The sequence below is a fragment of the Cynocephalus volans genome, chromosome 2 (genome assembly GCF_027409185.1).
Source record: "Cynocephalus volans isolate mCynVol1 chromosome 2, mCynVol1.pri, whole genome shotgun sequence".
Classification (NCBI taxonomy): domain Eukaryota; kingdom Metazoa; phylum Chordata; class Mammalia; order Dermoptera; family Cynocephalidae; genus Cynocephalus; species Cynocephalus volans.
In genome coordinates, this window is record NC_084461.1 from 19214221 (window position 1) to 19286309 (window position 72089).

A 72089-nucleotide genomic window follows, 5' to 3' on the forward strand; every position below is an offset into this window, starting at 1 on the left:
ACTTTTCAGGACACACACCCACACACACACACACACCCACACACACACACACACACACACACCTGTCTGTGTATTTTTTGTTCTTTTTTTTTTTTTCCCCTCCATGTATAGTCACACTAGTAAGTGGTCATAGGTTCTTTTCAAGAAGGCTTGAAGGGAAATCTACAATGTGTATTTGATGGCTGGTCTTTAGGGAATCCACCATCCCCAATCAATCAAGTCATTCCAGGTATATGTGAACTGGCCTTGTTTGAGAATGGGGTGAGAGGCCATGACTCCTCATTGTGGAAATTCAAGTTAGGTTTCTTGTCACAGACCTAAAGTGTGTCATTGCCTTTGTTGTAGAGATTCAGTAGAATTTTAGTAAGAACAGCATGATCAATTGGCTAAGAGCAAAGATTTCTGCAAATAAAAGAAGCATCCTGATGACTACTTTGTTCCTGCTGTTTGGTTTGTAAGTGCATCATCTCAGCTCTGGGAGTTAAGCTTTGCTACATAGCTTCTGTTATTCTGGAATCGGTCTGTCTCCACTGAAATCAGGAACGCCATATCAATGGTGTCATCTCCCCCAATCACATCTGAACTGCTGTGGAGACCACTACAAAATACTTCATATGGTACTTGAAATGTTCTGCTACCTTCACCCCTATTTATTTTTTTTTTAGTACCTTAGTGAATGAAGGATCCTCTGAATCCTCTAGGTGGGAGTGAAGGTGGAAGAGAGTAGGGGGTCAGTTTACACATAATAAATCTACTCCAATATTCCTATTGTACTTAACCTTTGCATTCTTTCCTCTGTTTTAATAAATAGGGTCTAACATTTCAACCTCCTTTAATGTAGGCCATTGTTAAATACAGTTTAGTCAACCAACTAAGTAAATTCTTAGTGTTATTTTTATGTATGCAGTCTGACCTGTTCATACAACCTTGGTAGGTGAACCCATATCAGTAATTCCAACCAACTCCAGTATTATATTTTATCATCATTTGTGTAATTCCCTTAGAATCTAGAACCTCACAGACTCTCAAGCTTTTTACTAATATTAATTATTAAAATATCACAATTTTTTAAAAGTATAAGCTACTTCCTTGTAGGTCAGATTTTGTGTGTATTCTAGAGCATGCTGAGCTCTGACTTTAATTATTAAGGTTAGAATACAGTAAGTGGGGAGGGTGAGTCTGGAGAAAAATGGGCAACCTTCACGGGGCAACTACCTTAGGTGATTTATTATTGGATCTTCAAGCAAAGAATGGCTAGTTTTCTCGGTCAGAGGAAGGAAGCTTTCTTCTGCTGACAAGAGAGGCTTAGAGAAACTCAGGGTTTCAAATTTCTTACTTAACCCAAACCCATTCAGATGGCCTTAGAAGTTTTCTAATTCTCTTGCAACGATTTCCTCTAACAATTTATATCCATGAGCTTATGTGTTTGGTTTTTTGCTTGTTTGTTTATCTGTAAGCTCTCAAGTGCAGTTAAAACGATTATTCCATCTTATAGTCTAGTAATCACCATTATGAACAAATTACCACTTGGTTACTGGAGCTCTGCCTTAGGAGGCCCTTCATCACAAATAAACATAGTTGGTTATTTGATTAGCTGGGAAAGGCATTTCATGCGAGAGATTACTAATACCCCATTTACCATTAGCAAATCATTCAGTACTGTGCTCAAGGCCAAGGACAGGCTCAAACCAGTTCCCTGGACCCAATATTGCTAACCCACTCCATTTCTAGTATCAGCTCTTCTGTTATCCACTTCGAGTATTAACTCTTCATTCAGTCAATATTGAGTCAGGAAGACAGGAAGCACAAGAGCCATTTTAAGAGTGAGCTTAATACATACGTTGGAGGACTGAAAAGACAAGAGAACAGAGAGGTAACAAAGATAGTAAGTTCTGGAAACAGCCACCACCCCCTAGGGCTGGGGGAACAAAGGAGACTTCCTTGGTACTTTTCCTGTGATTTTTCAGATTCAAATAAATGCTTTTTTGAAAAGTGACATAAATGAATCTTTAAGTTACACTCTGTGTCTTGAAGTACTTTTTCCACCTTCCTTTAACAATGACTTTGAAATACTTTGTTTTCTCAATGACAGCTGCTTATTGAGAATATGGGAACCTACAAGATGGAGGAGAGGGCCCCATGGATGGAGAAAAGAGCACGGCCCGCTGGCGCTGTGCCACTGAGGGGCACAGGGAAGCCAGTTCTGGGAGTAGCAAAAGAAGCAGGAGACAAGAAGCAAATGCTTTTTTGAATCACCAGCTGCTGCAATGGTGAAGAACATTGTGAGGTGATTCTCAAAAGAACAGAAGACAAAAGGGAAAAGAGAAGGTCCTTTTCCCTTTTCCTGACTTCCAACTCTATCTAGTACATTCTAGGCAGAAGTAACAGGAAACAAGCTGGAAAAGAAGAAATGTTCTTTCGAAAGCCTCAGCCCAGCATTCCAGAAGAGAGAATGGAAGGGCACATTTGAATGTAAAAAGGAAGAGTTTAATTACTGGCACAGTTTTCTTCCTTCTTTACTAGATGGAAAGCATCTAATCTGCTTTTTATTCTTCTTTGCAGCCACTCCAAAGGGTTAACAATAAAATGTCATAGTCATTACCTAATGTTTCATACTCAGCAAATGTTTCTTGAATGAATGAATGAAGGACAGTAAAAAGACATTTTAGATAGATGAGATTTGCAAGCACTGTGGATATAGAAGCATTTAATGTAAGTATCAAGTCCTGCTGCTGTTTTTATGTCTGTGATTATGTGAGGCACTCTTAAAAGATTTTCGCCTCTATAATCGAAGTGAACCCTTGGACCCCTCTTATGAGGTATATACAATTATGATTCTTACTATAAAGAGGAAGGAACTCAGGCTGACAGATGTTAATAAACTTTTCTAAGGTTCTAGCACGAGCAAGGCCATATAACAGTTAAAAAACAAGCTTCAGAGATAGAAGGATCTGAATTTGAAATTCAACTCTCTTTTCTCTTTTTCTCCCATCAAATGAATTTCAAAATTGGGCTTTAGAAATTTATTCAGGAAAATTTTTAGTGTTCCCAGTGATAATTTTACTGTGATGGGTCAAAGTGTTCTGCTGTCAGTAGATTTGAAGAAGTTTATTAAGAAGTATTCTTAGCAATAAATTGGATAGTTCTCTAGTTTCAGCCAAGAAGTTAAGATTATACTGACTTATGACAAAAATATTCCATAACTCTAGATGGTAGAAAAGATGCCCTGGTACCTCCACGAGCCAACAGCTAAACTTTATTGAAAAGAATATTAAAAGCACACATAAAGTATTAAATGAATGTCAGGAGTACACATAACATAATATAAGTCAATTAACTAGGGATAAATATGCCAACATACATAACCACATACGGATACAAGACTGTGACAAAGAGAGAAAAGACAATGGCATTTTAAATCCTTTTCCTATCTGTTCCTTTGCAGGACCTCTAAACATCTTAAGAGACTTGTGGTCTTATTTATGCATCCAACACATATTTTTCTGCGCATTGTTTTAAGAGACCATCCAAAATTTAATTAGTATGTTAGCAAACAAGTCCAATCCTTTGGTTCCAATATCATCATATATATATATATATATATTTTTTTTTTTTTGTCGTTTTTTCGTGACCGGCACTCAGCCAGTGAGTGCACTGGTCAGTCCTATATAGGATCCGAACCCGCGGCGGGAGCGTCGCCGCGCTCCCAGCGCAGCACTCTACCAAGTGCGCCACGGGCTCGGCCCAATATCATCATATTTTAAATTCACATAAATGCCCCAAAAGGAAGCATAAGCAAATCTCCATTCTGTACTCTCTGCCTTAAAGTGCTTTCTTTTACCAAGTACTTTAGATTTTGTTTCTGAGGGATATCTAATTCTATGCACTGTATAATGACCCCATATTCATCCATAGTACTTTCTATCTTTAAGGGACTTATACATTTAAATCTACCTACCATATTACAGCTGTGTGCTCTTCCCAATGAGTAGGTAAGAAAGCAGCTGCAGAGCAGTTAAGTGGCATGGCCACAAATTTTATGAATTTTATAAGTACCCACTTTTGTGTAAGTATTAGAAAACAAGACTAACGAGATTGCCCTGTATTTTAAATGCAAAAGGGACAAAAAGAGGAGCGTAAATCGGAAATATAAAAGCATTTTCAAAAGTCATTTATAAATCTTGTACTGATAATCAATGTTTTGATTTATTCTTCAAACAACAGACACTATTAACTAGCATAAGCATTGTGCTTTAACAAGTGATAACATAAATATAGAGAATTGGCTTTCCATTCGTGAATCATACATTCTGAATAGCAGGATATAACACAGACATAGTAAACGTTTAGTTAATAATTCAAGGCTTTAAGTTATTAACAGCAGAGGAATTCTCAAGAAGGAGATGTAGAAAGATTGGCAATATTTGAATTCATAGAGAAAGTAAGAAATACTAGCATGGGCAAAGGTTGAGAGTTGAGAGAAAGCACTTTGGAGAATAAGGGAGATACAGCTCAGCTTATGCCGGGAGTAATCAGAAATGCTGTCAGAAATTTTGGTTAAGGCCATGGTATGAAGAACCTCGGTCTGTTTTAGAATTTTAGATTTTCTCTTACAGGCAATATGAAGCCAGGTATTTCTAGCCACAACTAATAATAAGACTAGAAAGTGCAACATGGTAAATCAGATTAAAAGGAGGCTTGAGAATAAGAAATCAGATTGGAAGCTATTACAGTTGTGTTATGTTTTTGAAAGACAGCAAAGGTAGCTACTGACTTTTGTAGCTATTTATTCCCCTTGATTCAGTCATAGCTCTTTAAAACTAGAGAATTGGGACTGGTTAGTACAGTTGGTTACAGCACTGCCCTGTCACGACACCCGGGTCAAAGGTTCAGATCCCTGTGCCCACCAACCACAAAAAAAAAAAAAAAAAAAAAAAAAAAAAGAGAGAGAGAGAGAGAGAAAATTATCAATTTTATCTGATAATTGACAAGCGGGGGTTGGATTATGTGTTTGCTTTAATTTACACATTTATCTCACTAAAGCTCAAAATTAAGAATAGGAAATGTTTGTTACAAGTGACATATGACCTCCTCATCCCTCTGAGAAGAGAAAAAGAACAATTAGCCAAGGAAACATTGCTCATTGATTATGGACATGTTTTCTGAAGATCTATGATGTGTTTCATTTTTCTCAACATGATGAAAGTAGCTATTACCTTTCAAAAGTACATGTCAAACAAAAGACACACTACACATATTAAAAAGGCTAAAATTCAAAACACTGAAAACCCCAAATTCTAATAAGGATGTGGAACAAGAACAACTCTCGTTCATTGCTAGTGGGGATGCTAACAGGTACAACCACTTTGGAAGGCAGTTTGGCAGTTTCTTACAAAACAAAACATACTCTTATCATAAGATCCAGTGACCAAGCTCCTTGGTACTTACCCAAATGATTTGAAAACCTACATGTACAGAACAGCCTGCACATGAATATTTATAGCAGTCTTACTCACGATTGCTGAAACATGGAAGCAACCAAGATGTCATTCAATAGGTCAATGGATAAACAAACTGTGCTTCATACATACGACGGAATATCATTCAGCAATAAAAACAAGGAAGCTGACAAACCATAAAAAGACGTGGAGGAATTTAAAATGGATATTGCTAAAAGAAAAAAGCCTATTGGAAAAGTCTATATCCATATAATGCCAACTAGGTAACATTCTAGAAAAGGCAAAACTATGGAGACAGTTGTTGCCAGGGGCTCGGGACAGGGAGGGCCGAAGAGGTACAGCACAGGGGATTTCTAGGGCAGTGGAACTATTTGTGTGATACTATAATGGTGGATATATGTCATTATATGTTTGTCAAATCCCACAGAAAGTATAATACAAAGAGTGAACCCTCATTTAAACTATGTACTTTTATAACAATGTATAAATAATGGTTCATCAGTTGTACCAAATGTACTACACTAATGCAGATGTTAATCACATTGTGGTATGGGGGGCCGAGATGAGGAAACACAAGGGATTTTCAACGACTTCACAGAAAAATTCATATTATTTTTAATTATATTTTTCAACAAACTGTTTGAAGTACCCTTGTATATCGGAATTCTCTGTTCTTTCCTCTCTGTAAAACTGAAGAGATGAGGGAGTTCTGTTTCTTTCCTTTCTGTAACTTAAAATGGATCTATAAATAAAGTCTATTCGTTCAAAAAAGAAGTGTATGTCAGACATGTTTGATACCCACTTGCCATGCCTGCCCTGAAACACAGTTTCTTATTCTTTATGCTTCACTAGTGCATGAGAACAGATAACTCTCACCCGGGAGTGACATTAGTATATCTGGTAGAGGAGTAATAACACTGACTCTTATTTCCACCTGTACCTTATGCATTCTATATTTAATAGAATGTGTGTACTTGTTTAATTCATTATCTTCCATTAGTCTCAGGAACCCTGTATCAAAATCCTCTTATTGGCAATTTAGAAGGACTGGAGTTTGATAAACAACAGGGCTCGAAGATTAAGTTACATGATTCAAGACAGAGTTCTAACAGGAAACGATGTAACAGAAGAAGCACCATACGACCCATTCATCTAAAGTCATATCTAAGCAAATTGTGGCATAAGATAACTGGAGATAATGGCAGTGTCTGTGTGTGACTGTGTTAGAGGTGAGGAAGGAATTGAATATGGTGAGGATAATTTATTAAAATAACTGGAAGATACAAAACACCAACCATATCACGTAGTATTTACAGTGATTACATTTCCACTTTATTTCAACTCTATAAAAACTACAATACAAACACATTCTTAACCAACCATACACATACATAATTTCACAAAGACAAATAGGCTTAGGAGTGATTTTAGAGAGAATACTATCTAGTTCATTGGTAATAGCAACAACAAATCAAACAGATTTGTTCTTTCTAATTATGATCATCATCTATCTCAGTCCATGAGATTTTAAACAATATAAAAAAGCCCTCTTGTTTTTCATCAATTTCTGATATCAGCCTATAGTATTAAGAGTTACCCATGCCAGTTATTCATTTTCCTACTTTTCACTTCTCTCTAGAGCTTTCTCCCTATACCACGTGAGGTCTAGAAACATTATACTTCAGTGGTATCTCCACTTTTTTACCATTCAACAAAAAAACATGAATATATTAATTGCATTGTTATATTTAATCTCTTGATTTTGGGTAAAATTCTGCAATATAAAAAAAAAATCACATACAGTCACTTCATTTTCACTTGTCTGATTTTCCATTATAGCCCTTTTCCCCATCTTCAATTCTCTGCTACTGTAGCATCAAAGACAATCTCTTCTTGGAAGAAATTTAGGGTTCTTAAAATATTTTTCATGTTGTTTACATCAACTCTGTAGCATCACAATTTTCACTCAAGTCACATTACTCAATACTTCTCATTACCAAAATCTAATTTTGTGAGAAAGAACGTCTTGAGTGTGATCCAGGTAGAATTGGAATGATTTCCACAGAACTATGTATATTATGCTAGTTGCATCCAAAATTCACTCCTTTCAAGGTATGTACATTTTTCAACAAAAAATAAAACTCTGAGATCTTTACTTTCGAAACACCAGTAAAATTTTGCCATTTCTATCTTCCCACTTTATTTAAGCAATCACTCTTTTACTCAGATATGTCAAAGAGTCATTCAATAAATGATGGAAATTCCATGATTTTTTGCTCAGAATTCTTGCCCTTCTTTCACTGACCCCCTAAAACATCTCTCTCAGATTGTGTATGTCACATACTTTTCTTTCCATGGAACTGGCATCATTTGATGAAAAATCTAGGCCTGCTAAATAGGTTGCTTGTGCACGGACTCATTATTAAATGCTGCCTAATCCCCAATCAAGTCCTGCAGTGACAGAACATCTTTAGCTGCCATAGAGACTGGAGGAATGTGTTTGTACTTATTGAGAAAGTCTGTAGTGCCATTCAATATGTGTGGCTTTCAAAAGTGATTGAGGAAACACCCTTCTCCCATAATCAGCCTTCAAATGACCCTCTGTGTATGTTTACGACAACTTCATATACTGCGATAAAGAAAATACTTTTGAAATGTAAAAATGCATGGTAAAAATGGATAGTAAAACCATCCTATTATTTTCAGTTGTTCCATGCTTACTTCTATAGAAAACAGGTAATATTCTCTTTTAGTTAGTTGCCTGCTGTTCTCTTTCTCTGAAAGCACATTGCATGAAAGCCACAGAGGCCCTGACTCTCTGTGTTGTTCACAGATAATTGGAAAGGATATAAAGGAAGTTTCTTCCCTTTAGTTTTTCCTTATTTTTATATTTCTTACACTGTTATTTGCATAACATATAATCTTTAAATTTTCCTAAAACAGGTCATTTTTATATTTTAAGCCACTGTTATTTTTAAAGATGAATCATTTTACATACAAGAATATTTTAAAGAGGGTACATAGAAAGCAGAGGATAATAGTCACTCTCCTGTGAAAATAAAGATGTATTATTGATCTTAAATGTTCCTTTATGGGGGGAGTAGGAGGAAGGTACTTCCAGAAGTACTCATGTTTTAAAAACAGGGGATAGACTTCAAGAAGCGGTATAATCTCTTTCAGTGGTTTGCTGACTATAACATAGGAAGAAAGAGCCCCCTAATGGTTCAGATGTCTCTAAAAACTGAAAAGGTTGTACTTTCCCAATTCTTGTTGTTTCACGAGGGCTAAAATGAGTAATCAGCAAAGATATCTGATACTATGAAAGTGAAAGGGAAGTTGAATAAAAGATCAACTAGAGCTCTCTCAAAAATGCAAAGAATACTGAGAAACGCTGCGATGAATGAATGAAGCGAGCTGTCAGATTTCTGACTCAGACTGAAGCTTACATACCTGATTCCTAGGACTCCTGTCTTACTCAATCACGTTTGCTGAGGAATACTGATCTGGAATGCAGGTAACATGTTAATTGCATCGTTGGAAAGAGTGAAATGTTATTACAAAAAGAACTTTCTTTTTTTCCAATCATTGATAATTTCCTGCTAACAAGATGGGAAATCGAACCTCTTATAAGAGAAGTTACAGAATTTGTAAGAAAACAACAACAAAAAGAGAGAATAAAAGTAATATCGAGAGTAAGTTAAGAAGAATGCCTCAGTGCAAGGGGCATATAGTTTATAAAATTATTTTATAAGTCTTTTGAGAGAAGAATATGCCTATTCATAGAAAGAAATTAAGTGTGGATGTTTACATCTAGTCATGCTAAAATTTTAATAGACTCATAAAAAACAATGCAATTGAGAATTAGTTTTATTTACTGCATATAACTCAATATAGTCCATAAATGAATGCTTTAAGAAAACTGTGTTGCATGAAACAGGTTAGAAATTTAGATTGTTGGAACAATTACACAATTTTAAATAATTTTGTATATTAAATTTAAAAATGAATAGATAAATTACTTAAAACTAAGTTACATCCTTTAATAACTCAGATTATTCGTGTAAATAATAAAATGGTATGATTAAAAGAAACTTTGAATAAGTTGTACAAAAAGCATAATTTGCATAATATATGCAAGGAAGTAGTTAAGATTACAATAGATTTAAGAGAAATGTTGTGTGTGAATGTGATATAATATTGCTACTATATACATAAACGTATGGTCTACAGTTCCTCTCACTTTCTTCAGTTGATAGTTTGGCTTTTGCTTTTCAAACATAATTCTTAAAAGAAACGTGTATTTAAAAAAGTCGAAAACATCAGTAAATCTAACACATATCTCTATTCCTTTAAACAAACTGTACTTTCCAATGTTTATATTCACAATTTCATTATTTTCTTCTGATATGGTTACCATCAACAGAAATAGCTAGGTAGCTACAGTACTTACATTATTAGGAAGCATTTAAATATCATTTCACATTTAGAAGGCAAAATAGATGTCATGAAGAATTGTGTTTTTTAAATATGCATTTTATTTAAAATATAAACAAGGGTGAAGCAAACACACAAATACAGCCATTCAGAGTATGTAATATTCCTAAAAATTCAGATACGTAGGCTCCCAATAGAGTTGGCAATCATGTTTTTATTTGAACATAGAAGAACATATTATAAAAGTATTGCTGACTTGTCACAGATGGCAGTGTGCTCTTTGATTAGAGGAGTGACTCAGGGAACTTCACTCAAAAGGACAGAGACGCATTGGGGGTAAAATATCTCTTAATTGATCCAAAAGCAAATAAGTTGCCATCAAAAATGTCATAAAACATTTTAATTCCAGTACACACAAAATAAATCCATTTTGTCACAATATCCTCTCGTTGGCAGTTGATATTTGTGACCTATAAACCTAAGGTCGATCAAACACATCAGTACTGCATTGCCCCAGCCTATTATTCCTATTCCCTCTTTTTACTTTCCTCAGAAATGTATACTTTTTAAAGCCGTGTTGTCAGCAGAGAATTTAATATGCACAAAGTTCCTATGTATTCACAGACACTTTCCTTGTACATACCACCTCTGACACTTAAAACATTAATTGATGGGATTGCAGCTCAGCAATGAACTCTAGAAGAGCTAAACATCTCCAGAGTCATATTTCTTTGCCTTAGCTCAATACTTTCTTAAGAAATGCTAGCCATCAATAGCCATATTAACAAGGTAGTCTAATGTCACATCATTTAAGATGCATCATGTTCGTGTTGAAGAGTTAAAACTGCAATCGTTAAGACAGATTTAGAAAAAAGAACTAACAACTCACAACCACTGCAAAGCACATAGTAGCTTCTATATCTGCATGAAATATAACAGTTGACAGTTAACACAGCAATGGTTATTATTTCCCAAAGTTGTTCAACAGCTAAAAACAATATTTATGAACATATAGTAAGGTTGTCACCAAAAATGTTCTTTTTAGTATGGACTGGGATTATTTCTATTTTTTATATGGAATATCTTCTGCATAAACTTATAATGTAGTGATCTTGTTTAAAAAAAAAAAAAACAAAGAACAAAAAACACTTATATGTACCTGGAGCTTTTTAAAAAAGCAAATATATTCATGTAAATATGCATTCCCACATAGGTAAATCCACATACTTGTGCACAGAATTGACTTAAATGCATCACCGCAAACTCAGTTTTAAAAGCATGCAAAGCTATAGTATATTTTTTATTGTGAATGACAAAAAAGAAATCCAGAGTTAAAAATTTGATTTCCTTACCTGGAGCATGAAACTGTTCGTGTTCAATGCTGGAACAACGTGGGACTGGAAAGGGGACTGGATTTTTGTTTTCTTTGCAAAATCTGCTTTGATGATGCAGGAGTGAGATGAGCTATTCCAAGGTGAAGTCTGTTATTTCTTGCAGTGGCTCAGAACTGACATCCTCTTGTAAAAGAAAATGCACCTCAGTAAGTTGTGGACTGAGGGAGCTTCGAAGCAAGATTATCGGCACCAGCAGTCACATAGTGATGCCATTCAACGTGCACTGCCTTCCTCCCACCTTGCGTTCCTCTCTCTTTCTCTTTCTGTCTCCTTTTCACCCTGACGTTCGCTCAGCTCTGAGTCTCAGCTCCTGCTGCTGCTGTATAATCAATCTAGCCTGTCTGAAGCTAATAGTCCTCTATTTAACCAGCCAATCAATAGCAAGGATTCCACTGCTAGTCCCAAGAGTCTTTTCCAAGAGAGGTACAAACAATAAGAGTTTTGCCAGCAAGTATTTAGCCAAGCATTTTTCATTATTTTATCTCCCCTAGAGAGAGGGTTTGAGAAAGCAGAGGCTGAAAGCAAGCTTAGTGTTATTGCAAATTTTTTGCATTTAATAAACGTACCCCTTCTTATTCAGCTGATATTAACTTACAATTATACATCCTCACCTTTTATTCCTCATCATTTAAGAATTGCTGCAGAGTAGCAATGTGTGATAAAGTCTTTCTCATTCAAGCATGTAAGAAAAAAATCAGTAGCAAAATTGTATTCACTGTCACATGCTTTTGCTAGAAACAACAATGCCTCTGGTAACCTGTATGGCTAGGTTCAATTAAAGAACACCTCATTATGTTGACTGATGTTAGTTACTAATTTTATTCTAGAAAAACCATAATGAATGTTTTTGTTTCTCATAAAGAATGAGGGGTGATGTTTGTAGATATTTATAAACCAGGGTCTGAGTCAGATTTCAGTGTACAAAACATTTTTCAATTTTAAGCATAAATCCACAAAAGGATCCTTCTGAATGTATCAAATAGAGAGCATTTCACACTTGATTCATCCCTTCAAGGTTAAGAAGATTTTCTTCTTAAAGTGGCATGTTCATTGCTCAACTGCTGTGACTGACCGTAATAAAAAAATACAAAGCAAACTAATGAAGACCAGACTAGTTTTCCATTTCCCGCATGCTTCCGGGGGGAGGGGGGGGGGGGAAAGGAAAAAATAAAAGATCGGCAAGTTAGCCAAACCCTAGAAATACAGTTTTTCTCAATTTCAGGTTGCATGTTTTAATTTCAAACTGCTTGGTCAACCAACCTTTTAATTTCTTTTTCTTTGTATTAATGCATTACTGCAATCATTAAAGCAAATTGTATAAGAACGCTTAACTCCACCTCAATTCCCAGTAAGCATTAAATTCCAGGCAGTCGTCACTGTAGTTGCAACACTCAACATCATGTTGTACAAGTAAAAGTTTGTAAGATGCGCTAAAGCACACGGTAAATGAAGAATGGAAAGGTCGTTATGGTATGTATGATCACAGAGTTGCACTCAGTTAAAGCCCAAATTATAAAGTGTTGTAACACCTGTTAAAAGAACACTTCCTTGATTTAATTGACTCAGCTCAGCAAATATTGAGTGACTCTTTGTACCAAGGCTTGTACTCTCAGCCATAGAAAAGTAACTAAGTGAAGGAGAGAACAGGCTAATTTGGGTTCTTGATATTTTCAGTATAGAGTAGTATGGGTAGTCAATCATTCAGGTGCTTACAATCTGAAATCATTCAGGTGTTTACAAACTCTTTGTCTACCTGGATAGATAAGGAGTTTTCAAGTAAGCAAAGTGCAAGGGAGATAAATTACCTGCCTTCTTTAACAGTAGTTGAAAGAGCAACAAGTACTCAAAAGAAAGATCACGCCTCCTCTAGGACAACAGAAATACCCTGTAAAAAGCACAGCATCGCAATGATTCTTATCAGAGAGAATAAAAAAGATTTTGCAGGCAGAGGAAAAAGGCGATAGAGGGAAGAAGACAACAGAAGCACAACCACAAGTTCAGAGGAGGTGGGAGATGTGGGAGGGTGTGGAAGCAAAAACAAAGTGAGCTGGGTGGCTAGAACACACTGGGCCCAGAAAGGCATGACTGGAGAGATGGGAGAGGGTCATGGTGGGGAAAACTTTGAATGGCTGAGAGTAGTTGGTAAATTGGAAGCATTTTCAAGTGTTTTTGTGTTTGTTTGTTTATCCGTTTTTTTTTTTTTTTTTTGTAACAGAACAATGACAAAATTTAAACTGTGCTTTGGGGACATCAATAAAACAGAAGGGTATGACTGGTATTAGAATGGAAGCCCAGTGAGAGTCAACAATCACTATGGAGACCACTGCCAAGGGCTGTCTCAGGACTAACAAATGGTAGAACCAGTGTGCTGATGGTGGAAATGAGCAGAATAAAATTAATTGAAAAGCATTCTGAAACAAGATCTGTACATGACTTTACAACCTGCAAAGAAGTCTGGCTTAGCAAGACTTTAAATTTCTAATTTACATGAGTGACTGAAAAAAGAAAAGTGAATGGTGAAATGGTAAATGACGTGCTCACTTATACTGCATCTTTTCTTTTCTTTTCTTTTTTTTTTTCTTTTTTGGCATAAAATTCATCCCTCCCTAATTATATTTAATTTTTGCTGTTGTTATATGCATTTTCCTACTACAAGATAAGCTCCAGGTTTAAAAGAAAAATGATTTTGTCCAACACCTTTTCCCCAGTATTTTTTTATAATTGTGACTCACATATATTAGTTGTTCAACAAATATTTGTTTGATGAAAAACAATGAAATGGTTGTCATGTTTGGAGTAATTGAATAATCAGTGCATGACAGGTTCTGAACTTACAATTCTCCAAACATTATCTCATTGAACACTCAAAATTCTATGAAATTGACATCCAATTTTACATATAAAAAAAGTGGGCATAAAGGGGTTAATTACCTTGTTTATTTAGTGTCTGTTGAAGCCCAAAACCATACTCTTAATAATGTTGAGTTTTCAGGAACCAGCAAGTAATGTATCAGAAAATAACAATCTGGGTATTGATTTGTTGGTCATATAATTGGAAAAGTTAGAGAGATCAAAAATAAATTAAAACTAAAGGTTAGGATTCTAAGAAGATAGCAGGGTAGAAAGCACCAGAAATCTGTCTCCATACATAGAAAACAGTTGCACTGGAAGAATCTGACTTATGTAACTATATTAGAACTCTGGAATCTATTGAAGTCTTACAACTTTTAGTGATGACTTGGATGATGTATCTGTCTGTTTTCCATTGCTTATAACAAACCTGAAACTGGGTGATGTATAAAGAAAATGAAATTTATTTCTTATAGTTTAGGAGGCTGGGAAGTTTAAGGTCCAAGGAACACATCTGGTGACGGCCTTCTTGGTGGGAAATCTTTATGGAGTCCTGTGGCAACTCAGGGTATCACGTAGCCAGAATAGTAAAACAAGCTAGTTAATGTGTTCACTTGCTCACTTGCTCAGCTTATAAAGCCATCAGAGCAACTCTCTAATAAACCATTAAACCATTAACCCATTCTTCTATGAACAGATTAATCCATTCAGAGAGTCACAGTCCAATCACCTCTAAAAGGCCCCACCTTTCAAATACCATAATTGGATTTCCCACTTTCTTAACACTGTTACAATGGGGGTCAAGCTTCAGGGAATTTTGGGAGAACATTCAAAGTTTTCTGCCCCGCCCCTCTAATACTCTTTTTTTTTTTTTTTTTTACATACAAATATATTCATTCCATCCTCAAAGTCTTAGCTTATTCAAACTCAAAAGTCCAAAATCCAAAGTCTTATCTGTGATATCAAATAAATTTTCCACTTTTAAGATACAATGGGAAGACAAACATAGGATAAACTTTCCCATTCCAAAAGGAAGCAACAGAAAAGAAGAAAGGAGTAAATGGCCCACAGAATGTCCAAAACCCAGCAGAGCAGGCATTAAATCCTAAAACAGATAATAATCTCCCTTGACTCTATGTCTGGCATCCTCTGCACACTGGTGTGGGGGTTGGGCCTCCAAGTGCTATGGCTTTCCTGAGCTCAGTTCACACTTCAGATTTCCTAGGCTGCTGTTTCATGCTGGTAGCTCTATAGTTCTAGGGTTTCAATGATAGTCCTGCTCCCACGGCACCACTAGGCACAGCCCTTGTGGGTATGTTCTTTACTGCAACTCCAACCCCACATTTCTACTTCTGGTTGGCATTGCTCTAGTAGAGGCTCTCTGCAGTGACCCCACCCTTGTGGCAAATCTCTTTCTGGGTCCTCAGAATTTTCCGTACATTCTTAAAAATCTGGATGGAGACTATCATTCTGTGAGCATGCAGACTTAACACCATATGGATGCTGCCAGGGTTTCCAGCTTGTATCTTCAAAAGCAGCAGGTCCAGCAGCACCTGGAGCCAATTTTGCTACAGCTGGGACAGCCAAAAAGAGCTATTCTGGAATGCAGAGAGCAGCTTCCCAAGTCAGCCCTGGGAGGTGTCCCTGGGCAGTGAGCCATAGATGGCATCGTAAGACTGTTTCCCCAAATCATTCTGTCTTCCTATGCTGCTGAGTCTGTGATTGGAGGGGCAACCTGGAGGATCTCTGAAATGCCTTCAAGGTCTTTCTTCCATTCTCTTGATAATCCCTTCTTTCTATACTGGTCTCCTTAGCAGATAGTTGCAGGGTTACACCCTTGGTTTCCTCTCCTGAGCACACTTTTTCACTCTTTATATGGCCAGGCTAACAGTTTTCTGGATTTTTACCCTCTGCTTTCCTTTTAATTATAAATTCTGCCTTTATGTCATGCCTATGCTGCTATAATTCAGGATAGGCTGTTATAAGAAGCCACTAAGATGCCTTAATGATTAGCTGCTTAGAAATTTCTTCCAACAAATATCCTCATTCATTACTTTTAAGTTTCACATTTCATTGAACCCTTGGACATGTAAACAATCCAGTTAAGTTCATTGCCAGTTTATAACAAGGATGATCTTTCTACCAGTTTCTGATAAGTTCCATCTCATTTATATCTGAGACCTCCTCAGAATGTTTTTTTACAGTCCATATTTCTACAGAATTCTGGTCACCACCACTTAACTAATCTCTAAGAAGTTCCAAACTTTCCCTGGTCTTCTCTTCTAAGCCGTCATAAGAATCTAGGTTTTCTCTAGTCTACTCTTTCAAATTCTTTCAGTCTTTGCCCATCACCCAGTTCTAAAGTCATTTCCGTATTTTCAAGTATTCATTATTAGCAACACTTCACTTCTCAGTTACCAATTTTCAGTATTAACCCATTTTCTGTTACTTATAATAGAATATCTGAAACTGGGCCATGTATAAAGATACTTGCTTTCTCCACTTCTATTCAACGTAGAACTGAAAGTCCTAGCTAGAGAAATTATACAAGAAAAAAGAAATAAAAGGCAGTGAAATAGGAAAGGAAGAAGTAAAATGACCTTTGCAGAAGATATGATCTTATATGAAGAAAACACTAAAGTGTTTTTTTCCCGACAAAAAAAAAAAAGAAAAGAAAAAAAAATCATTAGAACTAATAAGCAAATTCAGAAAATTATCAGAATACAAAGTCAGCACACAAAAGTCAGTTGCATTTTTATCCTAATGATGATCAATCCAAAAAAAAAATAAGAAAACAATTTTATTTATAATATCAAAAAGAATAAAATACTTAAAAATTAACTTAACCAAGGACATGAAATTCTTGTACAATGAAAACACAGAACATCGCTAAAAGAAATTAAAGAAGACATAAAAAAAAATGAAGAGACTGCTCATGTTCATTGATTAGAAAACTAAATATTGCTAAGGTAGCAATGCTCACCAGAGATCTACATATTTAGTGCAACTCCTATCAAAATCCCAATGACTTCTATTGCAGAAATGGAAAAACTTAACCTAATATTCATATAGACTCTTAAGCTTCCCTGAATAAACAAAACAATCCTCTAAAAGAAGAACAAAGCTGGACTCACATTTTCTGATCAAATATTATTATAATTCTACAGCAATCAAACCAATGTGATACTTGCATAAAGAGAGACATATAAACCATTGAAATCTAATAGAGAGCTAAAAATAACCCTTCCATATCTATCAAGTGCTTGTCCACAAAAGTGTCAAGAATATTTTCAACAAATGTTGCTGGGAAAACTGGATATTCACATACAAAAGAATGAAATTCCCTTATCTAATATCTTATGCAAAAACCCATGACCGGTGGATTCATGAAATCCATGATGTAAATGTAAGACATAAAACAATTCAACTCTTAGAAGAAAACTAGGGCAAAATCTTCTTAACATAGGATTTGGCAATGATTTCTTACATATAACACCAAAGACACAAGCAACAAGAACAACAAAAAAACCCCCAAAAACAGACAAATTAAACTTCATGAAAATTTAAAAAAATATCATGCAGCAAAAGACATCATTTACAGAATACTAGTACAAGGATAACCCACAGATAAATCATATATATGGTAAGAAATTAGTGTTCAGAATATATAGAGAACAAAAACTCAGCAACAAAAAACAGTCAACCCAATTTAAAAATGGGCAAAGGACTTGAATAGACATTTCTTCAAAGAAGATATGCAAATTGCCAATAAACACATGAAAATATGTTCAACATCAATAATCATTAGGGAAATGCAAGACAAAACTATAGTGAGACACCACGTCCTCAACATTAGAATGGCTACTATCATAAAAACAAAACAAAAAAACAAACAAAAAAAGAAAATCACAAGTGTTGGCAAGGATGTGGAGAAATTGCAACCCTTGTGCACTACTGGTGGGAATGTAAAATGTTACAGTTTATGTGAAAAAATAGTATGGCAGTTACTCGAAAACATTAAAAATATAATTAACATATGTCCCAGCAATTCCACTTCTGGGCATTAAAAGAACTGAATGGAGGGTCATGAAGAGATATACCTAAGTTTATAGAAGCATTGTTCACAATAGTTAAAACATGGAGGCAAACCAAGTGCCCATTGACAGATAAAAAGGTTTTTAAAATGGTGGTATATATAGACAATAAAATATTATTCAGCTTTAAAAAAGGAAGGAAATTCTGACATACACTACAACATCAATAAATCTTGAGGATGTTATGCTAAGTGAAATCAGCCAGTCCCAAAAAGACAAATAATATATGACTCTGCTTATATGAAGTACTTAGAGTAGTCAAAATCACACAGACAGAAAGCAGAATGATGGTTGCCAGGGGCTAGTGGGAGGGAGGAATAGGGTGTTATTGTATTATGAGAACAGAGCTTCAGTTTTACAAGATGAAAAGAGTTCTGGAGAGGGATGATGGTGTGGTTGCATAATGACAAGAATGTATTTAATGCCACTGAACTGTATACTTAAAATGGTTAAAATAGTAAATTTTATATTTTATGTATTTTACCATAATATAAACAAAATAAAAACAACAACAACAACAGAAATGGAGGGTCAAAGAGATGCATGTGGGAATTAAGAAGCTAAAGGTTTCAAGTTCGATAACCACAAGAGCCATTTACTGAGAGTAAAGAGGGGTATTCGGAGGTACCAGGAGGAGGGCAAGTGGAGAGCTATGTCGAACAGGAATAGCTGCTATGTTGAATTATAATGGGATCTTACCAAGTGTAAGAAGGTTGGCAGAGATTCTCTGAGGGCCCAGCTGAATTTGCAAGCCACACATTTCTAGTGGCACCAACCTACAAGACTTCATGAATTTCCTTAGCTGTGTCCATAGCTTAGAAGCCTGAGAGATTAAAAGAATTAATAGAAAGCAAAGATTTGGTGTTTTTTTTTTTTTTTTTTTTTTTTTTTTGTGTGTGTGTGTGTGTGTGTGTGTGTGTGTGTTATTTTTACAAGACATTTGGCAGACAGAGAAAAACAGAGAGAAAGACAGAAACAGAGACTCAGGGACACAGAGAGAGAAAGAGTCTAATATTTTGCATATTTGAGCACAAAAGATTCTGAGCACTTGTCTTAACAACTGGTGGTAAACAATATATTTCTGTAGATAAGGGAAAGAACCAGTTGGAAAAGGCAGCCTGAGAAAGCAAGTGAGACAGAAAATGCTTACTCTGTTAAGGTCACAAAGGAAATGAACAGGTGGAGCCACAAGCCTTTGGAGGGGATGTAGTGCTGACAAAGAGAAAGGGTTATTTCTTTGAAGGCAAAAGAAAAGAGACAAGTTTTATACCAAATATCAGTCTGGTGAGTTAATTTATTTATTCCAAAAATATTATTTTACACCTTAATGTTACAAGTAACCTGCTAAAAACTGGAAATTTAAATATATAAGTAAAATTGTCTTCAAGTAGTCCAATGTAATGGAAAAGACATATACTCATAATTATATAGAATATATGTAATAGTAATCTTTAATATGAGTAAGTTCTACAACAAGATTGCATAGACGGCACTAAGAATCATGGAAATGAAAAAGTCGGAAATGGTATTAGAAAATGAGCATGCAGGTGTGGTGAACACAATAAAAAATATGCATCAGGAGATGTCAAAAGGAAAAAGAAAAAGTAAAAATAAAATAAAAAGGAAGAGAATATTTGAGCTTAGTTTTGGGTTCTCAAGTTTTTAAAGGTAGAATATAGGGAGCTGAAGTGTGCATAGAGGGTAGGTTACAAAGAATGCAAATGCCACATCGGGAATGATTTTAGGTTCCATGTGAAGAAGAGGTCACAATAAGAGAAAACAATAAGGTCAGGGTATATTTTTATTCCTGCTATTACACCCTTTCCCCATAATTTTGTGAAAAAATGGTAAGTATAAAATCATGATAATGGTATAATCACACATTAGAAATATTTTTATAAATAGCAATGCTTTAGAAATAATAATATTGAGAATGATAATAACTGTAATGCTTTACAAGGAACTCAAGCAATTACACAGTAAAAAAACAAATAACCCAATTAAAAAATGGGCAAAGAAGCTGAATAGAAATTTTTAAAAGGAAGACATACAAATGGCCGACATGTACATGAAAAAATACTCAACATCACTAATTATCAGGTAAATGCAAATTAAAACTACATTGAGATATCACCTCACCCCAGTTAGACTGGCTATGATCAAAAAGACGGTGAATAACAAATGCTGGCGAGGGTGTGGGGTGAAGGGAACACTCCTACACTGTTGGTGGGACTGTAAATTAGTACAACCACTATGGAAAACAGTATGGAGGTTTCTCAAACTACAGATAGATCTTCCATAGGATCCAGCAATCCCACTTCTGGGTGTATACCCAGAGGAGTGGAAATCATCATGTCGAAGGGATACCTGCACTCCCATGTTCATTGCAGCTCTGTTTACAATAGCCAAGACATGGCACCAACCTAAATGTCCATCCATGGATGACTGGATAAGGAAACTGTGGTATATATACACCATGGAATACTACCTTGCCATAAAAAAGAATGAAATACTCCTATTTGCAACAAGATGGATGATCCTGGAGAACTTTATGTTGAGTAAGCAAAAAGCACAGGTGGATAAATACCACATGTGCTCACTCATAAGTGAGAGCTAAGAGAGAAAGAAGGAAGGAAAGAAAGACCACAGTAGTGCATTGGACTTGCAGAAGGACAGAACATACCTTGGGATGCAAAATGGAGTGGCAGGGGGAGGAAGTGGAGGGGAAGGGAGGTTGGGGATAATGGTGGGGGACACGGGGTACAAACACAAATTTTGGTAATAGGTATGCTGCCAGTATGAATCTGGCCTTCACATCTTGGGCACAAGGGGTGACAATCAACTGTGTATCTCATGAATATTCATAACCAATTAAAAAAAAGAAAGAGTATTCAGTGACCACGACAGATAATGCAGATAATGGGAGATTTTTATGAAGGCAGTAGCTGTGGGGGTGGAGATGAAAGAAAATGTTTGAGCGGTTTTCAGGTGAGAAAAATCTACAGGGCTGTAAAAACTTTTATTGTATGTTGGGTAAGTGTGCAGACACGAATTAAACTTATGGATCTATCTTGATGCTGAGTGATAATTGGGACAAAAAGTTTATTTCAGTTTTGGAAATGATGATGTTGATATTTTTGATAGTCATATAGTCATGGATTTCTGTAACTGTTTACTAATCAGGTTTTTGGTATTTATGACAGTTGTTTAAATTAAAGACATAGATTTAGATAATATTTTATGACAGCCAAGAGAATCAAGTAAGAACAAGAATAATAAAAAAGGCAAAATGGCCAAAGGCAGAAACACGGAGAACTCTGGCATCCTAAAGGCAATCAGAGATAAACCATTGAGACTGAGAAGGATCAGAATGAGAAATCCAGAAGATAGATGTTTACAAAAGCCACAGTGGAAAATGTCTCAAGCATTCGCTGGTGATGTAAAGAGAGTAGTTTTATGTTTTGTATTGTATTGTGGTCCCTTAGGGTCATTTATAATAATGAAATAATCCATGAATGAAAACCATAAAAGAATCAGGTATGTGTTCCTCTCCCTTGTGTTCCTCTCTCCTCCAACCACTGGTTATTTTCTCCCATGTGTTTATTATTCTTTGAATAATTTTATATTGAGTAACTCTACATGCAAATCTCAGTGCTAGACACAATGGGCACTGTGGGTCAAATGTGTCCCCCCAAATTCATGTGTTGAAAACTTGACCCCTGTTGTTTCTGTTGTTGAGGGTGGGAAATCTGATTATGATATTTGAAAGGTAGGGCCTTTGAGAGGTGATTTCATCCTGAGGACTCTGCCCTTGCAAATGGATTAATTCATTCATGGCATATTGGGTTGATGGTTTAATGGGTTGTCACAGGTGGACTGGTGGCTTTATAAGGAGAGCACATGAAAGAGCTCTCACTCATGCCATTCTTGCCATATGATTGCCTGCATCGCCCCAGGACCCTGTGGAGAGCCCCCACCAAGAAGAACATCCTCTCCAGTTGTGTCCCCTGGACTTCCCAGCTTCCAAAATGCTAAGAAATAAATTTAATTTCTTTATAAATTGCCCAGATTAAGGTATTATGTTATTGGCAACAGAAAATGGACTCATACAATGGGAACACAAAGGTGAACTGAACAGTGTCCTAGAACTTAAAGAGCATATGCTGTAGCATGAAAATAAGATAAGCATTTCTCATATGAGATCAACAGAATTCTGCACAAATAGATAAGCTATTTTAAACAATTAGAACGTTGAAAGAATTTGCAGCTTTATTGAACTGAATTACTTTTTAATAATTAATATCCAAATGTAGAGAAATATGAATTGAAACTCTTGCATTTGAATTTTTGACAATTCATGATAATATACTTTATCTTTAGAATTTTAACTAGCACTTGTTATTAAACAATATGCACTTGTACATTTAAAAGGAATTTATTGTAGGTGTTTATAATATGTTTATATATGAATCATCAAAAATTTATCAAATACAACTATTTTACTTTTAAAAATACTTTCTCTTGCTTTTGAAATTAATTGGAGAATATTATGATTTGTGCATGTCAAACCTTAACAATATAAAGATTTTCTTCACTAGATGCTTTATCAGGAAAATTCTATATGATGGAAGAGCAAGTTAATAAGTAAATACATTCCTTTGGAGATGACAAATCATCATTTTCACATTTATATTAATGTCTCCATTTTATTAAGCTCTAGTAGTACATAGTATCTCTACCACTCTTACTATTTTGTATTACTATTACCTACCCCTGTAAATTTATTTGTTCTCATGTGTATTTTAGCTTTCTAAAGAGACTATTAGCAATTTTTTTTAGCAGAAATTACATTTTACACGTTTTAAGCCTTCTATAATAACCATTGTTATTGTCGGGACACAAGTGATTTTTTAATTATTGAATTATCAAATCATTTTTAATTATGAGGCTTTATGTCTGTATTGGGAAGATATTATTTTAAGTGATAGATATAGAATTCCTAGAAGAGGGCTCTCTAGTTTTGGAACAGATCTTGTTTTAAAAGTGAGGTCCTCTAAGTATAGCTTGAGTGATCTAAGGTTATCCAAGGACACAGGTAAATAGCAATAATCAATTAATAAGTGGGAATCTGAAAGTCTAGCTGGGTGAGGAATAGGAGAGAAAAGCGGGGGTTGGGTGGAACAACATGGCATCTGAGAACAGCTGGGTTAAAGGAATTAATTATGGCAGATGTTGCTGAAATAACAATTTAATTTAATTTCATATCCCCACACAAATACACTAAAATATCAGAATAATCTTTAAAATACAAAACTACATGATATGCATAATAATTGAGACCTTGATCCAATTCTAGATCAGCTCAGAGCTCAGGACTGAACTCTCAGAAAACAGATTCAAATATCAGTTATGAGTTTTTACTAAATATCAGTTATTTAATGGAAACAGTATATCAAACAAAGGTATGCCCAAGAGAATTTAAAGCAATGCACAAAATGTTGGGAATCAATTGAATTTTTGTAGGCTGGAGTGTAAGATATTCAAGTCAAATCCCTGCCTAGCTCACGCCTTTCCTGATGAGTCTGTAACAATACTAATAACCTTAATAAATCCGCAACAGCAACAACAGGTAGAATGTGTTGTATTATCTACAACTAAAAGTCCAAGAGGAATAAACGTAAATGAAAACATACAATAGTAAACCACAGTATAATTGGCTTGTGAGGTATTCTGAAATAACAAATGAGTATGGTTCTCTAATGCCAAGGATCCCGGTGTAATATTAAATTGCCATTGAAAAAATATCTTCTGTACTCTCTGAGTTACTTCTCTCATTAAGCAGAGTCAAAGTCAAAGACCATCTGACACAAGTAAATAAGTAAAACACCCAAAGCCTCTATAATAGGCTACAGCATTTTCAGCAGTTTCAGAGATTTTCACTACATCAAAATTAAAATGTAAGATAAAAGTGAGTTTCTCGTTCCCAGGGCAGTTCCTTCTATACAAAGTAGTTGGGAATATAAAAGGAAGATGATTGCAAAAAGCTTTATTAAATGTTTACATATAGGGGATGCAACAACAATTTCCCTAAATAATAACTTTTAAGGTTTAGTTATAAGGACAGGTCCTGTAGGTTATAAGCTGTACAGGACCTTTGCACTAGGAATACGTGAACTATTGGCCCTTCCAGTTTGAATGAGGAGCTGAAATTAAACAAGGAATCAGACAGTGAATCCTCTGCCTCACAGAAAGATATAAGACAATTGTTTTTTTCTACATAATGGTCTGTTCTCTGCTCAGAGGCTCTCTCTATATAGCTGGAGTCCAGTTACCAGATGGATGTGAAAGGAAGTTAGGAGAAAAGGTACATACCACTGAGGATGCTTATGGTGCAAAGAAGCATAGTGCAGTTAGACCAGATTACTCCAGCAAGGAACATTCTATAAAGGCAGCAGCCAGCATAAGTTTTCAACACAGTGAAGCATCTGGCTGTTTGTCTGTGTTTTTCAGTAAGTTCTGTGCATCACTCATTTTCAAATGCATGTTTCTTTCCTGCTGTCTGTTTTCATCAAATTACTTCAACACATACTTCTCTTCCTGCTCTGGCCTTTCACTGTCCTGAAAGAAAGATATATCTTGATGGTGAAAAGGACTGATTTATAGTATCCTGCACAAATATTAGAAATATCACAGGCTTCAATGAGACGGTTTAATATATTATATGAATGTCATTATATTTAAAAAGGGTATCATGTTATCTTATAGAAAAGTAGATAATCTTTCTGCAATAAAGACATGTTTGCTCACAGTTTTTAGTTTGATCTCTGGAGAAGATTATAGTAATTCTGCAGTGAGAAGGTTTCCCTACCATAGAAAGTGTCCTGCACTGAAGTAAATAATAGTAGCTGGCTTTCTTATCTAATCAACAGTTATGATGTTTTATAGGACTTAGAGCTGGTGGTACCTTTGCTGTCATATTCATGTTATGAGTCCCTTTGTATACACTTTGAGAGTTCACTCTATATGGCCATTTCTCTTGAATTATAAATATATAGGAGGGGAAATCACAAGTTTTCAAGATTTAAGAAAGAAAAAGTGAGAAGAGAAACTTAAAGTGGTGGTTGAAAGTTGTGAGTGAAAAGGGAGCAAGAGGGAGAAAAATCAATAGTATCACAGGAAAGAGACAGTATCAGTGATGTGAACAACACTGTCTATCAAACTAGAAAGAAAACAAGAAATCCATGTAGATTTAGAAAAGAAATATTTCAGGGTTGGTAGGAAAAGGGCCTGAGGAGAAAGATGTGCTTAGAGAATACCAAGGCAAATCTTTTGGAGCCTTCTACCTAGGAAACAGATCAAAGAACTCACATTAAATGAATTCTTGTGAGTTGCTATATACACACATATGTGTATATATACATATATATATATATATATATACACACACATATGTACAGATATTTGTGTGTGTGTGTATATATATATATACACACACACACACCCACACACACATATATACGCATACACGCAGAAATGGAGTAAGTCATGATTTTAAGTACTTCATTTAAAGGTGGAAAAATTAGAAGTAGAAATTATTACTGTCAACAATTTTAAAGGTACAGAAGCTGGTGTTAAAACCTATGAATGACAGAAAAAGAGAATGGTAGAAGCTTAATTCCCACTGTGACTGCTGAGGGTGGGAAATCCTATTATGGTGATTGAAAGGTGGGGCATTGAAGAGGTGATTAGATTGTAGGACTGTGCAGTAGTGAATGGATTAATAATGCCAGTCAGGGCTGTGGTTCTGAGGGCTTTAAGAGGAGAGCACGTGAGAGTCTCTCTCTCTCTCTGCTCTGCCATTTTCTGCCATCTGAGATGCCTACATTGCTGTAAAGCCACCACCAAAGAAAACTCTCACCAGATATGTTCCCTGGATTTTGGACTTCCCAGCCTCTGAAACTGTAAGCAATAAATTTCATTTTCTTATAAATTACCCAGTTCCAGGTATTTTTTTACAAGCAACAGAAATGGACTAATACACCAACATATATACCATGAAGATATTTTAAGGGGAAAAAAAGTGACTAGTTTATGAATTCATTCTAGGAGAGGTCAAAACTTACTGCCACTTTGGACTTACAGTTCACAGGCTCAAGATTATGAACGATGATTGATGCTTCTCCTACCAGAGCCACTGGGGAACCGTTCAACAATTTTAACAATTTTAAAGTTAGGGAAATAAAGAATTAAACTTGAACTGTGTCTGAGAAGTGAAATAAACTAACCAACCAAACAACAAATAGAAAATCAATCCGTCAATCAATCAATCAGTAAATGAGATGGGGTTACTAGGAGGTTTATAGTACACAGAAGACTTTGTCCATAAGTTAGAATTGTTTAGGTTTAAGGAACATTTCTAAAGTAAGAAAAGCAACAGAAATTGAGAAATACATGAAATTTCTGACTAGAAATTTGAGTCACAGTTGTCAAAACATTTTGCTTCCTCCGTAACGCTTTTACAGGGAAAGGGAGTGAAGAGTTATAGCTGAAGAAAAAAGTGATACTTTTAATTAAGGATATTGTTCACAGCAGTCTCTCTACTTTTTAATTATTTTACTTCTAAGGAGCTGGAATAATTCAAAACACCAGATACATGGAGATATTTATACTTGGGTTTGGAATATACTATATTTTTATGCTTTAGTTAAGATATCTATTAAGTAAATAAAATATTAATATTATTGAAAACCAACATGATTTACAATACATAAAAACAATCAAGGATTGTGTTGAGAGGGTTTCTGTCACACGTTTTTAAATGTGGTCAGAAGTCTGGGCTTTTAGTGAGGAAGGGAGGACAAATTATTTACATTTTTTCTGGTCTTACCTCTAGCACATTGTAATGACTCAATTATTTTTATAAGTATTTAAGTTATTCTCATCCAACAGTCCTACTGCAATTAAAATACCATCAAGTCCACAGAGTGTCTTTTTTTATGATGCCCACCTGCCAGCTCAAAGCTAGTTTCTGATTCCATCATTAGATATTCTGTATGGTGAGGATTACCTTAAATGTTACACAAAGTTCCTTTTAAAAGAAGCTGAGGAAACTACTGTGACCCATTTCTATGCTCTTCTAAAAAATTAGAAATTGTCTTGTCAACTCATGAGTCCTTGCCCTGTCTTTCCTTAATAGAAAGTGTTACAGAAAACAGCAGGAGTCATTTATTTTCACTTTCCACTCATTCACTTTAAAGAGCTGACACTGAGAACTCAGGGAAATATGAGGGGGACTGAAATGGTTATGAATTCCTTCAATTCCTGAATGAGAGGGTGAGGAGAGAGAAAGCGGGGCACAGAGAGAGAGAGAGAGAGAGACAGAGACAGAGACAGAGACAGAGATTCCTAAGATTACAAAAATAAAAGAGAAGAAAAATACAGAGTCTGACATTATACAGAGCTCAAAGCAAAATAAGATTGTCATGTTGGTTTATTCACAACATGAATTTATCCTTTTTTCCCAGAAATAAAGGAAAGTAGAGAGGAGCCTGTGCTTTCAAAAGCAGTGAGAAACATCCATATCAGGTAGAGCTCTCCAGAGAAGAAGAATGTATATATTAAGGAATTAGCACACATGATTGTGGGGGCTTGAAAATCCAAAATCTGTAGGGCGGGCCTAGAAATGCAGGAAGGAGTTGCTGCTGCAGTTTTGAGGCAGAGGATTTCCTCACCAGGAAATCACAGTTTTTGTTCTTAACCTCCTTTTAACTGATCATATGAGGCCCTCCTACATTACTGAGTGTAATTTATTTACTTAATGCCAACTAATTATAGTAGTTAACCAAATCTATAGAATACCTTCATAGCAACACCTGGATTAGTGTTTCCTTAAACAACCTGGTTCAATGGTCTAGCCACATTGACAAGTAAAACCAACCATCACAGTATCCAAGTAGCCTCATGTTTTACGATACCCCAGTCCAGAATTTGTAAACAAATCCTGTAAGATTTAATGGCATGATACTATCTCTTCCAATTATTACGTATTTCTATGGTTCTGTGCTGCACTATAATTTCTATTGACAGAGGAAAATATGTTAAACTTTAAATTCTCGTCTAAGATCAGGTGCTGAAAGGGCCGGGTTCCCTCTTAGGTGCTAGGGAAGGATCTATTCTAGGCCGCTCTTTCAAATGCTTCTGCTAGTTCCTTAGCTTGCAGCAGCTTAACCCAATCTTTACATAGTGTTCTTTATGTTTGTGTTCTGTGTTCAATTTTTCTCTTTTCATAAGGACATCAGTCATATTGATTACGTACCTATCCTACTCCCGTATGACCTCATTTTAACTTAATCAATTTTGTCTGCAATGACCCTATTTCCAAACAAGGTCAGATTTTGAGGTACTGGAGGTTAGGACTTCAACATATGAATTTTTGAGTGACACGTGAACCCATTACACGGGATTTGGAACCAATTTGTAAAACATTGTTTTCCATCTCTTCTTGAGCACTGTGCTGTACATTAACCCAACATATGCAATCTTTTTTCTCTACGCTGCTCTCTGCCCAGGACACTGATTTAGGCTCCTGTGTGCTCTGGTTTCCAGTAGGTTTTGGTGAATGGGGAACTCTGGAAGGAAACTGAAAGAGGATGAAAAGCAAAAGGATGACAATTGAGGTGAGGGTATTTCTTTCCCTGGCTACCTTTTCTGGTTGTTACCTTGAGCTTGTTGCCACCAGCAACCAAATAACACCACTCCTCTGTGAGATCTTCTCAACATGACCTTCTCTGGGTTCCCAGTAACTGCTCCATTTCCTCCTCTCTTCCAGCCAAGGGCAGTAGCATCTTCCACCTCTGGGTACCTGCCCTTTCCCTTTGTGTCCCCTACCAAACATCTACACCTTTGCAATTAGTCCCTTTTGAAGACAAACTCTCCTAATGTAACCATACTTTGTCTTTACTGTTGGTACCATCACTGATAGCTATACTATTCATAATGGATAAATAAATATGAACTGTAACAAAATAATGCACTATCTAGATTTTTTTTTTTTTTAATCCTCCATTGATGGAAATTTATGTTAATTCCCTTTCTGAGTCACTCTATTTGGTAACATGTTGTTTGGTGACTTCTTGGTGGTGTAAATTTAGGTTCTCTGGATTAATTTGTCCATTGATAATTATAAAATGGCTTCTTGACCTTTACTTTGTCTGGTTTAAATTGAAGCATTCCAGCTGTCTATTGACTAGCATTTGCATGGTATCATTTTTTAACCTATGACTTTGTGATCATGGTATCTCCCCTGCCAGGTAAGTATTTTAACCTATGACTTTAATATTAAATGGGTTTCTTGTAGACAGCCAATGGTTGGATCTTTCTTTCTTTTCCTTTTTTTTTTCCCCTCTTGTCCCACATTTATTAAGATATAATTTACACATAAAAATATTCACCATTTCTTTAAGTGTGCAGTTTGATAAGTTTTGGTAAATTCATACACACAGAAGTGTAATCACCAACACAACCAAGATACAGAATGTTTTTATCATTCCAGAAGGATCTTTCTTTCTTTTTTAAGTCTAATCTGGCAATGTTTGCCTTTAAATGTATTGTAATTATCAGTATGATTGAGTTTAAACCTGCCCTCTCATATTTATCATCTATTTGTTTTATCTGTAATCAGATACTTGTTCATCTTTTTCTGTCTTCTTTTGATTAATTCAGTGTTTTTATAATTCAGTTTTTCTGCATTCCTGCCATATTAGTCATGTCTTTTGTCCCATATTTTTTAAAGGTACACAAATTGAAATAATGTTATCAGCTGAAAGATAACTGTAAGTAAAGAATAGTATTTGCCATAAGTATTGCTTGGTCAGTATTGGGATATCCTTACATTAAAAAGTGACATTCAATCTCTATATCACACAGTACAGTATAATTAAGTTGGGATAGATTATAAATGTAAATGTAAAAGGTAAAAAGATAATGCTTCTGTATTAAAACATATGAGAATACCTTCATGATTTTTGAGGGAGGCAAAGAATTCTATAACTCTTCAACAAAAAGAACTCACCACTAAAAATTTTTAAAATGATAAATTAGACTTGATTAACATTAAGAACTATTGTTCATCAAGTGATAATATTAAGAAAGTGGAAAAGCAAGCCACAGACTGGTAAACAATATTTTAAGGTAAGTAAAAATCTCAGTTAAATACTAATACCCTCAACCAGAATGGATACAATTAACAAAAGTCTGACAACATCCAATGTTAGTTAGAATATTGAAGATACAGAATTTCTTACATTGCCATGGTAATGTAAACTGGCATAAACATTTTTGAAACCATTTTGGCAGTATTTTCTAAAATTAAGCATATTTATACCCTATGAACCACAAATTTCACTTCAGGCAAGGTGGTTGAGTACTTATGTATACTAAAAGACATACAAAAATGTTCATAGCAGCATTATGTTTAAAATCCAAAAACTAGAAACAAATCAAAATATTCATCAACAGGTCAATATGTTGGGATAAATTCATACAATGGAATATGATACAGCAATACAAAAGACAAATCCTAACTATTCATACAACAGGAATAAATCATGAAGTATAATGTTGAGCAATAAACCATGTATTAAAGGTTATAGGCATAGCTAATCTATGGTGCTAGAAATGAGAACAGTGGTCACCTTTGGAGTGGGATGGACTCCAGAGAGTCATGACAGAGCCTCTGGAATACTTGAACTGATTTATATATTCTCCTGGGAGATGAATATACAACTGTATACAGAGGTAAAATTCCATCAAGATGTAGACTCAAAGTTTGGGTCCTTTATTTTTGTTACTTATAGCTCAATTTTAAAAAATTTAGAAACACACACACACAAAATGCACATTATGATTTGCAGAAGTTTCTTTAGAGGTGTAGCTACCAAATAAATTGGGGAATGATTGTTCTATGATTCGTTCAGGGCTTTACCAACTATTATGAGTATTTACCACAGTACTACCATAATATTCATGCTCCCAATATAACACACTTGGATCAGTGTTTGTGATTGCAATCCTGGTGATTTTTCATCAGGTGTGAGAATCCCATTTCTTCATGGTATATTATACTATGTGTCTGTTGTAGTCTATTGTGAAAATGGAATGTAGTTACACCTTAAATATCTACTTTATTATCATTTTTAATTTCTCTTTTATGTTATAACTTGTGTATCATATTCATGGGTTATTTATTTTTTTTTAAATTGTGCATAGATATACATTTTATATTAGGAGAGTAAAGAGGGCTTTCTTAATGTTTTCTACAAAAAGAAATGAAGGGTGGAATGTGGTTGGGAGCACAATGCGTAGCCACTGGGCATAGCAGCGATTGCAATAACAACCACAGTGAACAAGGAATTACAGACAGTCCTGCAGGAACATAAATACATACATACATACATACATACATACATACATACATACATATCCATCACAGACAATCTAAATATTCACAGATTGTGACGAATACTTTGGAACAGGTAAACAAGATCAACTGGTCAGTAACTAAGAGAGGCCACTTTAGGCAAGATAATCGATGAAGCCCTCTCTAAACACATGACATTTGCGATAAGACATAAAGCTTGAGAATGAGTACACCATGCAAGGGGCTGAGAGAAGAGCAAATTCTATAGCCACAAGGGGAGGAAAAACTTGGTATTTTCCAGTAACAGTAAGAAGGCAACACAATGGCCAGACGTTTAGGGGCAGTTTGGCTCATGTTCCAACAGTGCAGCCACTGCTTTAGCAGCAGCCCCTTGGACTGAACAAACTGCCCTGTCAGGCTGCTCCGGTGTCTGACACCATGACTTCCCAATTACTAGCTCTTCCAGTTACATGCCCACATCCCCAGGGTCTCTCTTCCATTTAACCTCCAGTTGAACCTGATCATTAGTCCTCCTAGGAGGTTATCTTTGCTCCCGTAAGGAATATCTTCCACATCTGTGTGGACTTACTGGATCCTTCTGCCATTTCCAAAAGAATAGTACCAGGAATTAATATAATTTTTCCCATCTGGTTGTGGGTTATCATACTAGGAAAATCACTGTTTTGAAAAAGTGTTACCTGTTGTACAACAGAGCTAGGAATAAATTGCACGTCATCACTGTGGCACAAACTCAGGAACAGGCTTTACTAGAGAAATAAGCCCAAGTCCAGGATCAAGAAATGAAGAGAAATCATGGTTTCCTCATCTTCCCTCTAACCCACTGAGAGGCTAGCGAAGGCCAGAGAGATCTATTCTGGGGAGTGATCCCTCCCCCCATCCACTCTCCTTTTTTTAATATTTAACTCTCTTTTTAATGAAGGAACAAATAAATAGCTATGGGCTGGATGGTGTAGATTTTGGGTCCAGTTGTTTATCCAAATTGCTTTTGAATTCCGTGTGCTTAACACCTAGATCCCTAGGGGCCAACGGGATGTCATAACTCTTCCTAAATGTCAGGGCAAAATATCCACTGATCTCTTAAGAGTCTGATTTTGGATGTGGCCCCTTCTGTAGGTAGAGAGAGAAAGTTTCCTCCCCTCTCCCACTCTCATCCTCTGCCTTCTCTCACCTGGTTTGTCTCCTAACAACACAGAAGGAACTTCCAGGGTCAACTGTGAACAGTCTCCTTGTTGCATCATGAAGAGGACTTCAGATAGAGAAAGACACATTGAGGTTTACTCTAAAACTTGTTAACATTTCATATAATCTTATATCAAGAGATTTTTTTTTCCAGAACAGTGCATATAATGACATATATAAAATTTTCAAAACACAGAAAACTTTCACAAACAAATTATATTTTAATAATATTGGAGATGCACAAATTATGCTGACTTCAAGATAATAAGAAATAGGAACAGTAAAGAAGTATAAACAGACCTTTACTGTATCTATGATTCATTACTAAAAAATAAAGAAATGAAGTAAACCTGATACATTTTTGACATTTGTTTAACTGTGTTGGTGGGTCTTGGTTAAATCATTCTAAGAATGAGTATTTCAGTATGATAGAAATACATCTATATAATAAGAAAATCGAAATGATGTAAGTTCAAAAGGTCCTAAGTGGCATCCAAAAATTCAAATATATTTTAATCACACATGTACCAGCTTTATTCATATTCAATAGCTTCCTCAGATGAATTAAATATGTCAGAAAATGCTGGAGAAATATGCAACCCACAAATTTTAAGCCATTTAATCTTTGGTAAGCATTTATGCCCAAGCAACCAATGTCCATTTCAGTGTATTTCTGCTTCACCTTACTATGTGATAAAATTCCTGCCACACAAATAAAACATATACAAAGATTCAGAAGGAAATCCTTAGGAATTTAGAGGAATGGTTGGAGGTAGGGATAATTAAATAGGAGTGTAAATTCATTCTCTAAGCTGAATGTTATTTGGCAAAACTATGAAAGAAATATGACAAAAATGTGTGTATGGGATTTGAAAGATTTGTTTTTAGTGTAAATATATGACTTTGAAAAACATATTCCCATGTATTTCTTGTGCCATATGGCTTGGATTGAATGTCCCCTCAAAACTTAATTCCCACTGTAACTATTTGGAAAATACAAGTCAGAATCCTTGGCTGCATCCCTGTGGTATTAGGTCTGCTGGCTCGCAGATTGTCAGAGCTATAGAAGCTTGGGAGCCTCCACCCCAATTTCAAAAGATGTACAGAAAAGCTAGGGTCCCAGGGAGAGATCTGTCACAGGGGTGGAGTCACTGCATAGAGACTTCAGTACAGCAATGATGAGACAAAACGTGGGGTTGGAGTTGCAGCAGAGAACCCCCATCAGTGACATGTCTAGTGGAGCCACAAGAGCGGGACCTCCTTGGAGATTCCAGACTTGTATATCTACCATTATGTACCACCAGCCTGCGAGAGCTGAAGCATTGCCAGAGAACAGGAAAGCCATTAAAGAGGAGCTGTGCGAGGACTAGGGGACCCAACCTCCACATCAGTGTGCAGAGGACATCGAACATGGATGGAGTCGAGGTACATGATTTGCCAGGCTTGAGACTTAATGCTTGCCCTTCTGTGTTTCAGACTTGTTTAAGACCTGTTACCCCTTTCTTTTGGCCTTTTCCTCCCTTTTCAAATGGAAATATATACCCTATATTTGCCCCACCATTGTATCTTCCAAGTACATAATTTTTGATTTCACAGATGGGACCTTGAGACTTTGGACTTTTGAGTTAAAGTGAGTTAAGACTTTGGGCATGAGATTAATGTATTTACATGTGTAAAGGACACGAGTTTTGGGGGCCAGGGCAGAATTCCTTGGATTGAATGTCACCCCCAAACTTAATTCTCGCTGGAACTATTAAGGGTGGGAAATCCTATTATGGTAATTGAAAGGTGGGGACTTGAAGAGGTAATTAAGTTGATGGCTTAGTGGAAGCAGCATGGCTCTGTGGTATTCAAAAGGAGAGCACATGAGGAGCTCTCTCTATATATATTCTCTAACATTCTCACCGTGTGACACCCTGCCTTGCTGTAAAGTCACCTCTCCAGATGTGTTCCCTGTACTGTGGACTTCCCAACCTCTGAAACTATAAGCAATAAATTTGTTTTCTTACAAATTACCCAGTTCCACAGAGATATGGACAGAGAAACGCTTATAGATGTGGCCAGAGCATCCCTTCATACTAAAGTTCATGCTGAACTTGCAGATGTCTTAACAGAGGCTGTGGCGGATTCCACTTTGTCCAATAAAAAACAGAATGAACCTATTGACCTCTTCGTGATTGAGATCATGGAGATGAAACATAAATCCGAAACTGATACAAGCTTAATCAGAGGGCCTGTTTTAGACCATGGGGCACAGCCTCCTGATATGAAGAAAAGAGTAGAAGATGCTTACATCCTTACCTGCAGTGTGTCACTGGAATGTAATAAAAGAGAAGTGAATTCTGGCTTTTCATACAAGAGTGCAAATAGAGAAAAACTGATAACAACTGAAAGAAAATTCATTGAAAAAGAAAGTCTGTGGTGATTCAGATAAAGTATTTTTTGTTACTAATCAAAAGGGAATTGAGCCATTTTCCTTAGATGCTCTTGCAAAGGAAGGCATAATAGCCCTACACAGAGCTAAATGGAGAAACATGGAGAGGCTGACTCTCACTTGTGGTGGGGTAGCTGTGAAATCTGTGAGGACTCAAATCCTGATTGTCTGGGACATGTAGGACTTGTCTATGAGTGTACATTGGGAGAAGAGAAGTTCACCTTTATTGAGAAATGTAACAATTCTTACTCTGTCACATTATTGGTCAAAGAACAGAATAAGTACACTCTCACTCAAACAAGAGATGGTTTGAGGGCTGTCAAAAATGCTATTGATGATGGTTTTGTGGTTCCAGGAGCAGGTGCAGTAGAAATGGCAATGGGAGAAGCCCTGATTACACATAAGCCCAGTGTGAAAAGAAGGTCCAACTAGGAGTCCAAGCATTTGCTCATGCGTTGCTCATTATTCCCAAGGTTCTTGCTTAGAAGCCTTGTTTTATATACCATGGTTTTTTTATCCAGTCATCCATCAGTGGACATTGAGGTTTGCTCCATATCTTGGCTATTGTAAACAGAGCTGTGATGAACATGAGAGTGCAGGTGTCCCTTTGACACGATGATTTCCACTCCTCTGGGTATACACCCAGAAGTGGGATTGCTGGATCATATGGAAGATTTATCTGTAATTGTTTGAGAAAACGCAATAATGTTTTCTATAGTGGTTGTACTAATTTACAGTCCCACCAACAGCACAGGAGCGTTCCCGTCTCTCCACACTCTCACCAGTATTTGTTATTCACCATCCATTTTATTATATATACACCATGGAATACTACTGTTCCATAAAAAAGAATGAAATTCTCCCATTTGCTACAACATGGATGAGTCTGGAGAAACTTACATTGAGTGAAATAAACAAAGCACAGAGAGATAAATACTGCATGTACTCAGTCATAAGTGGGAGCTAAGAGAAAGAAGCAAGGAAAGAAAGACCACAGTGGTGTGTTGGAGTTGGAGAGGGAGAGAGCATACCTTGGAGTACGAAGTGAAGGGGGCGGGGGGAGATTAGGGATAATTGGTTGGGGCACAATTGCAGTTTGTGGTAATGGGCATGCTGCCAGTATGGATCTGACCTTCTCTTCCTGAGCATGAGGGGTGATAATCAGCTTTGTATCTCATGGATATTCATAACTAATTAAAAAAAAAAAGTCTGGTTTTGACCTTCAGGAAACATTAGTTAAAATTCAAGCAGAACATTTAGAATCAGATCAACTTGTGGGTGTGGACTTGACCACAGGTGAGCCAATGGTAGCAGCAGAAGTAGGCATATGGGATAACTATTGTGTAAAGAAACACAGTAGTAGGCTTCTTCACTCCTGCACTGTGATTGCCACCAACATTCTCCTGATGAGATCATGTGAGCCAGAAAGTCCTCTCTAAAAGGCTGACTTGTAGTTTCTCTTGTATCATATAAATTTTGAAAACTCTGCAGAGAGATACTGAGGAATATAGCTGTGAGATTTTTGTCCAAGCTTCAAATGATTTTCAAAGGAATTTTCTTTTCACTTATGAAAAAAGGAGAGAACACCAGCACCTATTCAAGTTCTAAAGTTCTGAAAATATAATTACAGTAGTTTTAAAATTGTACTGAAGTGTATACACTAAAAGCAGGCTCTTTTTGCCAGTAAACAGGACATTTTGCTTTAGCTGCAAGGACATAAAATTACATGTTAGATAAGCATATGCTATCTATCTTGTTATTAAATATTCCTTGGGGGGAAACAAAACAAAACAAAACAAAACAAAAATCAACATATTACCCAGTTCCGGGTTTCTTGTTATAAGCAACAGAAATGGACTAATCCAGCAGGTAAAAATTTGTGTCTACAGATTTAACTCAGTGGATCCCCTTTCATTTAAATAAAGGAAAAATATATCAGTCAGTGTAATAACAATGCCCAGCTTGGCCATGAGTTACCTTAAATGTTATACAGTATATATCATTATACTGAACTTCATTGTATTGGATCTCATTATAATGCTATTCTAGAATAGCATCATATAGTTAATTTGTTTATATGTGGTACATTTGCTTATTCAAGAATTAAAACAAGGGCCGGCCCCATGGCTCACTCAGGAGAGTGCGGCCCTGGTAGCGCTGAGGCTGCAGGTTCGGATCCTGCATAGGGATGGCCAGTGTGCTCACTGGCTGAGCGTGCTGTGGATGACACCAAGGCAAGGGTTGCAATCCCCTTACCAGTCAGAAAAAAAAAAAAAAGAATTAAAACAACAAACATTTCTTGAGTGCCTACTATGTGCTGAACACCAATGTAGGGGCTGGGGATAAAACAGTGAACAAAACAAATCAAAACAGACAAAACCCTGTCCTCACAGAAATTGTAGCCTATTGAGAAGACATATACAATAAAATATAATAAATGAATAAAATATATAGTATGCTAGAAGGTAATAAGTGCTAATGAGTAAAATAAATCTAAAAGTGGACATGGGGTTTGTAAGGGTTCAATTTGAAGGATGATCGAGGACAGCATTAGTTACACAATGACTTGTTTCTTAAAATGAAAGTATAAATGCTTTAATGTTCAATTATTTAATAAGGAAAGCATGGTAATTATCTAAATTATAAAAATCCTCTCATATGTCAAAGGGATTAATTTCTCTTACAGGGAGTCAGAATATACTTGATTTTGTAAGAATTAAATCTAGAGTACAAGGATTATCGTTCATAGGATATAGGTAAATGAGCATAAATACAAGCCATTATTTGGGCCATTTATTATGTAATACATCATTCAATCTGCGTATAATTAATTAGAAAATATTCTAACATGAAATTTTTATTACAATCGAAATAGTACATCCTCTTTGGCATATAACTTTGTAGACCAAAATAGTAAATAGACCAAATTAAAAATACAAAATACAATACATTTTATTTTAAGAAATTAAAGGTAGCTTCAACATTTGAACCTAAAAAGTATGAGGGCAAAAAGGCAATCTCTCTCCCTTTATAAACAAGATAGACTTTGGCTTCTAAAAAGATGGATAACCAGCAGTGATGACGCCTATACCCAAATCTGTTACTGGAAGTAGATTGAAGAATCCTAAAAGTTTAAAACACAAAGTAATAAAATAATTATAACCTTGAGAAATCCTTGGAAAGAATGACTTTGTTGGGTCCCAGGACTGGAAACACTGGCGGTCTAGAGCAGAAAAGAGTGAGATACCATGGGTACAGGTATGAGGCAATACTTTCTAACTGCTTCTTTTTCAGTTTCCAACATTTGTTTTGCAGATTATTCTGTATTCTCTTACTGTGGTGGGGAGGAAAGAAATTGAAAAAGCAAGGTATATATATGAAAACAAAGTCAGCTTCAGTCCAGAAATTGAGGGTAAATTCATTATAGCATCGGAGCTTGGTTGGAGTAGAGAACAGCTAACAAGAGGCAAAGGTGGATGGGCCAGCCCAGGAGAGTTTCTCTCACCACTATGTATTAGATGATTTTGAAAACAAAAGAGGCAGCTCTTAGAAAAGATCTAGAGTGGATTGATAGGAAATCCTCTGATGGACAAAGTCTCCTGAGAGGGGTTGGGAGTTGAGGTGTCAATATATGGAAAGCACTGGAATCTAGACCAGAAGATAGTTACCCTGAGGACTTTCTACTCCTTTCCTCATAATCTCATCCAGAGGAACATACATTGAAAAACAATGTTCTAGATCACCTCAGGAATATTTTCAGATAGACACACAGATATCAGACTGCACATAAATAAAAACTGAAATATAATTGCTCTAGAAAAAAGCAAAGGACATCAAGATGAAATGCAGAGATACAAAGATTGATATAAAGAATAAAATATAGGTGATGGGGAAGATATAGGTAGAAGTGTGAATATTCATATAATAGCAATCCCAGAGAGAAAAATAAAGGTAACCGAATAATAACAGTATTTCAGAGAATTAAAAAATATAATGAATTAAAGTGGTTTATAAATAGTTAAGTAGTATGTGAAAGAAAAATTGCACAAATCTAGGTATATTATGGCAAAATTTAAGAACATTAATGACAAACAACATCTGAAAAGCATCCAAGGAGAACAGATTATGTACAACAGAACAAAAGCCAGATGGATATCCAACAATGTAGCAGTAACGCTGGATGCAGCAAGTCAAATAACATATTCAAAAACTGATGAAAGAACTTCATAGTTAGAATATTACCTTTTAAGCACAAGGGTGAATTAAAGATGGACACTGACATTCAAGTCATCAGAAGAAGATCCACACAAAATCTACTTTGTCTGATACAAGGGTATTTGTGGGAGTACACCAGTGTGAAAATGATATTTTGTATGTTATGGAATCTCCATTGTTCATTCTGTGGAGATGATATGATTTTTCTCCTTAAATTTATGTGTGATAAATTATGTAAATAGATTTCTAAAACCGGACTGCACTTGTAGTTTTGGAATATGATCCACTGATTCCAGGAGGGAACATTGAAATATATTAAATAAGGCTGTATAAACAATAGCACAAAGTGCAAAAGAATAGAACAACAGTGGGAAAACATTCATGACAGTTCAAAACAAAACTCAAATGACAGCATCCTGGTGGAATTGGTACAAGAGGACAAAGGGAGGCGAATAACAACTAAGGAATGTGTGCTTTCTAATCAATAAGTGAAATAGCAAAAATAATAATAATAAATTAAAGTTCAACTTTCAAACAAGCAGTAAATAAATCTAATATGTCACAAAGAAAACCTCAATGTATTTTGAAATAGAACAGGCTACAAACTTTATTTATCGTTATAAAATGGCATCAGACATTAGTAATAAAACAGAGCAAACACACAAACACACACACACATAGGCACCTCCCATTTTTAGGAGAAATATAAGCCAAAATACTTCTAAGCAACCATTTAGATAAGGAATTCTAAAGGAATTATATACTTCTTAGAGCTATTATTAAACATCAAAATTTTGAGACCATTTATTCGATGTAAATAAATCAAGAAATCTGAAAATAAATGAGCACTTTCAGGTAAACTCCAACACATTTAGTTATATAGCCACTTTCTCCAAACTCTCCTCAAAGAAAAAGCAGTAAAGAAAATAAAACATAAACTGGTGAATACAATGTGCATAGGAGAGGAGGCAGCAGAAGGCAAGAGTTTTGGAAACTGGAAAGAAGATAGATGAATTATTTGGCAGAGCAGAAGAAGCTTATTCTGTGTGCCTATGCATGTGTGTGCACGCACACGCATGTGTGCAAAACTCCGGGAATCCTGAAAGGCTCAGAGATTAAAGGTACCGTGTATGACTGAAGGCAGGATGCTCTTGGGGCTGCCAACAGATGACTTGTTGAAAATCTATCTATGGAGCAGGTAGATATTGGAATCTCTAGTCCAACACTGAACAGTCAGAAAGCTACATCTCTGTTGCAGAAACTCAGAAGGCTGAAAGAGAAATTGGATCTGATATTGTGTGAACTCAGAGATAACAGACAAAACTAAATGTGCTTTAGACAGTAAACTGAAAGCAAAGAGATTGATTAAAATTCTGAAGTTCTGTTCTTACTAAATCTTCAAAAGGCTGACAGCCAAGGTTATCCAATTTAGGTACGATTCAAGAAGTTTACTTTCTGGGGATGCTAAAAACCCTCCCTAGAAAAGGGTTTCCGAAAGTGCACAGGCCCTAATCCCTGGAACCTGTGAATATGTTATATTACATAGCAAAGGGACTTTACAGATGAAATTAATGTTGTGGACCTTGGAAAAGGGAGATTACTCTGGTTTATGCTGATGGACCTAATCAAATCATATGAGTTCTTAAAAGCAGAGAAAGTTCTCTGGTAGGAGCAGAAAAGATAAGGCAGATGGTGAATCAGAGAGATTTTTAAAACTTTAAATTGTTAAATTTTAAATTAAATTAAGCCATGTAATTGGAAGTGACCCAATGAAAGCCAGATAACAGAACTATCATTTTATGGTGAGACACACTGTTCAACAAGCGGCATGTGACATACAGAGCTTTGAGTTGATTAATTAATGTTTCTCTCTTGATTATTAATGGGTAACCAATCAAAATAAAATATTTTAAGATATTTTCTTAATAGCAGTTGAAGACTAAAACTAACAAATGCAAAATAAATAGCTCACAGATACCAAAGAAATTTTTAATATAGAGGTGAAGAAAACTACATGTAATATCTCTATAATTATGTGAGATGGTATTTCATCTCACAAGATGAAGATAGGAAATAGAAATATTCAGATAAAAATAAAGATCTTATAAACTGAAAATATTATAGTAGATATAAATAATAAGTGAATAAAATATTAAAGAATAACAGAAGAAATATGAGAAATTAAGAAAAATAAGCACAAGATCAAAAAACGGAGACATAAATTATCAAAGAAATCAAATACACATTTTAAGCAATTAGAAAATTATTTTCTAGATAGAAAGGGTTCACTACAAGCATCACACAATCAGTGATAACTGACAAACAGAACTTGTTGAAATTTTAAAATGGTGGACATAAGAAGTTTCAAAAATCCTGCATGTTTGGAAGATGAAAATAGGACCATTGTTGTAGGGAAAATTCTGAGATGACTCCCATGATCTCCACTTCTTGGTGTTATACCCATGAATAGGTTACATTATATGGCAAACATGATGAATGTCACTCCTTTGATTAGGTTATACTAGATCAATAGACCTAAGGGATTTTCCAGATGTAATTAAGGTCCCAAATAAATTCACTTTAAGTTAATCAATAGGGGGATTATCGGTAGTGGGCCTGCCTTAATCATTTAGAATCACGCACCAAATGGATGTTGACCTTTCCTGAGTTCAAGGACTCTCTTCCCTACTGGCCTAAAACAGCAAGCTGCCCTGACTGTCACAGCCTTGAGGAAATAACCTTCTACTATGAACCTGAACGGGTTTACAGGTAGATTTTTCTTCAGCCAGGTTTCCCATTGAGAGTGCAGACAGCTTGACCCCTTGATTGCATATCTGTGAGACCCTGCGTACAGGACCGGCTAGGCCCTGACTGGATACCTGACCCCGGAAAACAGAAGTAATAAATGTAATTTGCTTGAAGTCAAATTTGTGGTAATACACAGCTTAAAAAACTAATACAATCATGAGTCAGAATAGCATTGGGCATCTCAGCACCGACACTTTAAGCTACAAGAAATGAGTTAAAAAGTTTTCAATTTTCATATATGTATAAGCATTTCAAGATTTCGTGGGTAGCAACTGGAGGCTATTGTGGGAAATAGAAATCTTAAGGTATCTTTAAACAGTGGAATGGTTTTTGGTCAAACTACACAGAGGTGCGTGATCGAATGAAAACTTTATTCATACCATAGATAAATCTCCATGATGTCATCTAAATATTTAGGGAAATGAGGCTACAGATAATAAGTTGACACATCACTGGCAGCTATGATGTTAGGACCACCCATCAGTGGGACACAGATGCTATGAAGATAATTTCAATAACAATACTAAACTTGGTGAAAGAGATAAATGTTTTATTTTATTTATTTATTTTTATTATGAATATTCATGAGATACAAAGCTAATTGTCACCCCTTGTGCCCTTAATGAGAGGGCCAGATTCACACTGGGAGCATACCCAGCACCAAAAATAACTTTTGTACCACACGTAACTATCCCCCAACCTCCCTCTCCCTCTTCTTTCCCCCTGCTACTCCCCTTTGTAGCCCTAGAAGTGTTCCCTCCCTCTGTAAGACCACCACACTACTGTGGCCTTTCATTCCTTCCTTCTTTCTCTCTTAGCTCACACATATGAGTGAGCACATGCGGTATTCGTCCCTCTGTGCTTTGCTTATTTCACTCAACGTAAGTTTCTCCAGGCTCATCTATGTTGCTGCAAATGGAGTATTTCATTCTTTTTTGTGGCAGAGTAGAATTCCATGGTGTATATATACCACAGTTTCCTTATTCAGTCATCCATCGGTGGATATTTAGGTTGGTTACATGTTTCGCTATTGTAAACAAAGCTGCAAAAAACATGGGAGTGCTGGTATCCCTTTGACATGATGATTTCCATTCCTCTGGGTATATAACCAGAAGTGGGATTGCTGGATCTTATGGCAGTTCTATCTGTAGTTGTTTGAGAAACCTCTATACTGTTTTCCATACTGGCTGCACTAATTTACAGTCCCACCAACAGTGCAGGAACCTTCCTTTCTCTCCATACCATTGCCAGCAATTGTTATTCACCGTCTTTTTTATCTAATCAAAAGATAAATGTTTCAGAATGAAACTTTCAACCCTAAATCAGGTCTCAGAAGTTACCAACACTGATTGAACCCTAGGGAAGGTCACTCACGTCTCTGAGAGTGACTACTGTGGAAAATTCTACTGCTCTCTTCCTATATCTCCTCTCTTTCCATGAATGTGGAAGGGTTAAACTTTATTGTTCCCAGTACCCATAATTAGGGAGTGCTTAATTCTAACCAGTGAACTGTGAACAGAAATGACCCATGTCAGATCTGAGATGAAGCATTTAATGGACACCATGAGATCCACTCACTTGCTCTTTCCCTGTTGTGTTAACTGAGGAAGCCACGTGCTGCAGAATGTGTAACTACAGGATAGTGGACCTTCATCAACCTGGAAAAGTGAGTCATTATATAGAAAACTTTGGATCTGGAATGTTGCTGGAGGCTTCAGGAATTTCAATGAGCAAAGAACATAAAATAAACAAAGAAAAAAAAAAAACTTTTGTTGTGTTAAACTGTTGGAATTCTGAACTTGTTCATACGACGATAATTCTAGCCTATGTTGCCTATATAATGAGGAATGCTATGACATTATAGAGAGTTTAGAGTGCTCTTCTCCAGATGAGTGGAGGATTGCTTTAAAAGTGGAATTGGTGTGTACCTGATGGAGTATAATAGTGTGGAAAGGCTGTGGATTCAGGACAGTGGAGGGATGATTAGTGCAGGTTTTGAAAGACAGCTGCAGACCCACAAGTTCTCATTCCATTAGGTCAGATTGTGGTCTGTTTGGGGCATGAAAACAATAACAGAAGGTGAATGGACTGAATAAGAACTGGGGTAGGCAGGATAATGTTCTCCCAAAGGCAGGCATGTCCTAGTCTCCCAGAAATTCTGAATATGTTAGGTTACTTTAAGGGATTAAGTTTGCAGAAGGAATTAGATTGCTAGTCTGTTGACTTCAAAATAGGGAATCTATCCTGAATTATCTAGGTGGGACCTATATCATCACAGGATCCTTAAAATAGCTGGCTGCTAGGAATGAATGAAGGAGGGGGTGGGGAGAAAGGAGGGAAGAAGGAAGGAATGCAGGGAAAAAAGGAAGAAAGACCACAACAATATGTTGAACTTTCAGAAGGAGAGAACAAACCTAAGGATACTAGAGATGGAGGGGAGGGAGGGAGGGGTTTGGGAAGTGATAGGTTGGGCAAAGGGCATAAAGAAATATCACGAATTGTAGAATGAATATGCTAATAATAAATATTTTTTTTTAAAAAGAAAAAAGTAAAAAAAAAATTTTCAAACTATAAAATTCAAAAAATAAAAGAGAAACAGATAGGCAGGAGAGAAAGTAAGAGGAATGTGATGTGAACCAGCTCCACCTGACATTGCTGGCTTTCAGTGGTGAAGGAGACTGTGACCCCAGGAATGCAGGTGACTTCTCGAAGCTGCAAAAGAATATGGATGCAATTGCAGAGCGGCTAGAGGGGTGCACAGAGCGGCTGACACCCTGATTTTAGCCCAGTGAATCCACATTGGGCTTCTAACCTACAGAACTGTGAAATAATACATTTGTGTGTTTTTTAAGCCACTAAATTTGTCATATTTATGACAGCAACAATAGGAAAAAATGCAGGCAGTTATGCAGGCTGACAGAGGCAACAGTGGTAGCTACTGGACAGAGGCATCTAGGAGCTAAGGGGGTCGTCCACCGCCCCCTGCCAAAGCCCCTGGCCTTCTGTTACCGGCTCTAGCTGAGAGCCAGCAAGAAAACAGACATCTCAGTCTTACAACCACAGAGAACTGCAATTGGCCAAAAACCTGAATAGGCTTGGAAGCTGATTCATTCCCAGAACTTCCAGGGAGCTATGAAGCTTAGCCAGTAATTTGGCTTCAGTCTTATAAAATCTGATGTAGAGGACCAGCTGAGCCCTCTCGGATTTCTGACTTACAGAACTATAAAGCAATATGTATTTTTTTTTTTTTTAATTGGCCACCGAGTTTGTTGTAAATTATTATGGCAGCAACAGAAAATTAATACATATTAATACATATATAGACTGAGTTCTTTTATATTTCATCACTCTCCCTCTTCTGTCCTCCAAATATAGTCAAAAAAGTATGTTATTTTAATAAAAATTCAGTATGTACATAATTATGCCAATGTAAACATTATTCCATTAAGTCTAAATAGGATTTTTTCAATTTCCATACAGATTTTTCTTGAGTTATTACTTGCTTTGTTTATTCTTTTGCATACGTTTCCATATAAATATTAATTGATTTCTCATGCTCTCTTATTTCCTCTGTAGTATTGCCTACCTATTGTATCAACTTTTCCCCATTTCCCCACGGCCTCTTCACCTGGTGCCCTCACAGTCTTGCCCCAAGCTAAATTGGTTGTTTTCTTTCTTTTTTTTTTTTTGAGTTGGAAAGGGGAAAGATTTATTTATTTTTTATATACAGCTATTTAAAATTTTTTTTTATGTTAAAGCATAATTGGTTATACATGTTTTGGGGTTAAACATTGACTACCATCACCAGTGTACAACATATGTTGATAATGAATATGCTAAAGTGAATGTTTTCTAGGATTCCTATGCAGCTGTATGTGGGCACTTCTGCTGTGTTGGAGACACTGTTTCCTGAGGATATTAGGTCTTCTTCCTTCTTGGGGAAGCTTTCTTTATACTAGAACATGTCTTCTTAAAAAAGATTTTGGAAATAGTTATTTTCACTCCTTTTTTCCCAGCATTATCTTTGTTTGTCATCTTTGATAAGTAATTTGCTGGGAATGGAATTCTGTCTTAAATATCATTTTCTGTAAGAGCTGTGAAGGTTTTATTCAGTCTTTATCATACAGCGATGCTGGAAAGTTCAGTTTCAATTTCAATCTCAAATTTAAATGACTCATATTTAAAGAGCTTTTTTTGCCCTCAACACTGTTAGAATTGTCTGTAGTATGTGGAAACGTGAAAACGAGCCTAGATGTAGATATTACACAAATGGAAATGGCACACTCTTCTAGTTTTATGGATGGAATTTATTTTCACATCTTGAGATGTGTTGATGTTGTTTTGGTTTGTGTTCATTTCTCCTGCTGCTTTTATTATTTCTATTTTCTTTTGCTTATATTTATAGTTTTTGTGTTATGTTTTCCTTTTCCATGCTGAGTACTTTCTGACTACTTCCTGTGTGTCCAGATCCTTGGTAGTGTATTCATGTTTTAAATTCTTTATAGAATACCTAGCTCCCATTTACCTTATATTCAACCATTTCCCCCCTTACTTTCCTCCAGCCTCAGAGACCTCGTTGCTCCTCTTCAAACATGGTCCACATACTCACCCTCACATCGTTAGCCCTACCTATTCCCTCTGCCTGGAATTCTCTCCCTTGACATACCCACATGTGAATTCCCTCACTTCATTAAAATCATTGCTTGAATGTCATATTCTCCGTGTGCCCTCCCTTGGTCATTCTGATAATATTATAACTGCTTCCCCTTTCCCCAGTACTCCTGAAGCTTCTTAAACTATTCCACTTTTTTTCTTTGTTCATAGAACTTATTACTAGATAATTTCTGTGTCCGTATGTCTGTTTCTTGTTGTTCTTCCCAAACTAGGATGTAAATACCATAAGAGAAGTGATATTTCTCACTCGTAATTACTGACATATCCCAATCACCAAGAACAGTTACTGGGCCATGATGCATGCTTCATAAATATTTAATGAATGAATGAATGAATGCATAAATTAGAGGTGATGCACTAACAATATTTAATGGGAGATCTTTATATAAGGGTGTGACTTGTCACTTTGTTGATTTCATGCAATGCTGACAGGGCAAGGGGACACCCAAGTGTCAGTAGATGAAATCTCTCCATTGTCTTCTAGGTTTGCTAGAGAAGGATCCTCAGACTTCCCACTAGGGTTGAGAAAAGAAAAGTGGTATCATGACAGAAGCTGGTTTTCGAAGGTGGCTATTTCTAAATGTCCAGTCAGTTCTTTAATATCAACCAGCATCTTCCTTGATACCTATTAATCTCTCCACTCTTTTTCTATACAGGCCTTTAACCAGGAGGGTGTCACTGGTGTTTGTGATACAGATCCTCCATTTATGTGCTGAGTATTTCATGCTCACATATGACCCTGGCTCTTCAGCATTTTAGCCTTTCTGGACATGGGTGACAATAATTGCCCTGCTTTCCTGGTCTGACCTCTGCACACACTATACGCACCGTAGAGCTGTCTGCTATGTTAATTGCTACTTGCCTATTTTCTGCCTTTGCATTTCCAGACCCCTGTCTTGTCTTTTTGTCTGAATAAATCTCTAGACCTTTTACACATACTTATTTTCATTCATGAAGTCTTAGTGAGGAGAAGAAATATACCTGGGACTTCAATGCACCTGCCTAAATTAAATCTGGCTATTATTGTATTTTTGTTAATTATTACTGTATTTTTAGTATTTACTGTATTTTCTTATTTATTGTATTATTGTATTTTCATTAATTATTATTTTTTTAATCTCTAAGAAGTCTAGTGTATCCAAAAACTAGCTATCACTGTTATTATCCCATTTCTGATTTACAGTATTTTAACTGTACAGTTTCACAGTATCTTTTACTTGCAGAGGATTCTTTTTTCAACTTCTTCAAAACTCATGTGTTGTTCTATCCAGTTTTATTAAACTAGATAAAGTGCTTTGAATAAGTAATAGTAAAATTTTTAAGAGCAGGTATCCATCTAAAACACCTGAAATAAAATGTGCCTGATTTAAAAAATAAACAAACACAAAAAATCACATTCAATTATACCTTTTTAGATAAAATTACAAAATTAAGTGAATGCTAATAGATTTATTTTATTCATTTTAATGTACTGTTGGGTATTCTCTATTTTTACTACATAAAAACTTAAATTGGGGTATAGATTATTTCGAAAGGAGGTATAAAATAGAAGAAACTAGGGCTATAAAGATAGTCTAATGATTCTGTTTATGATATAACTAAACTTCTCTGAGGAAGCTAGAAAATGTGTTTACTTAGGGATATTATATCAAAGTAAATTCTCTCTCCCAAAGGGAAACAAAGTTTCAAAATGACTTAGACAAATTTTTGTAATATGTACTGCTTCTGATCCCTAAAACTGTCCGTTCATATGCACACAGAAATAATAATATAACAGCATCAACCTATAATTATAATCACTCTTACTTTACAATAATTTGATATTCTGAGATGTGAGGTCCTCATTATTGAGTGTTCTCTGGTTTCATTATCACAAGCTTTGGTTTGTTTATGATTGTAATCCCTTAGTTTTAACAGCAATGGTTTTATTTTAGGAACAGTGATTTTGGTAGAATTTAACAAAAAATAAAATAGTTAAAAGTATGTTAAAATAGATTCTATTTATTTTACCTGAATAAATGCAACCCCCTTTTTACTTGGTGATATGACTATTCGGAAACCAGCTGCTCTGTCTTCAGTTCCTCTTGACTTGCTGTCATGATTTATGTGTATGCTAACACTAATTCATGTCCCAAAATGACAACTTGAAAGCTTGCAAATGTTGCCCAGGTGGTTAATTATCAGAGAAGTTATTGAAATACATGAACTTAAGTATTCAGTGGGTGGTACTAGTAGGTCAAATACTATTTATCACACCTGATAAAAATGATTACATTTCTAACACTATCAAATGAATTACACATAAAGTAAAAACAGATTGAAGACGATATTTCTCTGCCCTCGTATTTTACTATCTGCTGTGTTGGTTGTCATTTGATGGGTCTCCTGTACTGTCCCTTTCATTCTGGAGATGGGATTTGCATTGTGAAAGTTTTCAACACATTTCTCTAATTTTTTCATGATTGTCAAACATTTATCAACCTTGAGGTGAATGTGTTAGGGAGATATTGGGATAGAATGATAAAGTGAAAAATTATTCTCAAGAGTTGATAATTTCACTTCTATTTTGGGCCATAGCTATGTGAACAAGAGGGAAATGATTCACAAGAGGGAAATGTGTATGTGTCTTCACGAGAGAACATGATATCAGGTGTGAGGAGATAGTCCACGCTTAAGATTCAGATATTTAATAAATCAGGAAATTGTTTCATGACTAGAAATTCTCAGAAATTATTTGTCCCTTCTGTTCTTTTATAGACCATAAAGATCCATTCTAGCAGTGATAATCTTAATTTCATTCAAGTGCAAAAACTAACCAATTTACAATTTGGTGGTTGTGGACTAACTGTGACAAAACATTATTTTCTTTGAACCAGGGGGAAACCATTTTCTTCTGGTGGCTGAAATGTGATTGGAGCAGTATCCTAGGGCATGGTCCTCATAATCTAATCACCTCTTCAAGGTCTCACCCTTCAATGAGCACAATAGGATTTCCCACCCTTTGAACACTGTCACAGTGAGGATTAAATTTATAATACATGGACTTTGAGGGACACAATTCAATCTACAGCATTCCTGCCAAATTTCCCTGTTCATAACTCTTTAGTCCCACTTTCATCTTAGCTGATTGAAGAGTGATATCGTCCTGCTGGTGTTAAAGTAAGCTGCCATGCTCTGGGCCATGTGGCAAGGGACCACAGGTGACCTCCAGAAGCTGAGACCATCTGCTGACTGAGAGAGAACAAGAAATGGGGACCTAACTACTGAAGGCAGAGGGAACTGAATTCTGCCAAAAATAATGTGAGCCTGAAAGAGGACCTCAAGCTCTAGAAAGATGACCCAGTTGACATGTTAATTTTTACCTTGTGAGATCCTGAATGGAGATCTAGCTAAAATGTGCTAGACACCTGATGCATAGAAACTGTGAGATAATAAATGTATGGTTTTTAAAGCTACTAAATGTGGTAATTTGTTACTCAGCAGTAGAGAACTACCCCTGCCTGAGTGGGCAGTCTTACTAGTTGACTGGAAAATGTGTTAGGTGTCTGAAGAAGAGTTTTTCACAATGTTTTTATTCTTTTAGTGCCAAGAGAGTCTGAGACTAGGCTGTCTTCTCAGATTCAAAGTTGAGAAATAAATGCATAATTATAGAAGAAAAGGTTAAAGGAAACATTGTATTTTAAAGTCAGCCATCATAAATGTATGTTAGCATGATATATATCACAGAAAAAATATTTTTGCAGATTTTAATACAATTTGTAAAGGCTCATTGACCAAAATATTTTAACTGGATGCTGCAATTAAAATAATTTACAGGCTTTGCTTGATTTAAAGCCACACTAATGCAAGGTCATTAATTCTTGTAATTATGCTCAATGACATTTTTTACTGAAAAAGAGAATACATAGAGTACATGACTGTATGCAATTTTTATTTAAATTACTATAAAAAACATTTTGCCAATGAAATACTGATGCTTTATATTACTTATATAAAGAACAAGGTAACAAAAATAATTTGCAATATGCCATAAATCAAGAAGTTATAAATTGAAAATGTACTTTATAAATTTTGTTTTTATGTTGCCTTTTTATACATGATGCTAGGAGCCGATACTGACTTAGGATTTACAAGTGATAATACTGTTAAAATTATTACATCAATTAGAAATGTAGAGGAACAAAAAAAGAAAAAAAAAAGAAAGGTACAGGAACAAATGCATTGTAGTCCAGTTGAAAAGAGAGCTAAAATTTAGATCTAGAACTAATATCCTACATATTTGAGAAAAAAAGATTTCATTTGATTCTCTCCATATATCTAACAACTAAGAGTGATTGCTAATGCAATTATGAAAATGCTTCATTCTGACATTCTGAGCACTGTTTGGATAATTTATGAAAGGAGCTCCACATTCCTCAAAAAGACTTCAAAGAAGGCAAGATAGAAAAATTTTCAGGCAAATTCTTTTCTCATTATATGGGAATTGCATGAAAAGCAACATTTATAACAGAAGCGTAAGGCTCTAATACAATGCAAGGAATACCTGTGTACACAGGGTCCTGTTTAATAATTGAATGTACCATCCCTTGAAAACCCCTTCTGGCCATTTCTTACCCATTACGTGCAGATATTGTGTTGCTCTTCTTTATAAATTCACTGTCCAAGGCTGTGTCCTTACGTAGTGCAATGCTTAGTAACTAAAGGTAGAAGGGTTATAGTGGGCTATATAATCACTGAAGTACTTGAGAAATGCTATTAAAAGGCAATTATAAGTAATTATAGGAACAGATAAGGCAATTGGAAGGTCCTGACTGATGTTGAAGCTCTAAAAGAAAAAAAAAAAAAAAATTAAGGCAGGCAACTATCATCTCAGAAAATGCTGATGCTCTGTTTAAATAGAGCTTCCTCTTACAAATTAGCCACTTGTAAAAGAAGGTCAATTCTCAGCCCTGCAGGAAATTTTATACTAAAATATTTACTCTGATATGGAAGAGGTAAGACTCTGAGACCTCAGACAGGAATATCTAGGTAAATGTTCTTGAGAAACCTGAACCCACAGGTTTTTTTGACCCCTCCAAGCATAAGAAGTGGCCCATCCTCTTTACTGTAGAATGAAGGACTCCCTTTGTATTAGTCCATTTCTGTTGCTTATAAAAAAATACCTGGAACTGGTTAATTTATAAAGAAAACAAAATTTATTGCTTACAATTTCAAAGGATGGGAAGTCCAAAGTCCAGGGAACACAGATGGTGAAGGCCTTGGTGGTGGCAACAGTGACCAAGGAGTATCACATGGAATTAAAGGGTGGAGCAGAGAGGTACAGACTCTTTGTGCTCCCATTTTAAAGCCCTCAGAACCACACCCCTGACCGCCATTCTTATTTTTTTTTTATTGTAAATTTTAGGGTTTTTAAAAAATTTTATATATATATATTTTTTATTTAATTTTATTTTATCAATATACAATGTAGTTTTTTGTGTCCCTCACCCCTCCCCTGGAATAGCTGGGTTATATGGTAGATCTATCTGCAATTGTTTGAGGAACCTCCATACCATTTTCCATAAAGGCTGCACCATTTTGCAGTCCCACCAACAATGTAGGAGGGTTCCTTTTTCTCTGCAATCTCGTCAGCATTTATCATTCTCAGTCTTTTGGATATTAGCCATCCTAACTGGAGTCAGATGGTATCTCAATGTGGTTTTGATTTGCATTTCCCAAATGCTGAATGATGTTGAGCATTTTTTCATGTGTCTATTGGCAATTCATATATCTTCCTTTGAGAAAAGATTATTAATCCATTTGCTATGGCATGGTTCTACAATCTAATCACCTCTTCAAGGCCCCACCTTTTAATTATCATAATAGGATTTCCCACCTTCAACAGTTACAGTGAGGATTAAGCCTCAATGAGGTTGGGAGAGGGCATCCTATATAGAGGACCCTTCATCTGGAAAAGAAGCAAAGTGCTCACCTGAAGTGGATGAATTACAAGATGATGCTTGCCCTCCTCAATAGTGATCTTCATCTGCACTTATCATTTTTAGATTGGTAGTTCTCAGACTTAATTATGCAGAAAAATCACCTACATTGCTAAAATAAAGTGTCTCAGTTCCCATCTCTAGAAATTCCTATTTGATAAGTCAGGGTGGCATCATAAATATGCATTTCAACAAGCTCATAGGTTAGGATATTTCAGATTTAAGGACAACATTGCAGGTCACACTGTTCTTTACCTGGAACTAGGGTTCGGTCCTAGCTTGGCTCAATAGGCAAGCACTGTCCTAGCTTGCTTATTAAGACCATGTGATCTACAGAGAAAAGAAAAGGAAAAATAAACAAACAAACTTTACTTTCAGAAAAAGAGACAATCAGCAGATTGGGGAATGCAACTTTTGGGGACCAAAAGCAAATGCTCCAAAGAAGGGAAGGAGGAAGTGATATTTATGTCTCACAGAGTCAGTTTTATGTACATATGCTGCAGGTTCAGGGAAATTCTATGAATTTATTAAGGAAACCAAGCATATGTGCAGTGGGTAAACATACATGTAACATACATCCCATGTTCATGTTGGGGTGGAGATTTACTATTAAAATAACATGGAATTTGGCTCATTAGGTCAAAAGGTGAACCATAGGGCACAGGAATGACTTAAGCAGTCTCTATAAACTAGCTGAAACTGGTATGTGGTTTCTGGCTGGTTATCAGGAAAGAATGTTTGTGAATTTGGCTGGTGTTAGAAAGTCTACTGAAGGTCAGTTGGGGAATTTCCAGCTATAGCTGTTTCAACATTGTTTTTCAGGAACTTGTCTCTGCTTAATCAAAGGAAAGGAAAATCTTGTGGAAATTAATAACATATTTTTGCAAGCATGGGTATACATGTCGAACCCCTCATCCTGCTATGGTATTCTGGTTCTGTTTTGTGGATTTAGTGTTTCTCATTTTAAGCACAGGGAGTCCATGTCTATCTGTTGGGATATATATTAAGAGGAAGAAAGAGATTATTCACCAAAGGATTTGCAGAACCTGGATAGGTACTTGCGGGCACCAGGAAAACATGTCCACAAATAGGTAACAAGTGTACTGAACCAGTGTGTGTGTGTGTGTGTGGCCAGGCGGGGGAGGGGTGTAGATTGTAAACTAATTAAGGAGAGGTTTTTTTTTTTTTTTTTTTTCTCTTTTTCGTGACCGGCACTCAGCCAGTGAGTGCACCGGCCATTCCTATATAGGATCCGAACCCGCGGCCGCTGGGAGCGTCGCCGCGCTCCCAGCGCCGCACCCTCCCGAGTGCGCCACAGGCTCGTTTATTTACATTGGGGAAACTCAGCCATGATTCAGGATTCCACTTCTGGTCAAGGACACTTGGAGATGTTCTTAACATGCCAGTGAAACTGACCAAGACATCCTTCACATTTTCCTCATTTTGGCTTAACTTTAGACAGGCTACTTCCCGACTCTAGTCCCCTGATTACCCTTTTCTTGGAGAACTGAACTGAGAAAACTCTTAATTATAAATTCTTTCTCTGACTTTTTGAAATGTAAATATTTTTAACAGCCTCTCTACAGTTTGACAACCCAAAAATATTTTCCTAAGGACCTAGTAACCAACTGTGTGAAATTAACGAAGATACAACCCTATCTCCCAGGCTCTATAGGAGGATAGAAGCCCAACTTTCTCAGTGGGCCATTGATCCAATTTACAAAACTATGAAAATAGGAGAAAGTTTACTTTTCTGGAGGATAAGGCAAATCAATAAAAACACATGGCTTGAGATCCTCTCTTCTCCAGCCAGCTCCATTTCTTAAAATCTTTCCTTCCCCTTTGTTTCAGTGGCATTGAGTTCATGTTGCATTCTGGTCGCTAGTCTCTAACACAATACCTTTGAATCCTTATCTGTTTAATTTCTCCAGTGCAATTTTTGTTTCGACAAACCTTATAAAAATTAACAGTTAACAGTAAATTAGGCGGAGATGCCAGAATATCCTAGGAAAAATATTGAAGATGGGTTTAATAGGCTCACCTACATGGATATACTAGAAAGGATTATGTAACAGCAGAGAATCTGCCAATTAATTATACTCTTCCAAAGAGCTCAGAGGATATTCTCCTCACTAAAGTAATCAATACACTCGGCCTTCTGTACCCATGGATTCAACCAACCAAAGATCAAAAATATTTTAAAATAAATAAATAAATAAACAATATGACAAATAAAATAATGCAAATAAAAATCAATACAGTATTACAACTATTTACATAGTATTTACATTGTATTAGGTATCATAAGTAATCCAGAAATGATTTAAAGTATACGTGAGTGTGGAGTGTACTAACATTTATAAAGCAAATGTATTTCACAGGGCCTAGCCTCCAAAGCCTTGTAGTTTCAGGTTTAGCCTAACTTTTAAAATTACACATAGAAATGTTAAACTTGCAAAAGACAGGAAACTTTCCCCAGGCTAAAGTCTCTGTTGTAGATAAAGAATTGTAACACAGCAAATTTGTTGGCTCCAGGACAGATGCCCTTGGAATAGGTTAACCTAAAGTTATTTGATTGTTATGTAAAAATACTAAGGAAATTGTTGTAGGAAAAGACAGTATTTGCTAAGAACAAGCTTTCGTTGGTGGATTGACTTAACCTTTTGCAAATTGCATTATGGACTGTCAGTTTGTTATTTCACTGATGCTACCAGCCTCTTTTGTTAAACTATACTTTGCCAAAATTCCACCTCTGTTCCTTTTCTGTAACTTTCTGGCCTGGAGAATAACTGAGAAAGAACCCCAGTTCAGGGTTAATTTCCCGAGGAGGAATGCCTCTCTCTTGAGGGTTCCTGGCAATTAACCCCTTTGGGGTTTCTCACTGCTCAGAAGAAATGGGCTTTGAGTAATCCTTTGCATCTCTGTCAACCAGGGGAAGAGAGTACAGCACATGAGGAGGATGTACACAGGTCACATGCAAATAAGAAACTTGAACATCTATGAATTTTGATATCTGCAGGAGGTCCTGAAACCAATCCACAGCAGATATCCAGGGACAACTGTATGCTATGACACTACCATCAATATTTTATGTAAAGCAAAAGGGGTAAATCCCAAGAAAAAAATCAATCTGCTGTCACCAAAGGTAGAGGTTATGAAATACAATTTATGTCTGTCACAAACAATCCTACCTTGTGTTTTGTATATGCCTATAAACACCATTTAAATATTTCACAATGGGAGAAAGTATGAATAAAAGCATAATGCTAATTTTATTATATAGATATATTCCATTTATTTTTAAATAGGATATTGCAGTTTAATACATTTTTTTAAAAGTTGATAAAAACACAAACATGATTAATTTATTTTAAAAATTAGGAAAAGAGAAATCTCCAAACAGCTTTGATGATAAAGATTAAAATTAGTTGTGAGCATATTCATAGCCAACCAAAGAATGACTATAATGGAGTATGTTTTTCTTATAATCCAGAGTTGGAAGTTCATTCTTTCCTGTGGGTAAATGAATTTGTTTTCTTTTCCAATTTTAGCACATTGCCAAAAATTTACTTGTTTAAGACAACACAATCACATTATCTCACTGTTCTGTAGATCAAAAGTCCTGGTGGTTCAACTGATTTCTCTGCTCCAAGTCTCTCAGGGCCAATATCAAAGTGTTGGCTGGCCAGGGATCTTATCTTCAAGCTCTAAGACAGAATCTACTTCTAAGACTATTTGTGTTATTGGCAGAACTTAGTTCCTTGCAAGCTTTCTGGCCAAGGTCCCTGTGGTATCCTGGCTCGCTATTGGCTGGGAGACTCTCTCACCTCCTTAAGGCCACTTGCATTCCTGGTCACTTCAGCTGCTCAATCTTCAAACCATCAATGGTGTGTTAAGTTCTCATACTTTGAGTCTTTCTGACTTTTCTTCTGCTGAATTTCTTCTCCTCCAACTGGAGTTAGTTCTCTTCTTTTAAAGGTTCTTGTGATTACATTGGACCCCACTGATATATTCCCATTTAATCTTCTCATTTTAAGATTCTTAACCTTAACTACTCTGCAAAATTCATTTTCCAAATTCATATAATGTATTCACAGGTTCTAGAGATTAAAGAATGAATGTCTTTTGGGGGCCATTCTGCCTACCACAGGGACCAACTTAAAATGCCAAGCTTTCCTACTACTGAATAATTATCAGACAAACAAACCAACCCTTTTCAAATGTGACTTAAGTAAGGTCATAGTAATAATGTAAAATGGGAAGTAATACTATCCTCTGCATCCCAGATATTATTGATGTATAACATTTCCTTTGGCAATTGTGACTTCCCCAAACAATTTGGTTTCATGATAGTATAATGTTTGATCAAGGAAAGGGTAGTATAGAGCCTTCTAGAAGAAAATTACCTCAAGATGTGTATGAGAGCACATCAAAAAGTTTATGGAAAGCTTAATATTATCTTTGTATTTCATTTTACCATGAACTTTTGAATTACCTCATATGTATGGTACAGAATTTAGACACTGATCCTGAAATACTATTTTCTCCAATTGCTTTTTTTGACAGAGACTAGAATTAGGTGGTTTTCCTTAAATTTTCTTACTGAGGTCTAGAATTGTGGTACTTCTATATTGCAATTTGAGAAATTTGTTCACTTTGAAAATTAGATTAATGGAAGACGTTGAGCATCAGTTTTATTTTTCTCTTTATTTTTTTATTTTTTATTTTTTTTTAATTTTATTTTGTCGATATACATTGTGGCTGATTATTGCTCCCCATCCCCAAAACCTCCCTCCCTTCTCCCTCCCCCCCCTCCCCCCCAACAATGTCCTTTCTGTTTGCTTGTCGTATCAACTTCAAGTAGTTGTGGTTGTTATATCTTTATACATCAAAGAGATCATGTAGGTACGATCCCTTAAATATCAAATGAACTGAAAATGATGTCTTTTATATTTAAATTGTTTGTATAAATTTGCATATATCAAGTGCTTAAAATTAGCTAATATTTTTCTTCAAATGATGAAAATACTTCATTTTTATTCTTTCTAAATGTACTTTGGTTGCTGAGAGAACTTAGTATGCTGAGTGATATTTCCGGCCTTTTGGCAAATCAGGCATATCCTGAACATAATGATAATCCCTACCCAGCAAGTATTTGTAAGTGAATAAAAACAAAATTAACTGTGTGCAAATGTTCATATAATTATGGTTTGACATAATGCAAGATAAGGCACTTTATTTTCCTTGTTATCGATAGTCAGATTGCAGACTAATTTAGTGATTGTAAAAGACATAAACAACTGATTTTTAAAGCACACACAAAAGCAATCAAATCAATGTTTGAGACAACTGAACAACTAAACCAATATTTTGAGTTACACATTTTGAAAGGAAATCATTATTTTTGTATCCTTATTTTATTTCATGTACTAATAATACATTTTGAAATTTCATTTCCTCTTTGTTTTAAATATGTATTATAATCCATATTTTGGTAGGCTTCTATTTATCTTTAAAAATTATGAGGAGATAATGAAGTATTTCCTGTAAAAATATTGCTTCAAATTAATATCTGTGTTTGTACAGATATATACATACATATTCTTTTTCAACGTTTGGTGAAACCCCAAATCTCATAACTCACAGAACAAAATTGAAAATAAAAGTTGTTGACTCCTATAATCTGTTATTTCTATTTACAAATTTGTATGCTACAAAGCCTCTCAAATACTTAGGAGCTCTGAGAAAGAATAAATACAGAATATTAATCCTCTGTTGCTCCATGTCCCGACCACCCCCCTAGCTGCCACCTGTTACTCCTAGCTAGAGATTTCTAGCATAAGGTCTCTATGAACTGGATGCTTGTGTTTTATAAGATAAATGGTGGAAAGAACCCAGAAATGGTAAATCAAACATATTAGAGTCTCATCTCTGCCACTGACAAATCGGCTTCATTTTCCCTTTTTTCTCACTGCAAATAACAAAGTGTCCTCCTGAGAGCTGTGTTAAATGCTGCCTGTGGTCAGATGTTTCATTGGTGTGTGGAGAACAGCTGTGATAGAGCAGCATTATTTGAAGATGCCATTTCATGTTTTTAATGTGTTCATTTCTCATTAATATGTGCTGTCCCATTTGTACTGAATTATAGATCTTTATTATAAGTTTATTGTGGAGTAGAAGCATGATATATATCACAGTTACTTTTATTTATTATTAGTATCTATTTTAGTTCTTATTTAGGATTTACAAAAAGTAACATGGAGACATGAGTAAGATTAAATTGAGTTAAAATTTTGAGTGACAATTTTAATAAATAAAAATATATTGTTTAGGTATACACACACACACACACCCACATGTGTGTGTGTGAGAGAGAGAGAGAGAGAGAGAGAGAGAGAGAGAGAGAGCGCCAGAATTTAGACTCAAAGTGAAAGATATTTGAATTACCTAGTTTCAGTGTGAAAAAAGCTGCTGTTTACTGGGGTGTTATTTACCTTAACTTTTCTTTGCATTTCCCAGCTTCATGTGCACAAGTGCCACTTGGTTCTATCTTGTACAAATGTCTTTATTAAACAACACAAGAAGGAGGGAAATTAAAGACTGGGATTTAATAAATCAGTATACTGAGTCAGACTGTGCAATAAACAGCATATAATTAATTAGTTGAAATATGTAATACAGACATACATATATAATACACGTATATAACTATGTAATGTGCTCATGCATACGTAGATTATTACAGCATAATTTGGAGCTATATTCTCCCCCTTTTTACTCACACATTTGAGGAATTTTAGCCATAATATGGCTCTTTTATATAATTTCCCTACCTTATTTTACTTACAACTCACATTGGCATTCCCAACCTGGCCCAGAGCCTGTGTTGATACTGTAGGTTGTTATTGAATTCATTAAATTTTTATCTCAGAACTTTTCATATTTTAATTGTGCAGAGTTTTCAGACCAACTATAATTTCGAGAATTTTCATTCTACAAAGCATGAAGGATTCATGTCTATTTATCTTGATCTAGCACTTTCTGTCCCTATGGTACTGAATAAACTTATAAAAACTCAGGATTTTGAAGATATGACTCTCTTCAAATATGAATCCATCTTTCTAAAGACTGACAAAATGACATTTTCTTTGGCACTTTTTTCCTGATGGATATTGTGCATAAATCTTCTTGATTTTAAATGAAAGAAAAAAAAAAAAACTCTAGGTTAATTATCACCTGAAAGAATCCTTGAATTTATGATTTCTGGTTTTACGTTCTATTGAGGTGTCTCCACATTTCAGTATTTAACTATTTCTGGGCCAAATAAAGCATCAGTACAGGTACCTCTGATATATTTGATGTGTTATGGAGGGAAAAACAGATCTCACCCAGTTTTCTTGTAATTTTCCCAAAGATTTGCAATAAAAGCGATTTCATACCAAATTAGTAAGTTAATTCTAACTAAGGTATGTATATAATTTAATTCAATTTAACTCAGCAAAATAAATTATTGAATGTGTGCTTCTTGCCAGGTGATTGATAATTCGGAGAATATACAGGGAAAATTAGCTATACTGGCTAATCTCAACAAGTCTATCTACAGTTGGGATGTGGGGATGTAGCCATATAAGATACATAGTGATAGATCACATCACAACAGTGTTTGCTATTCATTACAGTCATGGAATCAGAAGCTATTAATTTTATCCTAGGGGTTGAGAATATATTAGTATTAGTTTTGAACAATGACTAGGGAACTTCAAGCTGAATATGACAAGGATAACAAAAGCAACAGAAATAGTCCTGTCAGAGAACTTTACAAATGCAAAGATCCTTGTGGTTCAGTAATGTGCATGTACATGAGACAATCAGATTCTAAACTGTTTGTCAGCCTGAACAAAGAATTTTTAAGCAGAGGCATAACAATGTTTTATAAAGAACATTTGCTTAATAAATAACTTGTTTTATAGATATTAAGAATCATGCTTGGAGGATGGATAGTTTAAATAAAAAGAATATTGCAAGAGTTCAACAGAGAGATGATGAAGACTTGAAGTGGAGCAGAAGTTGGGTTGGATAAGATAGATATGTATTCATTTATATGTACAGACATGCACACCTCCAACTGTCAGTCTTGTGACTGGATGGTGTGACACAGCACACTGACACTTACACAGATGAAAGGCAGAACTCTATGTTACTTACAGCTCCACAGGAAAGAAGGCTGCCAGGTAGGGCTGCACAGGGGCTTGTACTAGGGGTCTGGGTAACAGCAGGCTGGAGCTGTAGAGGGCAGGTTATATTTGGCAAGTGGGGTGGGGTTAACAAGGTTTGGTACCTGGTTCTGGGGCAATTCAGGAGAATGTTTAGTAGCATGTGAGAGCTTAGTAAGGGAATTGGTTGGAGTGTGAATTTAATAGGCTGTTCAGGAAGGGAAATTGACCAGCCTCCAGCCAGGCCCTCAAAATTGGGTCAAAAAAGCATTTAAAAAAGAAAGAAACGAAGGAAGGAAGGAATATTACACTTACAAATATCTTCCACCTCATTTATGTTTTACTTCTTCTCTACTTCCAGCTTTCTACAGTCATCTTCATCTCTGTAACAATGTTTTACAGACAATGTTTCTGAAATTACAGTATAAACAAAATTTAAATGTATTTATTTTATTGGATTTCACACATGCTCTACCTATTAGGTCATATTTAAGAAACTTAACTTTTTCACTGAAAAGATATGGATTGTCATCACACTAAGTTTAGAAAATTCATATTGGCATGAAGAAATAGAAATCACTAATTATAATATCAAAATTATTCCTATTAGAATTTTACTGTGTATCTTTTCATTTTTTACATTCAAATGTAATCACTCTGTAAGAAATATGTCTTATTTTTGCCCAAAATAAGAAATTAACATTTGGTTTTATAATTTACTTTTATGTAATAACATATCAAGAACGTGTTTTTCATATCAACACACATTATTTTCCTACATCATTTTTAATGGTATATAATTATAAATGGATTATAATTCATATAATTTCCTCTTTTAAATTCTGCTTAAGTATGTATAAACTATGCTTTCGTTTACCTTGAAATGATTTCTGTTTGAAAATGAATCACCGGTTCAAAGAGTATGATATATTTTAAAGTTTTTGGTCAGTATTACTATATTTACATCCAGAATAGATTAATAAATGTGTTATATATTCTCCAATATGAAGAATATTATTTAAAATCTTTAATTTCATACATGACAATAGTTACCTTCTTCGGATCTTTGGTTTATTGACTGCTAACTAGGCATAACAATGCCCCATAATTTATTTCTTTCTTTTGTTTTTCTCATCGTGCATTTTTCCCTAACGATGAGTTAATTGTTCTCAATATAGTGAATGAGCATCTCAATGCATTCTACTGCTTTGAAGTAATGCTTAATCTATTTAATAATCACATATGTATCACGGAGCATGTTTCCAAATACTAAGTTTCATATTGAGATGTCTCTCTTTTCATGGTTCTATATCTTACTATTTTAATAATTACAACTTTTTAATAGATTTTAATATCTAGTTTTTAAATTTTTATTCCCCCTATATTCTCTCTTTCCTTTTGTACATTTCTGGTTCCAAGTACATATTAGTCTGGTCCTTTACATAGCAAAGCTTGAGACCAGACTAAAGGGATTATATTTGATCCAGGAGGCACAAACTGCCTACTAGGGCACGGAAGGGAATGGAAGAGGAAGCGAGATACTGCACTAACTTTTACAAATAGTGTGAAAGAGGCAAGCAGGTCTCTTGGTGGGCACATTCACACAGTACATGAGTCTCAGTTGTACTTGCAGGAGTTTAATTTATCGAGGTGACAACTGTGTGATGACACAGAGAGATCAGTGCCATCAAAAGTAGAATCTGTTACTGGCATTTGCCAAGAGAAAGGGCACACTGAGCCACACAGGACCTGTCTATGAGAGTTGACTTTGTGTGTCAACTTGACTGGGCCATGGGGTGCCCAGATATTTAGCCACACATTCTTCAGGGTGTGTCTGTGTGGATGTTTCAAGATAAGATTAACACTTGATTCTGTAGTCTGAGAAAAGCTGATTGCCCTCCCTGATGAGGCTGGGCTTCGTCAGTCAGTTGGAAGTGTGAATAGAACAGAAAGGTGGAGTAAGAGAGAGTTACTTTTACTTGACTGCTTTGAGCTAGGACATCAAATTTTTCCTGCCTTTGGACTCAAACTGCAGACTGCTAGCTTTCAGACTAGAACTTACCCCGCTGGCTCTCCTGGGTCTCCAACTTGTTGGTTGCAGATCTTGAGACTTATCATTCTCCATAATTGCACTGAACTGATTCCTTATAATAAATCTAAGACAGGGCCCCATGGAGAAGCACCAGATTTTGGTAGAAGGAGGAGTAAGGAGAAAGCACAGACCACAGACCTTACCAGGGTTTCTGCGGAAAAGGCACGGCCAGGCAGGGTGAACAGGTTAGGATTGGCTAGTTTCAGTAATTCCAGTGGTTGACAGCGTATAGGGGCTGTCCCTAGTTATCTGGTACCTATCCCAGGGGTTGATTTAGGGTAGGGAAATATTGGCTTGGTTTATAAGAGTTAGATAAAGGGAGTGGTTTGAAGTACAGACTTGGAATGGTTTGTTTGTACATGAAAGGCAGACTCACTGACAAGTTTTTTACTATTTCTAGGAATTAGCTGTCCCTGAAAGGGACAGTCTCTCCCCAGCCAGTGAGACCCTGCAAGGTGTCAAAACAAGATAAAATATAAAAAACATGATTAATCCAACTTTACTCTCGGAAGTTTGAAAGAAGAAATCACTAATTCTAGGGTGACTATCTCCTCAGTTTCCTTATGTTATAGGTTAAATTGTGTTCCTTCAAAAGTTCTTGACATCCTAACGTTACTCCAGTACCTCTGAATGTGACCAAATTTGGAAATAGGGTTTTTGAGATGAGCAAGTTAAGTCATTAGAGAGGAGTCTAATTTGATATGACTAAGTCCTTACTCGAAGAGAAAATGTGGACCCAGAGACAGATATACAGGGAGAATTTCATGTGAAGGTGGAATTATGCTGTTACAAGCCAAGGAACACCAGAAATTGCAGGCAACCAGCTAGGAGAGAAACATGAAAAAGATTCTATCAGCCTTTGAAAGGTCCCGATTCTGCTGGCACATTGATTTCAGATTACTAGCCTCCAGAACTGTGAGAAAATAAATTGGTTTTTCATGCACCTAATCTGTGATACCCTACACCTTGTGATGACCAAGTAGCACAAACTGGGTGAATGAAGCAACAATCTATGACTAACAAATTGACTATAATATTAGTTGCATTACTCAGAGTGATCCAGAAAGACAGAACCAATAGTAGATAAATAGATAGATAAATAGATAGGTAGAAGAGAGGGCACTTATTAGGGGAAATGGCTCACATAATTATGGAGACCGACAAGCCCACAGTAGGTCTGCAAGTTGGAGAACCAGGGGAGCCGGTAGTGTAACTCAGTCGTAAGACTAAGGCCTGAGAATCTGTAGTGGGGGAAAGGGTAAGGAGGGGCGCTGGTGCAAGCCCTGGAGTCCAAAGTCCAGAGAACTTGGAGTTCTGATGTCTAAGGGCAGAAGAAAAAGGATGTCCCAGCTCTGAGAGTGCAAATTCACCATTTCACTTCCTTTTTTTTTTTTTTTTCTATCAGGGCCCTCGGTTAGTTGGATGGTGCCTGCCACATTGGGGAAGGGCAGATCGTTTTTATTCAGTCCACTGATTCAAGTGCCAATCTCTCCCAGTAACAGTCTCACAGACATCCCCAGAAATAATGCATTAACCAGTCAAGCTGGCACCTATAATTAACCATCATGCCTCATTTTCCTTTTTTTGGTCTATCAGATCCACTACCTAGGTAACTAACTCCTTCACATTTCTGAGTTACATTTTGGCCCCCTTGAAGGCTTCTGAGGATGTCAAACCTCATGGCACGATGTAGAGCATTTCGTCTGAGACTGGAAGACGTGAGGACACTCTACCAGGGCAGTCACAGACCTAGAGAGAGATGGAGAACATTAATTGAAGAAGGCACCCAAAATGTGTGCCCAGTACAAAGTCTAGATCTAGCTGACAAGTGAATTCACATACATGATGCTGTTTACTTTTATCTAAGAACGTTGTGGGACATGTCAATATTGTTCACACTGTCCTCTTTGATTCTGGTCTTTGAATAGTATCAATCGTGCATAAACAAAGCAATCGTAATATATGAAGAACATAATAAAAATGAAGACCCAATTTTCTGACTTCAATCATTTCCTTTATATCCACCCTACTGTACTGATATGGAAATTAACTGACAGTTTTGCTTAATGAAGAAAAAATAATTTAAACTAGATTTTTAAAAAAATCTGTTAAAGTCTATATTGACAAATAGGTACAAGTAGCCATACTTCAGCTCTTTAATGTAGAGATGCAAATAATTTAATTATATTATTTTAAAAAAGCATAAGAATAATATTTAGAAAGAATCATGACTTGAGAAAAGATGAAAATTCATTCATTCAATTTTTTTTTTTTTAATTTGTGAGTCTGTTACTGTGGGAAATCAACAGTTCTGCATTTTATAAGGCTATAATACACTTTTGTTTGCCCTGAAGGAATATATAACCTTTCACATGCTTTCTGTATTTTATAATATTTATATTCATGGCTTTATGAAATTTAAAAACAAAATTGGAGCTAAGTATGAAAAATATATACAACTTTCTCTTTAGTTATTTTTAATAATTTTTATATTTAGGTTTCATATTTAAGAATCTTTACGTGTTTCTATTTCTTTGTAGTTTTCTACCTTTGTGTTAGTATTGCTATAGCACAGAATAGAGAACTTACATAGTATATATATTTACTTGGTGAGCATAATATTGATTAGTTATCCAATTTGCTTAATTTTCTAGGCATTATCATGAGTATAATCATCATAACTCAGGCTCAAAAGAAAAAGAAATATTGTAATGTTTAAGATATTCTTTTCTTGTGAGGAAGGAGTGGCCATATTTAATTTAATATTACTCTTTCAAATATAGAAATGTTTTGTTACAAAGCTTGCATGTGTCATTTTTTTAAACCAGCTCTTTTTATATTATTAATGTTAGAACATTTTAAGTCAATAATCTTATTTGCCAATATTGGTTTATTTCTAACAGCATCCATCATTGTTTAACAGTCTGTTGGAGTGCTACAAATTTATGAATACACATTATAAAGGCTACTTTTGGCAACAGATACGCTTCCTTATTTCGAGAATAATTAGTGTTTTTGATGGAAAGCAATGTACATCACAAGAGATTACGTTTCTTCTATATAATGTCATAACTATTAGGGGTGAAGTTTTTATAGAGATTCTTAACTATTAGTTTGATATTCATTGATCTTTATACAGTAATGTGTTTTAGCTTGGATGTGTACTTGTGTGTGTGTATGTATGTGTGATTTACCATAAATAGCCATTCTACAGTTATAAAGACTTTGGTATTAAAATGCACGAGTTGGATTTTGAGACATGGAGGTAGTGCAACTGCAGTAGTAATTAATTTTGTTCACTAAATATTCAAATATTTTCAGCTCTCTGAAATCTGAACATGTAATAGAATTATACTTCCTGACTCTTATGTGGATAAGTGCAGCTATATAATTAATTCTGACAAATTATAAGTGTATAGAACATCTTATTAACAGAAAAGAACATTACTTGATGAATCAAACCTTAAAGAGCTTTCTTTTCTTATGCCATAATATCTGGCAGAATTTAGGATATGGTTACTACACAATCCCAGTTACCTAAATGACTACAAGGTGCCAAGGTTCCCCCCACCCCCAACTCACCACAACTTACTATGGGCATGTTACCTCGGCAAGAAATAAACTTTTATTGTGCCAAGACGTTTTATTTGGTGATTGTTTATTATTGCAAAATAACCTCTCCTACTCTGACTTATATAACAATATTTACCTTTTCCATATGCATTTCATAATACACATCAAGAAGATTATTTTCTATAAAAAGTGTAGTTTAAATTTCAGTCTGATGCTCATTCATACTAAATAGCAGAATTCAAAACTATGCATTTGCCTAACAATACATTACTTGCTTTTTTGTAGTGTCAATGGGGATAGTATTTTTAATTTCCTATATATCGCAAAATAACAGAGCAAGGATGGATTTGGTCCCTCTGTAATTAGCTCAGGAAATATAGTGAAAAAACTTAAGAATTACATGGAATAGAATACTATAATTATAAAATATAGCACAAGAAAAATAAATATAGATGATATTATAATAATGATGTTGATATTGATAATAATAATTTATATCAGAAAAAATAATATTTATTAAATATTTAATATATGACTGTCACTGTACTAGATAATTTACATGCTGTATTTTATTTGATTCTTATGGTAATCTTGTCATATAAGTACTAATATTATCCTCATTTTTTAGATAATAAAGCTAAGGTCTAGAGAGGTCTTATGGGCTGAATTATGTCCTCCCAAAATTTAGTACCTCAAATGTACCTGTAATTGTAGATAAGGTCTTTACAGGAGTGATTAAGTCAAAATCAGGCTGTTAGGATAATCTCTTAACCCAACATGACTGGTGTCCTTATGGAAAGAGGAAAAGACACCAGACACCAGGGATGTGCACACAGAGGAAAAGCCATGTGAGAACACAGAGAGAAGGCAGCCATCTGCAGGCCAAGGTGAGAGGCCTCAGGTGAAATCGACCCTGCTGACACCTTGATCTTGAACTTCTAGCCTATATAACTGTGAGAAAATCAATCTCTGTCATTTAGGTAACCCAATCTGTGGTATTTTACTACAGCGACCTTAGCAAACTAATACAAGTGCTAAGGATAGTTTACCCAAAGTAACAAACATAATGAGCGACACTATAGCATTTACACCATGAGTGTTTAACATCAGCGTTTGCACTTGTATCCCCAACACACAGTGCATTCTGAATACTTCCTTGTGGTAGAAACCCTTTTTTGTTATGCATATTCTTCTGTAACAACTATTGCTCAACAGCAAAATTGCCATAAGCCTCTTTCCCCATGTTACAATTTCAATTTAGATCACAAATTCACTCCCAGACATCTGTTGAGAACGCGTTGGATGTCTGAACTAAAATGACTTAAGTAACAGTTTATTGGTATGTGATCATCTGACTAATTCTTCCAAATGGTTAGAAATTCCTCTGAATAAGGTAACTGCACAGATCAAAACTCAAAGCAACATAGATGTGGAATTTCTAAAGATGATTAAGTTTTTATGTAAATTTATATGTTAGGTTATTCATTTTTCTGTTTCCAGCCAAAACACTCATCTGGGCTCAAAACTGTTTACTTGACATCACTGAATTTGAGTCCAAATGGTACATATTAGCAGTTTGAGTAGATTCTTGTATCCAGGGTCATTGTTTTCATTCCTGTCTAAGGTTAACAAACCTACAATAATTTGAAAGTTTTTGTTTACGTGAAATATCATTCATAATAAAGTATGTTCTATAGCTTAAATGACAATTTTAATATTTCAAATTTGTATTTCAATTTTGTATTATCAATGGCTACATGTTATTTAAACCCATTTATGTTATTTATGCTTGGCTCATTGTTGTTAACACAAAGCAGAGCAAAAAGAAAATAAGAACAGAGCCCCAGTCTCTAACTGTGAAAATATAACTTAACCTTTCCTTTGTAGTTGAAGATCCATTAAAACCAATTATACACAAAGTATCCATATCAAAAGTTTACTTTTGGTTTACTATCTAAATCACTATTCTAATGAAAGAAATAGAACAATTTCCTATAATAGAGATATATCACAAATTTAGATATTAGAAATTGTTGAAAATATTAGCTATCAATTGATTTAGGACCGTGTTGTAGACTGGATGCCCCACAAAGTCATTGAAGCTTAAATCTCTGCTGTAACTGTTGAGGTTGGGAAATCCTAATAATGGTAGTTGAAAGGTGGAGCCTTGAAGAGATAAATGGGTTAAAAACGGGGCTCGGAGGCATGGTTCTGAGAGCTTTAAAAGGAGACCTAGTGAGGAACTCTCTCTGTGCTCTCTGCTCCAACATTTTCACAATGTGATACCCTGCCATCACCGTCACCACCACCAATGCTCCCTGCATGTGTTCCCTGGACTTTGGACTTATCAGCCTCAGAAATTTTAAGCAATAAATTTCATTTTCTTTATAAATCACCCAGTCCCAGGTGTTTTGTTATAAGCAACAGAAATGGACTAATACAGACCTATAGCCATGTTGCAAATAAATTTTAATATGTATTATTGTTTATCAGTAATTTTAAAATTTTAATTTTTAAGCTCAAGGTAATTTCTTGGCAGCACCAGAAAGGGAAGATCTTCTTTTGGCTTCTTCCTTTATACTTCCTTCCATCTGACTTTGTGCCTGTGTATAGAGATTCATACTCCAGCCTTTGCTTCCTCATTGCTTGGGGAAGCAGTGGTGATGTCATGAGAAGACAACGTTAAGATTTCTCAAAATATAAAAGAGGCTTAATTTTGTGATATTTGTTTTTTCTCTTTGTTCTTGGCATTTTCCACCTCTTCTAGAGGGATTTATTCTAGAGAAAGACAAGAATGCTGTGATCACATATAAATTTACAATACAGAACACTATAGCAAGAATTCTTCCCTCATTCTCTAACCAAATATGAAGAGGAATCAGGTGGATTGCAAAGAAATAGTATATTTATTGTCATACTACTGCATGTATATGTAGGCAGAATGGTCTTCATTATTTTTTTGTTTACCTTTCATATTTGAGTGCATATCCTTAAGTGTTTTTGGCCAATTTCTAAAAATTATATTAGTAATACATGAAAATCATTTCAAAACTGTGGAAAAGAGTCTAATTAATTAATATGGAAATGTGTGATTTAAATGATCAATTTATACTTCATAAGTTAGTAGTTGGTATATATTAGTGGTTCTCAACTGGGGACAATTTTGTTCTCCAGGGTAACATTTGGCAATGTCTAGAGACATTTTTGACTGCCACAGATGGAGAGGAGGTGGAGGCTATTGTTATCTGTAGTGTGTATAAGCCAGAGAAAATGTCTAGCTTCCTACAATGCACAGGATAGTTCTATTACAAAAGATTATCTACTCCAAATCCTGGTATATATCCTTTGCATTTTTCTTTCCAGCACTTTGCACACGAATGTTTTGTTGACCACTGTGTGCCCAGACTTACAGTACCAGACACATAGTAGGCATATTATAACTATTCACATTATGTCTATATAAATGATGTTCACAGTAATATTGATAGGATTGATATATTTTCCAACTATTAAAGCTCTTTAAATAAATGCCCTTTTAGAAAGAAAAAATAAGGGCTTCTCAATAAATTTTGTTAAATAGTCATCTGTGCTTTTTAGTTGTCCAATGTAGGGAAAAGACTCTGAATAGATGTTTTGGATTTTTTAATAATAAAAATCAACTTTGCTACTACTTTTGGACTTCTGTTTGCCACTTCTGAGATCTTTCAAATTTATGAATCACACCAGATCATTTCTGCCCTTTCAAATATCCCAATATTATTTTATTCTATGATCTGAATGCCTGAATCTCACTGAATTCATCAATAATCCTTTCCACCTCAGGAACTTGTGAGAAAGATGACAGACATATTATGAGAATGTTGAATTGCACTGAACAAGGGCATTGTACAAGGTGAATAAATGAATAAAAATAGAAGTGAAGAGCTATTTTGGGATCTAATACTGGGATGTTCTGGTTATATCACATACAATTTATAATAACAAACTGATAAAACTTACTTTAAGAAACCTATAAATATAGAATTATCATTTTTTTTACATTCACAACTTGAGCTGCAATACTGCAACTAACTGTTAAAAATAGTAAAAAGTAACTTTTCATATTAGACCCTTTTTTCTTTGCAATGTAGAGAGTTGTAATCATTTCTTTTCATTCCTATCAATATTTTATTGAAATATGTCCTGGATTTGGGGCATATATCCAAAGGAAAATTTTCTTTTTTTTAAATTAATGGACTTTTCATACAGCAAATTAAGGACTTTTGAGTAATTATAACTTGATACATTTTTAATTTGCTATATAAAATGACTCATGACTTGTGAAAATGTAAAACGAAAAAAGAAAAGGAGTAGGAAGGAAGGAAGGAAAATATTTAATGTGAAATATGCAGCAACAGAAGCAATTATTTTTTTTAAATTTCAATATTAGCAATAATTTGATGAGTAAGGTACATTGTTCTTCTCAAGAAATATTAGGATTTGAGCACTTGCACTATTGTCCAAAAAGAGGATCAAATCCAGCTCTTTCTTGTCCAATCACAACTTTCCATGTGTGTCACCAAATCCACTAGATAGCAATTCAGTAGTCTAATGTCTCTCCTGGCAATTACTGACTGCCCTACATGCAGTGCAGATAGACCATGAATAAAAATTTACGAGTTGACCATGAAAGAAAGAAAAAATGAGGACAAAATAGGGAGTATTCCATGAAGCTAAAGTTAAGAAGAGTAATCTTTATCTGCTCTTATACATTTGCTATTTTATAGTATTAAAATAGCTTGTTTGTCATTAATATTTTATGATTTTGTTGTCCTTAGTTACCAAAACAATAGATTGCAAATCTGTATTGTTTCTTATAAGTGTTTTGAAAAATTATGGTTTGTGGTATTCAATAGTTTATTAGGAGATGGTTTGCATTAGTAAAATATGCCAGGGACACTATAGTGCACCTTCCTTTTGTTTCAATCGCACACTGTGTGTAAGTCTTTTGGTATTTGTATAGGTTTATTACCACTGCAGTTCTAAAGATATTACCCTCTTTCATGGTGCTCATTTTTAATACAGTATGAATGAAAGCAAAAGGGAAAAAATGGACCCTATTATAATGTTATTCTGCTGATTAATGCATGCTCACAATATAATTAATATTCTGAGCATTATTCATTAACTAGGTGGTCAACACATTATGGATGCAGATTTGATTTGAACTATGAGGAGAAGAGAAGGTAATGTTAAAAATAATGGCATTAAATAA

The 72089-nt window shown here is 35.5% G+C and overlaps 1 pseudogene; it reads left to right on the forward strand.

The window, feature by feature from the left end:
- Positions 1–34880: 34880 nt before the first annotated feature.
- On the forward strand, positions 34881–36729 carry LOC134370872 (T-complex protein 1 subunit zeta-like; annotated as a pseudogene).
- Positions 36730–72089: the final 35360 nt, after the last annotated feature.